General features: G+C 39.6%; 2 protein-coding genes and 1 long non-coding RNA gene across 5 annotated transcripts; 1 reads left to right on the forward strand and 2 right to left on the reverse strand.

Annotated features, from left to right (window-relative positions):
- Positions 1-6832: 6832 nt before the first annotated feature.
- LOC137049854 (ankyrin repeat and fibronectin type-III domain-containing protein 1) lies at positions 6833-41342 on the forward strand. Of its 3 annotated transcripts, none has more exons than XM_067428584.1 (18): positions 6833-6972; positions 8171-8345; positions 10918-11131; positions 13784-13984; positions 14131-14244; positions 14355-14452; positions 14536-14626; positions 15014-15112; positions 15216-15303; positions 17983-18112; positions 18197-18319; positions 33437-33658; positions 34272-34438; positions 34523-34688; positions 35063-35228; positions 37615-37781; positions 39228-39396; positions 40650-41342. In XM_067428584.1, exons 2-18 carry the CDS (start codon positions 8196-8198, stop codon positions 40964-40966), a joined length of 2682 nt encoding a protein of 893 aa, XP_067284685.1. In that variant the 5' UTR covers positions 6833-6972; positions 8171-8195; the 3' UTR covers positions 40967-41342. The 3 variants fall into 3 exon arrangements, with proteins under 3 accessions (XP_067284685.1, XP_067284694.1, XP_067284702.1); XM_067428593.1 differs by having other exon boundaries at positions 40653-41342; XM_067428601.1 differs by having other exon boundaries at positions 15216-15282.
- A 5693-nt stretch (positions 41343-47035) lies between these two features.
- LOC137049868 (uncharacterized) lies at positions 47036-52409 on the reverse strand. The gene is made up of 3 exons (XR_010899741.1): positions 52329-52409; positions 48060-48112; positions 47036-47987 (listed from the first exon to the last, which is right to left on the reverse strand). It is a non-coding gene; the product is annotated as an uncharacterized lncRNA (long non-coding RNA).
- Positions 52410-58140: 5731 nt separating this feature from the next.
- On the reverse strand, positions 58141-69210 carry LOC137049870 (uncharacterized). The gene is made up of 11 exons (XM_067428621.1): positions 68804-69210; positions 67950-68118; positions 67614-67806; positions 66301-66574; positions 66034-66211; positions 63504-63580; positions 63228-63408; positions 59094-59342; positions 58848-59010; positions 58634-58764; positions 58141-58504 (listed from the first exon to the last, which is right to left on the reverse strand). The coding sequence occupies exons 1-11, from the start codon at positions 69077-69079 to the stop codon at positions 58401-58403; spliced, it is 1995 nt and encodes a 664-aa protein (XP_067284722.1). The 5' UTR covers positions 69080-69210; the 3' UTR covers positions 58141-58400.
- Between the last annotated feature and the right edge of the window lie 2879 nt (positions 69211-72089).

A 72089-nucleotide genomic window follows, 5' to 3' on the forward strand; every position in this document is an offset into this window, starting at 1 on the left:
TTTAATTAATAAAATAAATATAAAATGAAGGAGAAGCCTAAAAAAAAAGGCCCGAAGCCCGGCCCTAGGGGCGTAAAAAAAGTCAGGGCCCGGTGGACTCGGGCATATATGCAGGGCTTTATTATTTTGTGACTGGAATTCGCGTTCAGCAGCTGTGAACATAAACTCTGCCGAAAGTTGTGTGTTTTAAAAAAAAAAATGTATAGATGATTTGGCTTTAAATGCATTATATGAGTCACATTTACAAAAGCCAAAATTACATTCTTTTTATTTTCAGTTGTGAAAAACGTAACCTATTGAATAGACTATCGCTGTAGCCTCGGTTTTGATGACCAGACGAGAGCGAAGACATCTCTAATTTACCATCTGATCTCACTCGGTGATTGGCTACCCAGACCAGGACGGGACCATGCAGTAAAGGGGGGAGAGATTTTTTGCCAGAAATGCAGAAATAAGGCATCATTTTGTTTTATTTGTTACTCTGGTAGATTATACATTTACAATTTATATTTCATTACTACTGGTACTGTTACTATTAATAAAACCGATCTCTGGGGGCCCCAAAAGTTCATGGGCCCTTAGAATTGTCCGAACTTCCCCCCCTTAGCTACGCCCCGGATCCCTGGATAACTCTCGATTCCCTCTATGTTGGTGTTGTTCACATTATATGCTCTTATGTGCTGATTGCCAACAAAACACACACTTTTGATACACTTTCAGTCATCGCCTGTGGTTTCCAAGTGCCCATATAAGGAATTGCAGCCTTTATTACAATAATAATAATAATTTGTTCGATTTATATAGCGCTTTTCTAGACACTCAAAGTGCTTTACATTGAAGGGGGAATCTCCTCAACCACCACCAATGTACAGGCAAGGCAAGGCAAGTTTATTTGTATAGCACATTTCATACCCAATGGCAATTCAAAGTGCTTTACATAGAAATTAATTAAAATAGTGGTAACAAATGCATGAGAAAAAAAAGAATACCATATGGACGAATAAAGAATTAAAAACAAGCATAGTTAAAACAGTCGTAAAGATATAGTAATTAAAATAATAATAATAATAATAATAATAATAAATAAAATAAATAAATAAATAAATAAAAAAAATAAAAAAATAAGATAAAATAAAATAAAATGGTCAGATCCACAATAATGATCTGATATAAAAATAAACATTCTTCAGTTTACAGCCTACATACATGTACCATCTTAATTAGAACACCTCTCATTCATTTCTTTCTCAAACACGTTCATAACATCCATTTCAATCACTATTCCCTGATTTTTACTCAGAAACCTTCTTGTTAAACCCATTTTCACTCATCATACCCTCCACAGATTTACACATACTCAAACCTTATTGTCAAACTTACTATTTCCATCAAACCCAGTTTTCACTCATCATATTTAACTCAAATGAACATATAAAATAACAATAACCAAAGATAAGAACAAAGGTAAACCAAAACAATTATAAAAAGAATAAAGAGATAAGATAGGGTGCAATCAGTCGGACATACAGTGCTCAGAGCTCATTCAGTAAATGCACAGCTGAACAGATGTGTTTTGAGTCTGGATTTGAATGTGGCTACTGTTGGAGCACATCTGATCTGTTCAGGAAGCTGGTTCCAGCTACGGTTGGTATAATAGCTAAAAGCAGACTCTCCTTGCTTTGAGTGAACTCTTGGTATTTCTAACTGACTTGATCCTGCTGATCTGAGTGATCTGTTGGGTTTGTATTTAATCAGCATATCTGCGATGTATTGAGGTCCTAGCTCATTGAGTGATTTATACACAAGTAATAGTACTTTAAAATCGATCCTAAATGTAACTGGAAGCCAGTGTAAAGACCTGAGGACTGGTGTGATATGGTCATATTTTCTGGTTCTGCTCAGAATCCTGGCAGCAGCGTTCTGTATGAGCTGCAGCTGTCTAATGGTCTTTTTAGGAAGGCCAGTGAGAAGGCCGCCACCTGATCATGTGACAGCACCACCTGATCATGTGACAGCAGCCATTTTGCGCCAGAACGCTCACCACACACCAGCTGATTGGTGGAGAGGAGACAGTGATGAAGCCAATCAGGATAGGGGGATGATTAGGAAGCCATGATGGACAGAGGTCAATGGGCAAATTTAGCCCAAAAAATTGGGATTTTTAACGACCACAGAGAGTCGGGACCTCGGTTTAACGTCTCATCCGAAGGACGGGATTTATGACATCATACAGGGCCATACTCTGAAAAAAAACCTTTCCTAAATGTGTTTGAATCCTGAAGGAGTGTATTTGGCCCAGAAATAGGCTACTCTGTCCAACATGTGTCTTTATTTTATTTTTATTCTGGTCATGTTCATCATGAGAATCAACCGTTTAACTGTGTAAATAAGGCAGAATGAATGAAATAAAGAAGCTTTAACTGAAACTGTGCACATGCATTTTAGACATGTTTTATCCATGCAATAAATGCACATCCATTAACTGCTGAGCTATTGGCCATTTTAGGGACAAATATTTGAATACAAATAAAGCTTATGAGAAGGATACTTTCTACATCCTTATCGCTGCGGTCAACACAAGAATAAAAAAAGACTGGAATACAACGGAGAGGAATCGACTCCATCATCCATGAACACGCTTTGGAGATTGTAAATATTTGTTTATTTATAAAATATTAATGATGTATATTTGCAAAAAAACGTAATAAACTGAATTTGCTCGGGATATTTTAGTAATATATCATGAAATGCATTCGAATGCTCATATTGATCACTGAAACTGAGTTTGGTGATTTGTTTGGCTGTGAAGACACTCGTACTGTATGCAGGGATGTATAAATATAGCTGACTTTAAGCACTTGTGTGAAATTTTTTGCGTGGTTCAATTATGGCTGTTTTATCTCCATGGCAACCACAGTTTAAATGCGTGTCACCACCAGCTCTGCTCAAGAGTTAAACCACTTCCTGTTGGCGTTTCACCGAGTCATTTCTCAACACCAGAGCTGTGTGTGGTGTTTTATATATATATGTGTCCGGCGCATGAGACGGTTGTTCCATTCCCTATTGCTTCCAGTGGTCTTTTAATTGTTAACAAGTGTAATGTTCACAAATCTCCATTTGGCTCCAGTCGGAAGCATTGAAGAAGAGAAGTGTGTGTGTGTGTGTGTGTGTTGGTGTATTGAAATCTCTGTGGGTTTGTATGTGTGTGGGTTTATTGTCATCTCTGACCTGTTTGGTGGAAGATGAAGACGAGACGAATTGTGTCTGCAGAAACCACAGTGAACATTTCACACAATCGGCCTACCGTCATGGAAACAGCAGTAAATACTCACAAACACTGAGTGCTAAAGGACTGTTAAAATATGAGTTCAGCTGCTTGACACGCGATCCGAATCATTGATCGATTCATTGATTCATGAACCGTTTGAATCTTTTTTTGAGGAACACAGAAGAGAAGCCAATGCTGAATAAAGTCGTAGTTTTTGTTATTTTTGGACCCAAATGTATTTCTGATGCTTCAAGAGACTCTAATTAACCCACTGATGTCTCATATGGACTACTGTGATGATGTTTTTATTCCCTTTCTGGACATGGACAGTATAGTGTGCATACACTTGCATACGCTCTCGGACTAAATATAAAATATCTTAAACTGTGTGTGAAGATGAACGGAGGTCTTACGGGTGAGGAACGACATTAGGGCAAGTCATTAATGACTTCTATTTCATTTTTGGGTGAACTAACCCTTTAACCATAGACCTGATATAAGCTATGAGTAACCCACTTCTAGCTAAAATAAACTTGAAATTGGTGTTTTTTACTAAATGAACTACTCGTGTAAGCAAAGTCAACAGTAAGTAGAAGGTGTTTGTGTTCATCTCTTTGAGCTGTTTGTGCAGTAGATCAGTGGTTCTCCACTACCCATAACCAGGGGGTCTGAGAAATTATTTTAGAGCCCTATGAACGTAATCGCGGAATCTAGTCTGATAGAAAATGGCCACTGGGAAAATTCCCAAAAGTTTGAAAACCCCTGCACTAGATGAGTAGTCTATTATTGGGCTGTGGTTAGACGTCTATATTGGGCTACTGCCTTTAGCGGCTATTTGAGGTCGCTGCGATAGTCCACAGTCAACAGACCATAGAAGGGTATTTGTAGAGAAAAGACGCTGCAGTTTATTTCCACAAAGTTGATATTTCAGTGTTGATTTACAGGTGACCCAACATCATGGATCAAGGTTTAAAGGGAGGATGAATTAAGAAAACAACTTTTCCTTTAGCCTTTGATATATAAAAGCTCATGGTAATATAAGATTATCCTATAAGTTTCAGAGCTGAAAACTTTGTTGTTAGTCAAAGAAAAGCTTTTATAGAAAATGAAGCTCTCAAATCAATGACGCTAGCCTGACGTGGTCATCCTCAGCTCTAGTCAGAATATGAGTCTGATGCTCCATTGGCCTGTGATTATGGGGCGTGTTTCAACCCAACCAGGAAAGACCTCGATTGGACAGACCGACAACCAATCAGAGCAACGAAGCGACGCATTACGTTAGTTGTCAAATGTCAACAGAACTCAACTGTGCTGTGTTGCCAAGTCTGCGTTTTTTTTCCACGTGTTGTTTTCCATGTCCGCGGGTTGAAGTGACCTCAATTATATGATATATAGACCCAGGACTGCCAATGTTAGCAGGCAATCTTGCCAAAATAACACACATTTTACCCCCCAAACGGCATTTTTTCCCGGAGAACCAGAGAGCCCGCCCTGATGATCTCATTTATTTATATAACATATATTAATATAATATATTTATATATCAACTTTATTTATATAGTGCTTTTACAATCACGATTGTGTCAAAGCAGCTTCACAGTGTCAAACAGGATAATATTGCGACAAAATTAGATTTGGCTGTACAGTCGTACTGGAGAAAACAGTGATGTTATCAGCTTATTTTCATTTATCATATAGCGACAATGTTGGCAGATCAGTATTATAGTTTATAGAATTAAATAAGACCTAATTCATACATTTTATTTGTACAATAAATTGAATAACTTAGATCATAATTTTAGTGTCCCCAACTGAGCAAGCCAAGCCAAAGGCGACAGTGGCAAGGAACCAAAACTCCATCAGGGCATGATGGAGAAAAATAAACCTTGGGAGAAACCAGACTCAGTCGGGGTGCCAGTTCTCCTCTGGCCTATTAACACACCGTGTAAGATTATTATTCTGGCAACCTTACAGGTCAGAAATCATATTAGATTGGAATATTCAGAATTTCAGGGTATCACGGAAGAGACAGATTTATTTAGGATGGTGCGTCGATTACACAAGAGTATGAATACATGAAAGATCGGAATTATTGCGCCGAAGACGGGTTTTGAGCATGTCGTGCCAGTGAGGCAAATTCAGAGGAGACACCATTTGACACGGCTCAGCAGACACTCCAGGATGCGTTGGTCATGTCCAGGCAGGTCCACCATCCGATCCGGACAGGGCCCAGATCCGGGATAAACCTCAGGATAAACAGAGAGACTAACATTAGCGTAGATGTCACTCTTTTTATGATGTAACGAGTACATCAGGTGTTATGGGAAGTGTTCCCGGTTCCGGCTGACCTAGTTAATGCAGCCTAACAATCAGTCAATTGAATTGAATAATGAAAGTTAAAAATGTTCTGTGTGTATGCCATAGTAAAGAGATGTGTTTTTAGTCTAGATTTAAACTGACAGAGTGTGTCTGCTTCCCGAACAATGCTAGGAAGACTTTTCCACAGTTTAGGAGCTAAATAGGAAAATGATCGACCGCCTGCAGTTGATTTAGATATTCTAGGTATTATCAACTGGCCAGAGTTTTGAGACCGCAATAGACGTGATGGAGTATAATGCGTTAAGAGCTCGCTTAAGTACCAGGGAGCTAAACTATTTAGTGCTTTGTAAGTAATAAGCAAGATTTTAAAATGTATGCGATGTTTAATAGGGAGCCAGTGCAGTGTTGACAGAACTGGACTAATATGATCATACTTCCTGGTTCTAGTAAGAACTCTAGCTGCTGCATTTTGGACTAGCTGGAGTTTGTTTATTAAGCGAGCAGGGCAACCACCCAGTAGAGCATTACAATAATCTAGCCTTGAGCTCATGAACGCATGTACTAACTGTTCAGCATTTTGCATTGAAAGCATGTGCCGTAATTTAGATATATTTTTAAGATGATAGAATGCGGTTTTACAGACGCTAGAAACGTGGCTTTCAAATGAAAGATTGGTATCAAAGAGCACACCCAGGTTCCTCACTGACGACAAGGGCTTGACAGAGCAGTCATCAAGTGTTAGACAGTATTCTCGGTCTTGTCTTGTCTCAAATAACATCACTTTAACACATTCAAATGTGTTTGATATGATAATATAGCGCTGCGTTACCACACATACACACACACACACACACGCAAGCAGAATAAGCAGAAGCGCTCGTCTGCAGCTGATATTAAAAGCTCTGCAAAATCAAAAATTACATATTGTGCCTTTAACTTTTTACATTAATTTATTATTAAACATTTTTTTTTCAATGTTGTTTTTGTTAACCTTTTTACTGCAACATAAATGTTGTTTCATCAATGTCGAATAACCAACTGACAACCTCATTTCAGCGGTTAGGGTCGGTCATGCGAAGCTGGGAAATCTATAAACTATGAATAAACTTATGGGTCAGTTTTCGGTCATAGTAACTGTAATTATATGTCCTCATTTGTACAGAGAGTGTGTTGTAGTTTGTCCATGGTACATCCTCATTTACATAAACACACACCCGTGTTTGCGCACGCGCACTGGCTCTCTGATGGTGTTGAGTTTGTCTTAATGACGGGAATTGAGAGCGTTTAATGAACTTCACCATGGCGATTTAAAGTTTAGTATCACGAATATCTGTGAAGCTTTGGAGGAGACTGACGGATTCATCTGCGCTCGTTTGTTTCTAACGGTAAACTCGTTTATCTGTCTTTATCATTCATAAATGAAACATCTGTATCATCTGCCGAATTAACAAATGTGTATAGTCATATTTTCCATTGTTCTCATCTATATAACGGATCTGGTTTTGTATAACGGATAGCTACGGACTTTGTTGATATGACCGTCTCATAAAAAACCTTTTTATTCTGCCAATATAAAATATAATAGTTTCGTTTTATTACGCGATTCATATTTAACACAAAAAGTGTGTCACAAAGCAGTTTTATCTCGTTCTGATGAGGATGATCTTCACTCACACACTAGTTTGATCTGAATGTTTGTCATCAATAAATACAGTATATTTATAAAGCAGGAAGAGTGTGAGTAAAAGGGGAAGATGAGAGTCATCGTGAGCTCTGCAGAAATGATCAGATAAACATTGAGCCATATGTGAGAAAGTGAATCAGTCTCTGTGATGATGTGAAGAACTAGAGACTGAAGATTATGATGAAGATGATGATGATGAAGGAGTTTTGATGTAATGCAATTGGACCTCTTGAGCTGATCTCATACTACACATGCTATTTCTGTAAGGAAGCCATATGAAGTCAAACTTATGAGTCATAAAAGACATAAAAATCGACATGATGATGTAAAATTATAATTATGACAAAAAGTTGAAATCAGACTTTAGTCGAAATTATGATGTAAACTAATAATGTTGACATGACATGGCATAGTAATGAGAAAAAGTTAAACGTCTGACCTTTAAATTAGAAATTTTGACATAAAGTAATAATTTTGACAAAAAATCTGACCTTAAAACTTGAAATTATGACGTTAAGTAATAATTTTGATAAAAAAATTAAGTCTGACCTTAAAATTTGAAATTATGACGTAGTAATAATTTTGACATATAATTTCTTAATTATGATAAAAAGTTAAAAGTCTGAACTTAAAATGTGAAGTTATGACGTAAAGTAATAATTTTGACAAAAAGTTTAAAGTCTGACCTTAAAACTTTTAATTATGACGTAAAGTATTCATTTTGACATGAAATGGCATAATTATGACAAAAAGTTAAAAGTCTGACCTTGAAATATGAAATTATGAAATACTAACTGAATTTTTTTTTACAGTACAAGTCATAATTTTGATTTTTCATCTCATAATTATGGCAAACTCATGTTTTTCGTACCATTAATGTGTATGAATTGTGTGTGCAGTGATGCACTGATTGGATGAGTCGTGATGGCTCCGCCCCAGAGGAGGCGTTCCCTCGGCCCCGTCTCACCTAAACGCATCTACAGGAGTCTGTCCGTCAAACTGAGGGGCGGAGCTTCCCACAGCGAGGCGGAGCATTCTGATTGGAGAGGGAGGCTGAGCAAAGGACCAACTGATGTAACAACTGCACACACACACATACACACAACACACACTTAGACTCACCTAAAGAATACACAAACACACACACTCTTAGCTGTCCATCGTATGTTCGATGATGACACTTGCTCCAGGGATGGGGGGAGGGGGTAGGGTGTGAAGGGGAGGGTTTCAGCGACTTTGCCGCTGGTGCCACTTCTTGTGGGCGTTGAGTCCAATCCTTGAGCCACACACTCTTTCGCAGATGGAACAAGGGAAACCAGACACCAGGGGGGTACCAGCCGCCCGCTGGTGTCTCTTGATGCGTCTCTCGGATCGTCTGTCTTGGTTTGTTTGGTGTATTTGAAAGACTGCAGTGGCACAGGTGACCTGCCAGGGTGATCTGTCAAATGTCTGGGATTCGAGCTGCGTGAGGGGAATGTTTGCTCGCTTCAGAATGTCCCTGGTGTAGTCCTTTAAGCGCCGCTTTTGTCCTCCAGCAGAGTGCTTTGAGCCCAGTAGTTGACTGTAGAGGACTTGGCGAGGTAGGCGGTGTATAGTGTGCCCTATCCAACGCAGATGTTTTTTGGCCACAGCTGCTTCCCTGCAGATTGAGCCAGTATTTCTAAGGATGGCTGTGTGGGGGAAATCGGTCTTCCCAGGACAAGTTGAGGATCTTCTGTAGGCAGTGGATATGGAAGGCCTCTAGGTTGGGGATGTGCTGGCGGTAAGGGGTCCATGACTCTGCCCCATAAAGCATAAAGTGTAGAGACACACCACATTATACACAGCCACCTTGGTACTGACCTTCAGGTTATGGTTTTCAAAAACCCTGCTGCATAGGCGTCCAAAAGATGATGAAGCTTTATTTATCCGAGTGTGTATTTCTTTATCAAGGGAGCAGCTTGAGGACAAAGTGAAGCCAAAATAGATGAAGTGGTCCACTGTTTTAAGTGGAACACCGTTTATATGAAAGCTGGGGGGTGTGGGGACAGAGTTGGTGAGATGAGACATGACCTCAGTTTTTTGAAGGTTAACCTGTAGGCCAAAAGACTGGTACAAACTGGATATTGTGTTGAGGGCGTGCTGCATAGAGTCCGGGCTGTGGGCTATGACGGCACAGTCATCAGCATACTGAAGCTCACAGATTTGCCAGGACTTTGTCTTTGTGCGGGCCTGGAGTCGACGGATGTTGAAGAGGCTTCCGTTGAGTCGGTATTCCACATGGACACCGTCTTCATGCCTCATGACACGATGGAAGAGGCAGGTGATGGCAGAAAGGAGGATGTTAAAGGATTATTAGGAACCCCATACTAATACTGTGTTTGACCCCTTTCACCTTCAGAACTGCCTTAATTCTACGTGGCATTGATTCAACAAGGTGCTGAAAGCATTCTTTAGAAATGTTGGCCCATATTGATAGGAGAGCATCTTGCAGTTGATGGAGATTTGTGGGATGCACATCCAGGGCACGAAGCTCCCGTTCCACCACATCCCAAAGATGCTCTATTGGGTTGAGATCTGGTGACTGTGGCGGCCATTTTAGTACAGTCAAATCATTGTCATGTTCAAGAAACCAATTTGAAATGATTCAAGCTTTGTGACATGGTGCATTATCCTGCTGGAAGTAGCCATCAGAGGATGGGTACATGGTGGTCATAAAGGGATGGACATGGTCAGAAACAATGCTCAGGTAGGCCGTGACATTTAAACGATGCCCAATTGGCACTAAGGGGCCTAAAGTGTGCCAAGAAAATATCCCCCACACCATTACACCACCACCACCAGCCTGCACAGTGGGAACAAGGCATGATGGATCCATGTTCTCATCCTGTTTACGCCAAATTCTGACTCTACCATCTGAATGTCTCAACAGAAATCGAGACTCATCGGACCAGGCAACATTTTTCCAGTCTTCAATTGTCCAATTTTGGTGAGCTTGTGCAAATTGCAGCCTCTTTTTCCTATTTGTAGTGGAGATGAGTGGTACCCGGTGGGGTCTTCTGCTGTCGTAGCCCATCCGCCTCAAGGTTGTGCGTGTTGTGGCTTCACAAATGCTTTGCTGCATACCTCGGTTGTAACGAGTCGTTATTTCAGTCAAAGTTGCTCTTCTATCAGCTTGAATCAGTCGGCCCATTCTCCTCTGACCTCGAGCATCAACAAGGCATTTTCGCCCACAGGACTGCCGCATACTGGATGTTTTTCCCTTTTCACACCATTCTTTGTAAACCCTAGAAATGGTTGTGTGTGTAAATCTCAGTAACTGAGCAGATTGTGAAATACTCAGGCCGGCCCGTCTGGCACCAACAACCATGCCACGCTCAAAACGGCTTAAATCACCTTTCTTTCCCATTCTGATCTTCAGTTTGGAGTTCAGGAGATTGTCTTGACCAGGACCACACCCCTAAATGCATTGAAGCAACTGCCATGTGATTGGATGATTAGATAATTGCATTAATGAGAAATTGAACAGGTGTTCCTAATAATCCTTTAGGTGAGTGTATATAGAGTGAATATTTTGCTGTTTACATCTCTGTGTGTGTGTGTGTGTGTGTGTGTGTGTGTGTGTGTGTGTGTGTGTGTGTGTGTGTGTGTGTGTGTGTGTGTTCAGTACTCGTGTCTGTGGGATGCTCTGGAGAGTGAAGATACCCTGGCCGTGCAGCATCTGTTATCCCGAGAGAGAGAGACAGGTGAAGGTCAGAAAGACAGACAGGTGAATGCCATCAGCGAGCTTGGCCTCGTGCCTTTAGATGTGGCCGCTCTTACCCATAATGCATCACTGCTGAAGGTGCTGGTGAAGGCCGGAGCCAAACACAACCCCACCTGTGAGTCACACAAACACTTCAGTCACGCTACACAACTCATCACACACACACTTCAGTCACGCTACACAATTCATCACACACACACACACAAGTTATTATTGTTAAAAAGTAGGGCTGTCCCCGACTAAGGATTTACACATTCAAATCAGAAATTTTGAATCTCTCTATGGTCGACCGATAGTCGAATCATCTGTGTGTGTGTAAACCATAGACCGGAAAAAAATAAACGCTATAAACGGGTTGGGAAGGGCAGGACACTAGTCAGCAGGAGGCTAAGACTATTTTTATTTTACTTTACACACCGCACACAGCCACCACTTTTAATAAAGGGATCAAAACTAGGCTACACTATTCGTAAAATTAACTGTTCTCTCATAACATTTAAAAGCCGCGATCGAAACACAGAACATCACACAAATATATAAAAGAACATTTTGATAAATAAACCTAAAAAAATACCTGCCTAGATTGGAAAAGAACACGTTGAGTGCGTTTATATGCACGTTCTTAAGCCGATTGTGCCTAAAGGGGGTCGCACACCGGACTGAAGCTCAGCGGCGTGTCTCAGGGATCTCACACCAGGCAGACGTGAACATTACGTGCCGCGCGCAAGCTCAATTTTGAATCACTGCACCATGAGTGTATCTTGTAGCACAGGGTGAAATCAGTGCATTCACGATTTAAGGGAAATATACATTTAATCGCCGCGGACAGGCGTTGAATGCCACTGTAGGTGTGTAAATGTGTTCGAATTTTAAAGGCACGGCGCGTCCTTAAAGGGGCGATCTCTCAGCGTCGCGACACGTTTTTATAACACTAATATTGAGCACCCCCATATTGCCGAAATGGTATGATCCTCGTTTCATAACACCCGCAAAGATTCGACCATGAGATCAGTGGTCGAACCCGGTCCTGCATATCAATGCACCGAATCTTCGACTATTAGGGGTCACCCCTAGTAAAAAGTTAATGTTATTACATTTTTATAGTTTTAATTATTAAATTTAAACCATTTGAACAGGATCCTGACAAACTAAAAGGAAAACATAAACATAATTTAGTTAAAGGTGCACTATGTAGTATTTTTGCAGTAAAATATCCAAAAACTACCAGGCCAGTGTTATATATTTTGTTCAGTTGAGTTCTTACAATATCCCAAATGTTTCCAACTATTTGTAAATTGTGAGAAAATTGCTATTTTAACCAATGAGCCGGGACGTGTGAGGGCGTGGCCTGTTGATGACATCATATCTGCCTTACCATCGGTTACAGTTTTAATCTGCAGAAACACTTTACTCTCAGCAGTGTGAGTAATGTCACATCATCAACACACTCAGATGTGTCTAATAAAGATGGGCATTTTCCCAAAATATTGTATTCGAATATTTGGGTTCATAAAAATCGAATATTCGTTAATTTAAATTAGGTATTTTGAGAAAATGAGAGAGACGTTTTTTTTTATCAACATGTCGTCACCATTTCTGAACAAGCTTATGATTAGGCAATGTACACAACACGCTTACATTATATATGGTTTTAAAACATTAAACAGTATGTGTAAAACAGAATTAGTGTGCAGAACGTACACACACACACACACACACACACGAGTCGGTATAAGTTATGGTTGTCGTTGTCCTGTTTGTATTGTTTCTCATTTTCATGTTGAGAGAAACGATAATATTGGATGATGATATTATTATCGGGTGAGATAACGTGCCCATGACAGACGTTGCGAAGACAAAGATAACGGTTAAGTGAAGTTTAAGTGAAGCACTTTAATTGTGTTTTCTGTTCTTAAACCCTCGACGAAACTTAAAGGAAGCAGTTGTCTCGAGAACATTGTTGCTAATGCTATCATAATATATCTCGCCCTCACTCGGGGAGTCGGGGTGCAGATGTGCTTACCCGCACTCGTGAACGCAGTGATGCTTTTTCCTCCTTCGGCTGGTGTTTGGATGTCATGTGATTGTCGTTGTTCTGGAGTAGATATTATGATAACCCAGTTTCATTAACTGATTTTATCAAAAGTAACTCCATTTTGTAAGATCATTTTCAATTGTCATCTAAGTAATTCCAAACACATCGCGAGGCAGACGACGACATTGTGATCAAATACACTCAACTTATTTACCCGCTCCACAGCGCCACGCAGTGGATTTAGTAATTAATTTAGCATTAACTGCGAGATTTAGAGGGATTTCTCATAGATCCACTGCATTTACAGCCAGCAAATCAACGCAGTAAAATTCGAATAGTATTTTTAGCTTTCGAATGTTAATTACAGATAGAATATTCGTGGACACCCCTAGTGTCTAATATGATCAACAGAGCTGCCTTACCGGTGACTGTGGCATAATAAAAGTCCCTCTGTTTGTGTAACCATCGCTCTCGCTCAGCTCCTAAACACTCGCTCCTGCTCTGCTTCATAACTACAGTAACGTTAATAATCACATCCATCTACATTTCTGCCCGAGTCGTATCCCGATTCTTTCCCACCGGCTGTGAGGTGAAGACCACATCCCAAAATTCTGAGCTCAAACTTGGCGTCATCAAACTACACCAACAAACTACACAGTGCAGCTTTAATAATAAAGCAGATTTCACACTTCAGTGGGTTGATGAAGTATAAATGCCTCTCACCCTCCACAGTGTGCTCGGCCTCTGATTGGTCGCTGAAGCTGGATGAGCTGGTGTCATTGGCCGAGCGGAAGCTGGAAGAGTGGAGGGCGGAGCTTCAGCTCAGAGTGAAGGCGGAGCTTCAGTCACACCCAGAAGCGCAGAAGAACGTCGAGCTCTGGACGCGCCGCAGTGAACTTTACCATCGCATGAGAGAGAGCTTCCACACGACGGGTATGAACACACACACACACACACACACAGTACAGATACTCAAAAAGTGTACTTAAGTACAGTACTCAACTAAATGTACTTAGTTACTGTCCACCTCACACTCACACACACACACACACACACTCACACCCGTCTGTCTCCCTCAGCTCCACCCGGACCGCCCGCTAGCGCCTCCCTGCTGGTGACAGGCGACAGCTGTGTGTGTGTGCGAGTGTGTGAGCCCTGCGGTCAGACACACGGCCTCATTACCAGATACAGAGGTGAGACACCGCATCATCAATAGCAGACTGTACTCTGATGATGTCATCACTGACCCGTCCGTGTGTGTGTGTGTGTGTGTGTGTGTGTGTGTGTGTGTGTGTGTGTGTAGTTGAATGGAGCTCTTCCGCTGGTTTTTACCCTCTGTGTGGCTCTGGATTCATCACTGACTGCAGGAACACAGAGTTCAGCATCACGGGACTGCAGACTGTAAGACACACACACTTTTTAATGGCTATATGACACACACACATGTGGATGTTTGTGACTGGGCTCTGTGTGTGTGTGTGTAGGGTGTGCAGTATTTCGTGCGGGTCAGTGCGTATAACATCAAAGGCTGGGGTGTGTGTGTGAGCAGCAGCCCGCCGAGTGTCGCCCCCTCCAGTGAGTATGAAGAACTGCACACACAACACCTGCAACAGAATCATCACCTCAATCAAATAAACATTCTCACTCCGTTTCTTTACTAAAGTTGAAATAAATGTAAAACATGATGCACCGATCAGGCATAACATTATGACCAATGAGCTAATATTCTGACACGGGCCAGCCTTCGCTCCCCACGGTCATCAATGAGCCTTGGCCGCCCATGACCCTGTGGCCGGTTCTCCACTGGTCCTTCCTTGGAGCACTTTTGATAGATACTGACCACTGCAGACCGGGAACAGCCCACAAGAGCTGCAGTTTTCCATATACATCTTCAATATAAATGAACGGATCTCTGGAGTGTGCTTAGTGAGTGTTTGACTGGTAAAGTGTGTGTCCCTGCAGGCTGGAGCGAGTGCTGCGGTGTGACGGTGAGGCGTAGGAATCAGGCGGCGGCCATCAGGAGGATCTCACAGCAGATCAGAGAGCCTGCGCTCAACACCGGTACACACACACACACACACACACACACACACACACACACACACACACAATGCAGTGAAGAAACACCTGTCATCACTGATAAACACCTGTGTGTGTGTCTCAGATAACAGCAGCTCTGTGAAGAAAGCGTCCGTGTCTCGTGGCCTGAAGCAGCTCTTCCACTCCAGCAGGTTCGTCCGTCTGTTACAGAGGTGAGACACACCAGAGATCACCACGGCAGCACTTCTCCACCAGGGGGCGGTCATGTCTTCAAAACATTTCACATTATAACATTATCACTCATTCATTTTGTGTCATTAACGAGGATTATGAAAAGCATGATAAATGAGGAAGCCTCGTTTTAAAAGTCTGATTTCTAGACTTTAAAAAAAAGTAATGAATCAAATCTGTAAAACACTGCTATTTTTATCATGAAAAGACATTTGACTAGTTATGATAAGTTCTAAAAATATTTAAAAATAAGTTTTTGAGTACATTTTACTTTTAGTTACAAAAAAAAATTAATCTATATTTTTATGTCAATATGTCTTATTAAACTATTTAAATTTAAAATGTTTATAAAATAATTCAATAGTATTTTTTTCATATTGTCTTAAGACATTTGCAATATATATATTTGTATATATTTTTTAATATATATATATATATATATATTTTTGTTTAAAAGAGTGGGAATCCTACACAACATTCAGTGTATAAAACCTTTAATTATTATTATTATTATTATTATTATTATTATTATTATTATTATTATTATTATTTTAAATTGTAGTTAAAAACACAACAAAATAAATTAAATCTTATTTAATTCTGTTATATATACATATATATAATTTAATTATGTTAATATATCATGATATTTTTTATTCATGTTTTTGTTTTTGTTATTTGTAGCACTTACAATACCCCCCCCCCCACCCCCAATATTTAAAGAAAATATTTTAAATGTACAAACCCGATTCCAAAAAAGTTGGGACACTGCACAAATTGTGAATAAAAAAGGAATGCAATAATTTACAAATTTCATAAACTTAGATTTGATTCACAAAAGAATATAGATAACATATCAAATGTTGAAATTGAGACATTTTGAAATGTATAATATGCCAAATATTGGCTCATTTTGGATTTCATGAGAGCGACAAAAGGTACATATAAGGAACAGCTGGAGGACAGAATTTGAACTTATTAGCTCAAATGGCAACATGATTGGGTATAAAATAGCCTCTCAGAGTGGTAGTGTCTCTCAGAAGTCAAGATGGGCAGAGGATCACTAATTCTACGGCGAAAAATAGTGGAGCAATTTCAGACAGGAGTTTATCAGAGAAAAACTGCAAAGAGTTTGAAGTTATCATCATTTACAGAGCATAATATCATCCAGAGATTCAGAGAATCTGGAACAATCTCTGTGTGGAAGAGTCAACAAAGGGAAAACCAAACTGGATGGCCGTGATCTTCAACCCTTAGACGGCACTGCATCACATACAGGAATGATACTGTAATGGAGATCACAACATGGGCTCAGGAATACTTCCAGAAAACATTGGTGAACACAATCCACCGTAACATTCACCGTCGCCGGCTAAAACTCTACAGGTCAAAGAAGAAGCCGTATCTAAACATGATCCAGAAGCGCAGGCGTTTCCTCTGGGCCAAAGCTCATTTAAAATGGACTGTGGCAAAGTGGAAAACTGTTCTGGGGTCAGATGAATAAAAATGTGAAGTTCTTTTGGGAAAACTGGGACGCCATGTCATCCGGACTGAAGAGGACAAGGACAACCCAAGCTGTTCTCAGCCCTCAGTTCAGAAGCTGATCTCTGATGGTCTGGGGTTCATGAGTGTGTGTGGCACGGGCAGCTTACACATCTGGAAAGGCCATCAATGCTGAAAGGTGTATCCAAGTTCTAGAAGAACATATGCTCCATCCAGACCAAGGAGTTGCAGTTTCCAACATGACAATGCCAGACCACATACTGCATCAATTACAACATCATGGCTGTGTAGAAGAAGGATCCGGCACTGAAATGACCAGCCTGCAGTCCAGATCTTTCACCATTAGAAAACATTTGTCTCATCATAAAGAGGAAGATGCGATAAAGAAGACCTAAGACAGTTGAGCAACTAGAAGCCTGTGTTAGACAAGAATGGGACAACATTCCTATTCCTAAACTTGAGCAGCTCGTCTCCTCAGTCTCCAGACGTTTGCAGACTGATATAAAAAGAAGAGGGGATGACACTCTGAAACATGTCAAGACAATTTCGACATAAAAACATTTCAGATGTGTTGACACGCAGGGGGAAACATGGCCTTGGCACAACTTTTGTGCTGTGTTGATGCCATGAAATTTAAAATCAACTTATTTTCCCCTTAAAATGATACTTTTTCTCAGTTTAAACACTTTGATATGTCATCTGTGTTGTTTTCTGAATAAAATATTGAAATTTGAAACTTCCGCATCATTTTTATTCACAATTTTTACAGTGTCCCAACTTTTTTGGAATCGCGTTTGTATAAAAGATACATTTTTTTAAATTTATTTTTATATATTATTATTTAAAAATAGAGGGAAAACCTTCATCTTATGAAACATTTAATTTTAATTATTTTATAGTCACTTTTTTTTTCATTTACAGAAACTAGGACTGTCCATACATTAATTGTTTTAATATAAATTTTAATATTACATTTAATAGTTTTTTTTAATTTCATGTCAAAGCTTAACATTATTTATTATTTTATGGTTATTCATTATATTTTTAATACTTTTTACTCCCCAAGTTCTGTCAGTGTTTTACTGTCGTGTGTGTGTGTGTGTGTGTGTGTGTGTGTGTGTGTGTGTGTGTGTGTGTGTGTGTGTGTGTGTGTGTAGAGGCGTGTACCTGGCGTGTGTCTTCTATCAGAAGGACTGTGTGTTGGTGTCGTGTGACGAGCGGCTCCCTCTGGTGGAGGTCCAGTGCTGCTCCTCCTCCATCACGCAGGACTTCCTGTGGTTCACTAAGGTCAGGATGGCTCAGACGGCAGCAGTGTGTGTTTCTGCTGAGTGTGACTGATCGTCTGACTCTCTCTCTGTGTGTGTGTCTCAGCTGTCGTGCGCGTGGACGCAGGTGTCGGTCCTGCAGCAGGTGCTGTCGTCTTCATCGCTCTCCTCGTCTTCATCGCTGCTGCAGAACAGACTGAGTTTCCTGCGGGCCGTCGCGCAGCTGCAGGTGAGTCTCACACCCGTGTCAATAATGACCTGATCATTCTGCTAATGTTATACTTTTTTATTTTAGTTGAAAGTTTATATGTTTATAATATAAGTGATATAGTATCTACAGTTCTGTTTAGTGCCTATAGTACAGAGGCTCATTTTGCAACCAAATCCTGTTTATGTTTTGATTATTATTATTAAATTCTGAATACAATTATTGTAATTTTTAATGTGATGTGCGATTTATATTATAGCAGTTTTTTTGTATGAAAGTGTATATTTAAATCACTGTATCCTGTGTCAAAAAACCCTGTTTAGATCCAGTTCAAGCTATACTGGTGAAAAAGACCAAGGCATTTTCAGTTCAGATTAGATAAATCCAGAGGACAGTATTTATTGACATGATTGTGTTTACGTACGGTATAGCCAAAGCATTATCAAACAAAAGAAATATACAGTAAAACGATAAGAGAAAGATAGGCCTATGTAATATATAATGTAAAACACACATGAGATTTGTCATTCGTCTGTTTGTCACCGAAGAAGAAAGTGTGTCTCCGTCTCACCATTACAGAATCAGTGCAGATGAAGAGAACTAATATATGAGCGAATATTAAAACATTAAACTCGTATTAATATGTCTTTACAACCTTTAGAGTAATAGACCAATCATCAGAAGGACTCAACACAATCTCAATTACGGGAAATATGTGAAATAAAACACAAAGATTCGTCAAAGTCACACTTTGGCTATAATGTGCAGAACTGCACAACTATGAACATAAGCATAATTATATGTTTGTCTACAAATCTAAAACTCAAGCATTGATAAGCCATGATAAGATCATGAGAAATGTTTTTAATGGTCTGTGCATCTGTAAGTCTGAGATTAATAACCACTGAGAGCTCAAACACACACACACACACACACACACTCATAAGAGAAGATCAAACTCATCTGTGTGTGTCAGTGTCATGGGGTAATGTAATGTACAGCACATGTACAGTAAATATTGTATGACCCCATGGTGTCAGATAAAGGCATCACTATTGTGAAGTGTGTGGTTTGTTTATTCTGACTTCTATCTTAGCTGTACGTGTCTGTCCAAATCCATCTTCTCCTGTCCATGTCACTGTCCTTATACTGTCCTCCTCTCCCCCTTTGAATGTTTCGTCTGTGAACATCAGCCCAGAGCGATGCTCAATCTGTTCAATTGACTTCTTATAGGTTTGTTTTACAAATTCAGTGGCGGTTAGTTTTTCCCTAGTCTGTACCTCCTGATTGTGATTGTCTTCTAACATTTCTTCATCATTGGGAATCAGATAACATTCTGGCTCTTCTACTGTCCCATCAACGTTCTCAACAATTATCACCTTAAAGAAGTCAGTCGGCACTTTTTTCTCAATGGTATTACATATCTTCTCCAGCATCTTTATCAGAGCAGCCCCTCTCAACTCCAGCACCTTTTCCACAGTAATCTCGCTCATCTTCTGCACCTCTTCCACAGTAGTCTCGCTCATCTTCTGCACCTCTTCCACAGTTGTCTCGCTCATCTTCTGCACCTCTTCCACAGTAGTCTCGGTCATCTTCTGCACCTCTTCCACAGTAGTCTCGCTCATCTTCTGCACCTCTTCCACAGTAGTCTCGGTCATCTTCTGCACCTCTTCCACAGTAGTCTCGCTCATCTTCTGCACCTCTTCCACAGTAGTCTCGCTCATCTTCTGCACCTCTTCCACAGTAGTCTCGGTCATCTTCTGCACCTCTTCCACAGTAGTCTCGCTCATCTTCTGCACCTCTTCCACAGTAGTCTCGCTCATCTTCTGCACCTCTTCCACAGAAGTCTCGCTCATCTTTAGCACCTCTTCCACAGTAGTCTCGCTCATCTTCTGCACCTCTTCCACAGTAGTCTCTCTCATCTTCTGCACCTCTTCCACAGTAGTCTCGCTCATCTTCTGCACCTCTTCCACAGTAGTCTCGCTCATCTTCTGCACCTCTTCCACAGTAGTCTCGCTCATCTTCTGCACCTCTTCCACAGTAGTCTCGCTCATCTTCTGCACCTCTTCCACAGTAGTCTCGCTCATCTTCTGCACCTCTTCCACAGTAGTCTCGCTCATCTTCTGCACCTCTTCCACAGTAGTCTCGCTCATCTTTAGCACCTCTTCCACAGTAGTCTCGCTCATCTTCTGCACCTCTTCCACAGTAGTCTCGCTCATCTTCTGCACCTCTTCCACAGAAGTCTCGCTCATCTTTAGCACCTCTTCCACAGTAGTCTCGCTCATCTTCTGCACCTCTTCCACAGTAGTCTCGCTCATCTTCTGCACCTCTTCCACAGTAGTCTCGCTCATCTTTAGCACCTCTTCCACAGTAGTCTCGCTCATCTTCTGCACCTCTTCCACAGTAGTCTCGCTCATCTTCTGCACCTCTTCCACAGTAGTCTCGCTCATCTTCTGCACCTCTTCCACAGAAGTCTCGCTCATCTTTAGCACCTGTTCCAGTATAGACCTGGGCATCTTTAGGGTCTCTTTCAGAGTACTCCCCTTCTTCTCCAGCATCTGTTTCAGACTACTCTCATCAATCTCCAGTATATGTTCCAGACTACCCCCCCTCTTTTTCAGCAAGTGTTCCAGAGTATTCTCCCCCTTCTTCTTCTTTTTCAGAGCACCCTTACTAATCTCCAGTATCTGTTTCAGAGCACCCTCACTAATCTCCTGTATCTGTTTCAGAGCACCCTCACTAATCTCCAGTATCTGTTTCAGAGCACCCTCACTAATCTCCAGTATCTGTTTCAGAGCACCCTCACTAATCTTCTGTATCTGTTTCAGAGCACCCTCACTAATCTCCAGTATCTGTTTCAGAGCACCCTCACTAATCTCCAGTATCTGTTTCAGAGCACCCTCACTAATCTCCAGTATCTGTTTCAGAGCACCCTCACTAATCTCCTGTATCTGTTTCAGAGCACCCTCACTAATCTCCAGTATCTGTTTCAGAGCACCCTCACTAATCTCCAGTATCTGTTTCAGAGCACCCTCACTAATCTCCAGTATCTGTTTCAGAGCACCCTCACTAATCTCCTGTATCTGTTCCAGACTACCCCCCTCCTTTTTCAGCAAGTGTTCCAGAGTATTCTCCTTCTTCTTCTTTTTCAGAGCACCCTCACTAATCTCCTGTATCTGTTTCAGAGCACCCTCACTAATCTCCTGTATCTGTTCCAGACTACCCCCCTCCTTTTTCAGCAAGTGTTCCAGAGTATTCTCCTTCTTCTTCTTTTTCAGAGCACCCTCACTAATCTCCTGTATCTGTTTCAGAGCAGCCTTGCTCTTCTCCAGCATCTGCTTCAGATCAGTGTTCTCATCCCCTGAAGCTCCACCATCCTCTTTTAGTACAGGTCCAGTGTTCACACTCTCCTCATCCTTTTGTGGTATTATAGGTCCAGTGTACACATGGACATTACGGATCACATTGTTTTGGTCATGTTTTATTTTATTTTAACAATATTCCTCCAGGGCTTTCCAGTATCTACTGTTTAATGTTTTAAGCTGTGGTGAAAAGTTGCTGAATACAAAAGTGCTGTTGTAGGCTTCCTGACACCATGGGTGATTGGCAGCCGCAGCAAGATGACCTCGCTCATAGCCTTCATTCATCTTGAATAAGCTAAATTTCATTTTTTTTGGATTATTGTTAACTAAAGTACTCTTGTTCAATATCTCATACACCCATTTAGCATTGTTGGTTTCATTGTCATATGCCACAACATAAGTGTGTTTTTTTCTCACAATATCAGGATCTGAAGGACATCCATCTATTAATTTATATGTTTTTGAGTTGAGGTTTGAGTTTATTGGATCAGCATCTTCACTTATTTCATTATGAAACAGTTGTGAGAGTGGGATCTTTATGTAGATGGTTTCAGATTTCTTTGAATCTACTCTTTTCCCATCTCTTTTTATCAAAAGTTGATTCCTGTCTTCCTTTTTCTGCACCTGTACTCTCTATGTTTTTGCGTTTAGATGAGCATTTTTTACCATTACCATTACCATGTACAGAAGATTCAGGATCTTGTTGCTGTTTCCCACTCTCCCTAAAACATTCCATGATGTAACAGTGACTAAGGAACAAATGAGCCTTCACTCAGTCCGGTATTATTACTTCCTCAAGAGCTTCGACCAAGGATCTTCTCTTTAGGTGCGGTTAAAATAACATCTATCCTCCTGAAAACAAGAAACAAACCTTTGTGTCAAAATGCAAAGTTTGTTCAGAAAAGACAAAAAAGATATACTCACATCAACGGACGGTGAAGATCTGCTGCTCTGAGATACGTCAGATCGGTTCTGCCCTGCACACAACATATAGATTATGTATTATGTAAAATAGAACAGATTCAAGACGTTTTATTATTAAGACCAGTAAAACAGAAGCCAGTCACTAGTTGACTCATTCATGAATGACAAGAAAAAACGGACCTGGGCTATGTTTCCCAAAAGCATCGTAAGCCAGAGCTGATCATATTTGTTGCAATTGTTCAATAATCAAATTAGACCGGCGTTGCTTTTGGGAAACAGCCCAAGGGTCCGTTTCTCGTACATCACTAACTCATTTAGCTGGATTTTATTGTTGATGATTTGGCTTGATCTCGGATTGTTTGGTTCTTCAATGCTTATCCTGGACTTGCTGTCATAGCAACAGGTCCGTAAGATTAAAGGAATACTCCACTTTTTTTGAAAATAGTTTAGTTTAGTTTACGGTTTTTGAATCCATTCAGCCGATCTCTGGGTCTGGTGGTAGCAATTTTAGCATAGCTTAGCATACATCATTAAATCGGATTAGACCATTAGCATCACACTCAAAATTCTCCAAAGACTTTTAATATTTTTCCGAATTAAAACTGGACTCTTCTGTAGTTACTTTGTGTACTAAGATCGACAGAAAATGAAATGTTGTGATTTTCTAGACTGATATGGCTAGGAACTATACTCTCATTCCGGCGTAATCACGTAACTTTGCTGCCATGCCAAGGGTTCAGCTTCGCATTGATATTACGCAGCGCCTGAAAGTAGTCCTCAGATAGGTAACTTCCAATGCGACCGGCACTAAGTTTGTGCAGTTGCAGATAATGCAGAGTTGCAGACAGTAAATCAGCTAGTGGATTTACTGTGTGATTGGCCATGGTTCTGTGTGTTGTAAAGAGCTGTGGTAGTGAGTCGAAGGTGTATTCTACCATCATGTTTCACAGAATACCAACGAAAATCAAGGAACAAAATAATTGACTGCATTTTTTGAATTTTTTAAATGGCAGCTAATCGAGCTAACAGCTGCTTGATTGTAATCTCCGTCTATACAAATCACAGCGAGCTGCACGAATGCATTGGATTCGCTGGGTTTTGATGCCGATGTAGGATCGTAAAGCCATGAGCATCAATAGTAACGCAGCGTTCGCCATTGTTGATGTAAGGCTTGTTCGAGATGCATCAGCTCTGTGCAGACTGATCACTGTAAGACATCAAAGTACAGCGAGACCATGCGACTCCTTATGCTTTTGAGTCTGAGTAGCACTGATGCATCTTGAACAAGCCTGGTGTGTTTCAGTGTTTGTGTTTCCTGCTGCCTCGCTAATGTTAGCGAGAAAGATGAGATGTATACAGTGACGTCAGTCCTGGCTCTGTGCTGGCTCTCTAGCCAGTGGAAAGACAACCGGTTCTTAAAGGCTCGTAAGTCGAACCAACTCCCACTCCCACTAGCACTGGTTCTGAACTAGCACCGGTTCATTCTGGTGGAAAAAGGGTAATTATGGGAAAAGTTGTTATTGCAATTACACCAGCTGTGCCACTTCCTTTCTGTAGTGTGTTTCCTCGTTGGTGCTGATAAGACCTACTACCATTGTGCCATCAGCAAACTTTATGATGTGGTTGGAGATGAACTTGGCAGTGCATTCATGAGTCAGCAGCCTGAAGAGCAGTGGGCTGAGCACACAGAGTTGGGGCCGACACGGACTGACTGAGGTCTTCCAGTTAAGAAGTCCAATATATAATTACAGAGGGATGAGTTGAGGCCCAGGCATTTTACTTTATTGATAAGCTGTTGAAGTTGATGAACAGCATTCTTACATAAGTGTCCTTCTGTTCTAAGTGGGTAAGAGCCACATGGAGGGTTGAGGAAATTGCACGGTATGCAAACCGGAGCTCAAGTGTGTTGGGGAGGACGGTTTTAATGTGGTGCATGACTAACCTCTCAAAGCACTTTGTGGTAAATGGAAACTTGCTTTCAAATGACCCATGACCACCAAAGCGCTTTACATATTGCCTCACATTCACATTCATACACACGATGAACCGACGGCGATGTCAGCCATGCTAGGCTTCATCCAGCTCATCGGGAGCAGCTGGGGTTAAGTGTCTTGCTCATGGACACCTCGACACTTGGTCAGGTGGAACCGGGGATTTAACCACTAGCCTTTGGTTTGTAGAAAACCTACTTGAACCACTGAGCCACTGACGCAACTTATAACTGATCATCACTTCATCATGAGTGGAGTCAGTGCTATGGGATGGTATGATGGTAGTGGATTAGAGACGTGAGAATGACTGCCTGGCTCAGCGAGGTTTTGAAGATGTCTGTTAGGACTTCTGTCAGTGTAACCCCTCCTATTCGAACCCGGGTCCGCCTGTATGAGAGTCGGACGCTCTAACAAGGATCCTAAAAGCTGCAACCCCTAGTGTCAGCCGCTAGAGCGTCTCTTGAGATCAGAGGAGTGAGGTTTACTCGCACAGCGACTACTAGCTGGCCTCCATTACATCAGCTGTGCAGCACAGTCTCTCAGTACACAGCCAGGTATGTTGTCAGGATCCACAGCCCTGCGTGGGTTGATCTTAGAAGGGGTCTTCCTTACATCGGCTGGAGGCAGTCAAAGAGCCTGATCATTTGGGGCAGTTTCTGTGCAGGTGTGTCATTCTGCATTTCAAAACATGTATAGAACTGATTAAGTGCATCTGGAAGATTTTTGTCGTCAACAGAGGCCTGTGGCTTGTGGGGGCTTGTAGTCAGCGATGGTCTGAATCACTGTGAAGTGATTATTGATTTTTTGTGCATATGACTGTTTTGCATTTTTGATACCACAGGACAGATTGGCTCTCGCTGTATAGGTATCTTCTGATCTAAATGCTTCATCTCTGATCTTTAGCAGCCCACAAACCTCTGCTGTCATCCATTCTGGTTGGCACGTGTGGTGATGGTCTTGGTGATTCTCACATCATCAATGCACTTTTTGATGTAGGCACTCACTGTTTCAGTATACGCAGGCAAGTCTGTGTTGTTGTTGTAGATGTTTGCCTCTTTAAACATGTTGAGGTAGCATCATCCGGTCATACTGTAATGAGTTTTTGAACCGGTTTGATGAGTTTCAGATGTGGGTTGTATGATGGGATTAGCATAACAGACATAGGGGTGAGGTTCAGCTTTGTACGCATTTTTCTCTTTTGTGTAAACTAGGTCCTTTTTGCAAAGTTCACATGTTGGTAAAACTTTGGCAAAACTGTCTTTAAGTTTGTGTGATGTCAGCAGATATGATGCAAAAGGCATCAGGGTTTTGACTCTACCGCAGCATTGTTACACCATTCTTTGTTGATGTACACACACAAGACAACCCCGCGAGTCTTGCCAGACAGTGATGAGACTCTAGTAAGTTAGCCCGTGCAGCTGAATGGCGGAGTCCTGGATGTTCTCGTTTAGCCATGTTTCAGTAAAAACAAACACACAACACCCTTGTCTCATGCTGTGTAGACTCAGGTTTAACTTGGCTTTTCTGAGTAAACAAGGTATATAATATGAATAGTAGGCTACACATTACTAGATTTTTACAATTAAGACATTAAGTAAAGTTAACTAAAAAGCTTTAGAATCACTGTTGGATTTTACAGTTTATAAGACATTAAGACACATAAAAAACATGTATTAGCTGGTTTCTGGTTTCAGTGTGTAATTTAGCACGTTGCATTCATATTCTAGGCTTATCTTCTTGCCTGTAGAGAATGCATCATCAATAATGTGTGCCCTCCAGTATTACTCTCTTAATGCATAAAACCATGTTAAGTGCTTTCATATTGAGCGTTTTAGAACATCCCTAATTCACCTATAACTTAAATTAGACAAACTTAACATAAAACATATGAGTTACCAAGACTCTCTAAGCTCTGTTCTGGAAATATTAAAGGGTTTGTTCCAGAGGTGGACAGTAACTAAGTACATTTACTTGAGTACTATAATTAAGTACACTTTTTGAGTATCTGTACTTTAAATGAATATATTTTTTTCTGGTAACGTATGACTTTTAACTTCACTACATTTTAAAGACAAATATCATATTTTTTACTCCACTACATTTCTATCAAGGTCCTCGAAGTCGAAAGTCATTTCTGTAGCAGCTCTGAAAGTCAGTGGATGATTTTTTTCTACTCTCCTTCTCTTGTAGGTGAAGTTCAATGATTTACCAGCATTTTCTTTTTAACACTGATTTATAGTTTAGAGCAAAATGGAAGAAGACGGATGTCAAAATGCTCATTTTGGCAAGTATTCGCATGAACAAAGTTGATTATGTCTTAAGTGAAGGTAAACAGAATATCAGATGTGTATCAGTGTATTGGATCCGTGCATTCGGTCTTAAAGTGACAGCAGCTTTATAATGAGCGTTGTAACTTTTCTACAAGTATTTAAATGAGTTTAAGTTAGTCGTATGCTAGTATGTCAGATGGAGCGTCACTGACTGGCTTAAACCATGATGGCATAATGTGCATTTATACAACTATAATAAAATAATGCATTGGCATAAAAAAGGAAATTTACTTTGGATACTTAAGTATTTTTTAAAAAGAAATACTTCTGTACTTTTACTCTAGTAAAAATCTTTTTTTACAACTTTTACTTGTAACGGAGTAATATTTGACCAGCAGTACTTTCACTTTTACTCAAGTAATAGAGTTGTGTACTTTGTCCACCTCTGGTTAGTTCACCCTAAAATGTAAATGATGTCATTAATTCCTCTCCCTCATGTCGTTGGACACCCGTTAGATATTAGTGTTGAAATCCGATGGCTCAGAAAGGCCTTCATTGCCACCAATGTCATTTCCTCTCTCAAGCTCAAGCGTCGTAAGTTCACGTAAGGGCCCAGACGGAAGACAAGAATAAAGTTAAATAAAGCCGTTATTTCGGTCTTTTTGTGCACGAAAACTATTCTCGTCACTTCATAAGATGATTGTAGAGCCGCTGTAGTGAGATGAGCTTTGTAACGACGTCTTTAGTGCCTTTATGGGTCTTGAGAGAGGAAATGACATTGGTGTCAATGAAGGCCTTTCTGAGCCATCGGATTTCAACACTAATATCTTCATCTGTGTGTGAAGATGAACGGAGGTCTGACGGGTCTGGAACGGCATGAAGGTGAGGAAATAATGACAATTTTCATTTTTGGGTGAACTAACCCTTTAACTAATATTCCCACAGTGTCCCATGAATCAGAAGAGATGAGTTGGGTTTAAATAAAAAAAGAAACAACAAATACATGTATATGTAAAAAAAAGTCAAACCTGAGGAAATCTGTCTTCCAAACCGCCAACTTGAGTTGTTTTCAACTGGAGATCATAGAGATGTGGCTTGCTTTCTTGAATTCTTCTGCTGTAGTCTTTTTGCTACGGTGGGCTTATAAGTATCCTCATGTTAGACAAGATGTTCATGTCAACCAATGAGAAAAGATCTGTGTGTTACGGAGAAAACGGACACCTGCTCTATCTTTCCAGTAAATCACATGACTTTCAGAAAAAAAGACCATAGTCAGCTCTTTCCCCCAAAGACAACTGTAAACAAAATGTACCGTAGAATTAAAGCGAATTTAACAGTAAACTGCAATATACAGATTTAAACGCATTAAGATGAACACTTTCTGAATATAAATGAATAAAAACCAAGTCAAGGGTGTTGCAAGTAAAGTAATTCAGTCTTCCAACTGTTAAAATCTTTAAAAAATTACATAGCATCACAAAATATCCACAAAAATGAAAAGCCATTTTAAGACGTATTCTGAGTAGAACATAAACTTTCAAATTAAAAATTAAAAACAGATCAACAGATTTTGATACAGAAAATTCTCTTGTTTGAGCGTATCTTCTATTATACTAAGAATATTCCACCAAAAGACAACTTAATACACATTGAAAGTCCGTTGAGCTTCTGAGATGAGCAAAAACACATACATGAGGGTTGACTTGTTCCTCTTCTCCGAGATCTTTCCACTTGTTTTGCCTCTGTGCTTGTTGTATCTGTCTTGGCTCCAGCGAGTGCTGTGATTCCAAAAAATATCTGCACAAAAATACAAGACATTTGAAATATAAAAATATAATACAATTGAATTAAACTAGCCACTATGCAATAAAATCAGCATTTGTTGCACTACGTATGAAGTATTAATTCCTCACCCTCATGTCGTTCCAAACCCGTCAGACGTTTGTTAATCTTCAGAACACAAATGAAGATATGATGAAATCTGAAGTAAAGTAATCCATGACTCCAGTGGTTTAGCCTCCTCAGTTTTATTAAGTGAAAAAAAACAATTTACAACTTTTCTTACAAAATATGAATCTCCAACGTACATTTATGAGAGCACCACGACGCATGCGTGTTGTGTTGACACGAGAGCGCACATTGTTGCGTAAATGCGCGTTGGAGATTCATATTTTGTAAGTAAAGTGGTAAATTACACAATTACACAAAGGTATGAAGTCACAATCACCTGACCCTTGACTATCTGCTGGGTTCACCTGAAATTAATAAATATAAGCAATAATGCAACCTACAATACAACAGTATTTCAATATAAATTTAATCTAAAATACAACAGCTTATTAATTGATTTACAATAGAATTAACCCTTGTGCACTGTTCGATTTCTGTGTACACCCTTTATGGAGCGGGTCAAATTGACCCTAAGTGGATTCAATACAATTCCTCAAAAATGAAAACAACAAAGATTTAGGTACAAACTGTAAACTTTTAATATCAACATTTGTCAAATATTCCAATATAAATATATCTCAAGATATGATTTAATAAAAATGTTTTTTAACCATTTTTTAAAAAAAAAAATGGAATTTTTTTTTCAATTTTATTTTTTACAAAATTTGAAAATAAATAGTATGCTGACATACACATTTTTTTTAAAACATCATAACTGAACACTTAAATGTAGCTGTATAATGAAAATATGTACTTTTTCTAAGTTGGCTGTTTTGTAAGCTCATTTCATAAAGTCAAGAATTTACTTCTAACATGATGAGCACACAGCAAGTGTGTGCTTTCTGCATATGAATTTCTTGCACTTCACACACATGGTGCTGGTTTTGCTGTCACGCTTAGATGGGCACGCCTCACATCTCTTCATTTTTTTCCTAAAATCTGTGTTCACTCCTTCATTTTCTGTGGATCTGACTCCAGATCCACCTGCTTGCACTGACTCAACCAAAGCTGCATTGTGGGAAAGCTCATTATTCACTCACAGGGGAGTGAGAAACAAAACAGAACAAAAACATACATCAAATAAATGTTTTTTTATTCATGTTTGGCTCTGTGAAGCTGCATTCAAAAATCCTACATAAAAGGTTTGGTTAAATGTATCTGAGTGATCTGTTGGGTTTGTATTTAATCAGCATATCTGCGATGTATTGAGGTCCTAGCTCATTGAGTGATTTATTAACAAGTAGTAGAACTTTAAAATCGATCCTAGATGTAACTGGAAGCCAGTGTAAAGACCTGAGGACTGGTGTGATATGGTCATATTTTCTGGTTCTGCTCAGAATCCTGGCAGCAGCGTTCTGTATGAGCTGCAGCTGTCTAATGGTCTTTTTGGGAAGGCCAGTGAGAAGGCCGTTACAATAGTCCACCCTACTGGTGATGAAAGCATGAACCAGTTTCTCTAAGTCTTGCCTGGAGACAAAACATCTAATCCTTGCAATATTTTTCAGATGATAGTATGCTGATTTAGTTATTGCTTTGACATGACTACTGAAACTCAGGTCTGACTCCAAAATCACTCCAAGATTCCTGACTTGATTTTTTGTTATCAGACCTTTAGCCTCAAGATACGCGTTCACCTTGAGAATTTCATCTTTGTTTCCAAATGTAATGATTTCAGTTTTGTCTTTGTTTAACTGAAGATAGTTTTGGCACATCCAGTCGTTAACTTCATCAATGCATTTGCACAGCGAGTCAATGAGGCTGTAGTCATTAGGTGATAGTGCTAAGTAGAGCTGGGTGTCGTCAGCATAGCTGTGGTAAGCAATATTGTTCTTTTTCATTATTTGGCTCAGTGGCAGCATATACAGGTTAAACAGGAGAGGTGCTAGAATAGACCCTTGTGGGACTCCGCATGTCATGGATGTCCACTCAGACTTATGGTCTCTTATACTCACATAATAACCTCTCCCTTCTAAGTATGACCTGAACCATCTGAGGACCATCACAGAAAGCCCGACCCAGTTTTCCAGCCTGTCTAGAAGTATGTTGTGGTCAACAGTGTCGAATGCAGCACTGAGATCGAGTAGAACCAGAATTGATGTTTTGCCTGTATCAGTATTTAAGCGAATATCATTTATAATCTTTATGAGCGCTGTCTCTGTGCTGTGATGCGGTCGGAAACCAGATTGAAAATTGTCAAAGAATCCGTTTGAGTTTAAGAATTTGTTTAGTTGATTGAAAACAACTTTTTCAATGATTTTGCCTATGAAGGGGAGATTTGAGATTGGTCTGTAGTTGCTCAGTATGGAGTTATCTAGATTTCTCTTTTTCAGAAGAGGCTTAACTATTGCAGTTTTAAGGGCGGTTGGAAAAGTCCCGTAGAGAAGTGAGGAGTTCACCACTTCTAGGAGATCTGCTTCCAAACAGTTAAACACACTTTTGAAAAAAGAAGTGGGGAGTGCGTCAATGGCGCAGGTTGATGTTTTAAGATGCTGTACTGGGTCTTCTAAAATTTTACCGTCAATTGTTTCGAAGTCAGACATAGTAATTTTCCGAGGGTTTGGTCTGATCTGACTGACCGCAGAGCAACTAGAGGATGTGCTGATCGCCTTTCTGATATTTTTGATTTTCTCGGAGAAGAAGGAAGCAAACTCACTGCATTTGCTGTCTGAGAGCATTTCTCTGGGAATGTGACTCGGGGGGTTTGTTAGTCTGTCTACAGTAGCAAAAAGAGTGCGCGTGTTGTTTATGTGTCTGTTTATAATATTTGAGAAGAAGGTCTGTCTAGCTTTGCCTAGTTCAACACTAAAAGCATGAAGGCTGTCTTTATTTTGTCTTCTGCCACATGCGTTCAGATTTCCTGCATTGTCTTTTCATTATTTGAACTGCTGTTGAGTTTCTCCATGGTGCCTTTTGTTTGCCACTCTTTTTCCTGACTTTCAGAGGAGCAATATCATCAATTACACTCTTAACTTTTGAGTTAACCCTTAAAGACCGAGACAGCCGCCTGCGGCTAAAAATAACTATCATTCTAAAATGTTTAATAACATTTAAACCGCAAATCCAATCTGTATGCTGTAAACTGCGCCATAAAGAGGAGAATCCGCTTTCCATAGGTATAATATGTCTCGCGATTGATCATTCAGAGGCTCCGTAGTCAGCGTGGATGCGTCATAGAAATATGCAGCATTGATTTGTCCAGGAAACACACGTGGGTTGTTCCCCTGAGCCAAACAGAATTATATTTTTATCATTAGTCCCACCCCCCCATGCCCAGATTCGTTGAAACTTTCATCAACTCAACCAATAAACACAGTGTTTGGTCTTTTGAACCACCAATCACGCTTCTCTGAAAAATGGACGTGAAAGTGGGTGTGAATTTGCAAACCAAACAGAAATAAACGTGTGCAAAGCACTCTCTCTCAGAGCACAGCCAGTATATTTCTCTATTTGTATGTAGTTTGTGTTTTACACAATTTTCACTATTATATTTTCCTCAATTTGTGTTTGAGAAGATTATGTGCAGAGAGGTTGAAATGTCCGTTTATGAGAATAGCCGCCCACATGTAAACGTAGCCTCAGTATATTTTATTTCACGGTTTGTCACAACTTGATGTATTGTTTGCGTTTGTTTTTCATGCTCAAATTATAATATATTTCTCTGAATGTTTGTTTCAGTGTTGTTATAATATAACAATCTTTCTATTTACTTTACTACTTGAACTTTTTAGGACACATTATCAGTAAATAAAATACACCTGTTTTCACTCAAGAACCTAGAAATGCCTAGAATAATGTTATAATAAATGGCTATAACTTGCTGAGGGATTGTTACATGTAGACAAAATTTCATCTTGAAGTGTTAAACAACCTAATCGTCTAACTTTCTAAAGGAAAAAATCCAAACTTCATGAAATTCTGTTCGAGTTCACAGTAAAAACATCACATTTTTGCTGCCGTTTTTCTTGAAATTATATTAATTTAATCCATTCTCAGAATAAATGAATGTAAAATTGGGACATCAAATGAGCTAGATGGAAACTTCAGGTTCTCCTGTTAGCACTTGATGCTAACTGCTAGAATGGGGGAGAAAAACAAAAAAAGTAGAGGCACGTCAGGCGCCCCAAATGTTCTCGGTCTTTAAGGGTTAAAGGAGTCAAGGAGAAAATCAACAGTCTGCAGAGATGATTGGTGTTAGAGATAAAGCCTTCATAAACAGCACATTAGTGTTCTCATTTAAGAAGAGACAGATCTAGCTTCAACGGCAGGAGAGATTGATAATAAGTCGCTCCAACACACTTTTGTTTTGCATTTGTATTATTTAATGTTTTTAAATTTGTATTATTTTCTAAATGTTTTTTTAAATGTCTACACATTTTATCTTTTTTGTTATTTTAGTACTTAGGTTAAAGTAAGGATGCATTTTATATTTTATTTCAGGTGTTTTATGGTTGTACATTAATTAATTTAGCAACTCCTTTTATCCAGAGCGACTGGAATGAGGAATAGAGGCGATCGATTAATCAGAGAGAGGTTATAGACACGAGACGCGCGAGTGAAACGGTTTCAGTCAGCGCTCAGAATAACTCGATGTGGAGGAAGAGTTCACTGTGACAGTGTGTGTGTGTGTGTGTGTCTGCGCAGGCGTCCGTGGGCTGTGTGGATCTGGGGCAGGTGTACTTCGAGCCACTGAAGGACCGGCAGGGGAACGTGCTGCTGCTGACCCTGAGAGAGGTCACGACCCCGCTGAGCCCGTCTGACCCCGCGCTGCACTGGGCTCCGGTCAGCAGACTGGAGAAGAACCAGATCCAGACGCCGCTACTGCCCGAACCCACAGCCGTCGAGCTGCTGACTGAGAGACTGCGGGTCAGAACACACACACACACACACACACACACACACACACTCTACTGCCCGAACCCACAGCCGTCGAGCTGCTGACCGAGAGACTGCGGGTCAGAACACACACACACACACACACACACACACTCTACTGCCCAAACCCACAGCCGTCGAGCTGCTGACCGAGAGACTGCGGGTCAGAACACACACACACACACACACACACACACTCTACTGCCCGAACCCACAGCCGTCGAGCTGCTGACCGAGAGACTGTGGGTCAGAACACACACACACACACACACACACTCTACTGCCGGAACCCACAGCCGTCGAGCTGCTGACCGAGAGACTGTGGGTCAGAACACACACGCACAGTCGCACACACACACAAACCTACGAAATATCAGTAAAGTTAATCACACACAAAGTGTTTTGGGGAAATGTCGCCCTCTGCTGTCATTAAAGTATCTAAACAATGGAAGAAAAAAAAGATAATTTACATGAATAAATTATGACAATGACAATTTTGGCTGAACTTTAAAATGGAGATTGGTTTAATGTTATTTTAGTGTCAGCTCAAATGATTATGGAGGCTGATAAGTGAAGGTGTGTGTGTGTGTGTGTGTGTGTGCAGGAGACGCTGGCGTATCACCGCAGGAGTCAGCAGAGAGCTCAGCGTGGCCTGTATGTTTGCGTCCTGAAGCTCTGCAGCTCCGTCAATCAGCTGCGCGTCCTGGTCTCTCAGAGATTACCCAGCATGCCCTTCAGCTGCCGCGTCAGAGACCGGCCGCACGTCTCACGGTAACACTCAGAGATTCACTCACTTACACACACACACTCTTTGACGCTCCATGATGCTGAAATAACCAGTGTGTGTGTGTGCAGGGAGGAGTGGGCGTGGCTACAGAGGCATGCGGTGGGCGGGGCCTGTGGCAGCCGGGAGGGCGGGGCTGAAGCTGTGATTGACAGCTCAGGTGTTGAGGATTTCGTGAAGGCTCTGAGATCTGCGGTGATTCAACTGCTCACCAAACTCAACGTCCCACTGGAACGGGTAACACAACACACAAATAATTTACCTGTTTATATGAATCATTTACCTGTTCAAAAGAATCATTTACCTGTTCAAAAGAATCATTTACCTGTTCAAAATAATAATTTACCAGTTCAAAAGAAAAATTTACCTGTTGCAAAACAATCATTTACCTATTTGAAAGAATAATTTAATTGTTCGAAAAAATCATTTACCAGTTCAAAAGAATCTTTTCCCTGTTAAAATGAATGATTCGTTCACCATGATCAATCTTTGAGATGTTTCAGTTGAAGAATCATTTATGTCTAAGGCGATTCAGAAGGTTTGGATCAGTTTGAGGGATTGGATCATGTTAATGCGTGTGTGTGTGTGTGTGTGTGTGTGTGTGTGTGCAGGCATGTGATTACCGCGTGTACACGCAGGAGTTGCTGCAGGCGGGTGATCAGGTGTCTCTGCTGCTGCTGCTGCCGCCCAGTGAGGAGTTGAGCTGCCGCCGCTGGCCAGGAGAGGGAGACCTGGAGCCGCACGGCCTCACTGTCCCACTGCACATGTTTGAGCTCGGTAAGAAACTCCCATCAGCCACTGCTGCGGCTGCGGCTGACACACACACACACACACACACACACACACAAACTGCAGACACAGCCGGCTCACTGCTCTTAATATACTGTGATCTAATGCTCATATACCATAATCCACTACACAACACAAATGAATAACACAAACTATTAGCAAAACACCCTAAGAACATTTAAAACGTATTTATATATACAAACCCGATTCCAAAAAAGTTGCGACACTGTACAAATTGTGAATAAAAACAGAATGCAATGATGTGGAAGTTTTTAATTTTCAATATTTGTATGGAGCTAGAAATATGACAAAATTATCTGAATTTGAATTGTATAAATCTCAATTATTAACAAGTGTAATCTAATAAAATTGAATATTATGTTGCATTTTGCATAGTTTTGAATTTGAAATTTTCACTGTTGAATATTGAACATTTGAAATCGAACACATCTGAAATGTTTTTATGTCGAAATTGTCTTGACATGTTTCAGTGTGTCATGACATTTCAAAGTGTTTAAACTGAGAAAATGTATCATTTTAAGGGAAAAATAAGTTGATTTTAAATTTCATGGCATCAACACATTTAAAAAAGTTGGGCCAAGGCCATGTTTCCCGCTGTGTCATCCCCTCTTCTTTTTATATCAGTCTGCAAACGTCTGGGGACTGAGGAGACGAGCTGCTCAAGTTTAGGAATAGGAATGTTGTCCCATTCTTGTCTAACACAGGCTTCTAGCTGCTCAACTGTCTTAGGTCTTCTTTATCGCATCTTCCTCTTTATGATGCACCAAATGTTTTCTAATGGTGAGAGATCTGGACTGCAGGCTGGCCATTTCAGTGCCGGATCCTTCTTCTACACAGCCATGATGCTGTAATTGATGCAGTATGTGGTCTGGCATTGTCATGTTGGAGAATGCAAGATCTTCCCTGAAAGAGACGACGTCTGGATGGAGCAGATGTTGCTCTAGATCTTGGATAGACCTTTCAGCATTGATGGCCTTTCCAGATGTGTAAGCTGCCCATGCCACACACACTCATGAACCCCAGACCATCAGAGATCAGCTTCTGAACTGAGCGCTGAGAACAGCTTGGGTTGTCCTTGTCCTCTTCAGTCCGGATGACATGGCGTCCCAGTTTTCCAAAAAGAACTTCAGATTTTGATTCGTCTGACCCCAGAGCAGTTTTCCACTTTGCCACAGTCCATTTTAAATGAGCCTTGGCCCAGAGAAAACGCCTGCGCTTCTGGATCATGTTTAGATGTGGCTTCTTTTTTGACCTGTAGAGTTTTAGCCGGCGACGGTGAATGGCACGGTGGATTGTGCTCTCCAATGTTTTCTGGAAGTATTCCTGAGCCCATGTTGTGATGTCCATTACAGTATCATTCCTATATGTGATGCAGCGTCCAGTCTGGTTTTGACCCTTGACCCTTACACACAGAGTTTGTTCCAGATTCTCTGAATCTTTGGATGATATTATGCGCTGTAGATGATGATAACTTCAAACTCTTTGCAGTGTTTCTCTGAGAAACTCCTTTCTGATATTGCTCCACTATTGTCCGCCGCAGCATTGGGGGAATTGGTGATCCTCTGCCCATCTTGACTTCTGAGAGTCACTGCCACTCTGAGAGGCTCTTTTTATACCCAATCATGTTGCCAATTGACATAATAAGTTCAAATTCTTTCCTCCAGCTGTTCCTTATATGTACATTTCACTTTTCCGGCCTCATATTGCTACCTGTCCCAACTTTTTTGGAATGTGAAGCTCTAATGAAATCCAAAATGAGCCAATATTTGCCATATTAGACATGTCAAAATGTCTCACTTTCAACATTTGATATGTTATCTATATTATTTTGTGAATAAAATATAAGTTTATGAGATTTGTAAATTATTGCATTCCTTTTTTATTCACAATTTGTACATTGTCCCAACTTTTTTGGAATCGGGTTTCTAAATATAATGCAGTCATAATAATGATAAACTTTGTTTGATATAATGACTGCCTAGCAATGCCCTGGCAACCACTCAGAGCCCCATAGCAACAACCTTGCTACACACTAGAAACCACCCAGGATACCCTAGCAACCGTCTAGCCACCACACAGAACACCTTAGCAATCGCCTAACAAACACCAATAACACCTTAGCAACACCCTAGCATCCAGCCATGATACCCTAGCAACCACCCAGAACACCTTAGCAACGCCATAGCAACCACCCTTAAAGCACTTTTCATGCACCTCATCAATACAAACAATACAAACTAAAGGAATACATGAGCATGCAAGAAATAAAATTATATAAAACAAAATTCAATATTATCTAAATGCCCAACCTCAAATGACACTGTGTGTGTGTGTATGTGTGTGTGTGTTGCAGTGCACCTGTGGGTGTATGAGCGGGACCTCCTGTCTCAGTTCTGTCAGCTGTGGATCCGGCTGGAGCTGGACGTCCGTCTTTCCCAGCAGGCCCTGAGGGAAGCTTTGGACAGCAGTGAAGTCACGGAGGCCACGGAGAGACTGGCTCACGTCACGCAGCTCGCACAGGTATGTGTGTTTACTTGGCTTCACACACACTCACGCAGACATGTCACTCACAGGTGTGTGTGTGTGTGTGAGTGTACAGTATTACACACGGTCTCTCTGACTCGGTCCACAACTGGTTTTCTTCTTATCTCACTGGGAGAACTGAATATGTTGCGTTAGGAGAAGCTACATCCCTGTCACACAATGTCACCTGCGGTGTCCCTCAAGGCTCTGTGCTCGGACCCACCCTGTTCATACTCTACATGCTCCCCCTTGGCCGTCTCATCATCCGGCATGGGATTTCTTTTCACTGCTATGCTGATGACACTCAACTTTACTTTAGGACAAGTTCATCTCCCTCTGCTGACCTCACACCATCCACTTTGATCACTTGCCTGGATGAGATAAAGGCGTGGATGAAGCAAAACTTTCTGCAGCTAAACAGCTCCAAAACTGAAGCTATCCTAGTCGGCACTCCACTTCAGGTCCAGAAGTCCGTTATCACCAGCATTGCTTTCTCTGATCAGGTCATTCCTCTTTCCACTTCAGTCACCAATCTGGGGGTCAGAATGGAATCACAGCTTACTTTTGAAGCGCACATCAAACACCTGTGTAAGACCTCCTTCTTCCACCTCAGAAACATTGCCAAACTTCGTCCCATTCTATCACAGGCTGATGCGGAGAAGCTTGTCCACGCCTTTATCTCCTCCAGGCTGGACTACTGCAATGCGCTCCTTATCGGCATCCCTAGCAAAAATCTCCAGAGACTGCAGTGTATTCAGAACAGCGCTGCTAGGATCCTCATGAGGGTGCGCAAACTTCTGGCTTCCTGAGCTTCCTGTGTCGTTCAGGATCGAGTACAATATCTCTCTCCTTTCCCACCAGTGCATCCATGGTGATGCTCCCTCCTATCTCAAGGAACTCCTCACCACACACACATCCACTCATAACCTGCGCTCTGTTTCGACTCGTCTTCTCAGGACTCCCTCGACCAATCTCCGTTCTATGGGAGATCGGGCCTTCTGCTCAGCAGCCCCCAGTCTGTGAAATGCTCTCCCTGACCACCTGCGGACTCCACAGACTGTGCTTCGAAAGGGAGGGGTGAGCTTTGGGCGGTTGCAGTTGTCAACCTCACCACTAGATGCCGCTAAAATTCACACACTGCACCTTTAAGTTTACAGAGCTCCTATAAGGTGACAAGGTTATGAAAATCATTAGATGGAGGAAAAATTATATTTCACAGCTTTTTCATCTGTCCACAGATGCTTTTAAACATGGTCTTAAAACCCATCGTTTTAGCAGAACTTCTGATTGATTTGATACTTCTTAATTTTTCAGTTTTATTTATTTTATTTATTTATTGTGTTGTTGTTGTTGATTGTTTTAAATCTGTAGCACTTTGAGATTTTGCTTAATATAAAGTGCGTTACAAATCAAATGTATTATTATTGTTATTATTCTTCTTAGAGTCTGTCTGCGCTGTGGAGAGAGAGCCGCTGGCTGATGGACGTCATTCACACGCTGCGCTCCAAGAGCTCCGAGGGGGCGGTGCCTCTGGGGCGGGTCATGACCTCCCGACCGCCAATCAGATCGCTCGCTGCAGAGGACACGCCTCCTTCACACACGCTCAACACAGGTGAGATCTGAATGACATCACGTGTGTGTCTGATGCTGATTAATGGTCACATGACACGCACGGCTAGAAATACAATATCATTTGTTTCTGTGAGTGTTTTATTTTTGATTAAATATAAGTAAATCATTTTAAAATAAACACTTTAATGATTTAATTATTAGTATAGCTGTTTTATTTTTAATTTTTGTATTTTGATAGTTTTTTTTATTTTAGAATTGATAATGTTTTATTATGTGGGATTTCATTTGAATTTCTATTATGATTTTATGCAGTTTAAGTACATTTTTATTTATTTATTTTTAATTTTAAAATGAAAATGAATTTACTTTTAAGATATATCTTTATAATTGTATTTATTTTTTGGTAAGAACTTTAGTTTGATTGATTTTTTTCTATTTTAAATGTATTTATTTAAATTTTAGTAAATGACTTTATAGATTTTACTGTTTTACTTATTTTTAATTTTAAAGTCTAATAAGTGTTATTTTGATTGTTCTTATTTATTAGTTTGTTTACTCTAAATGTATATATAATTAAATAATAAATAATATATAATAAATTAATGATATTTTTTTATTTTCGGTAAATACTTTTTTTTTCATCTTTAATGATTTATTAATTCGATTTTAGTACCTGTTTTTTATTGTTTTAACTGATATATTTACTTTAATTTGATATGGTTTGATACATTTTAATTTTATTTTTATCATGATTTTATGCATTTTTAGTAAGCGGTTCATTTTTATTTATAAATGATTTATTTACTTTAAGTATATATTTATCATTTCTAGTGAGTGAACTTTATTTTGATTGGTTTACATTTGTTTATTTTAATGACATATTTTTAATGAGTTTATAGATTTGAGTAACTTTTAACCTTTATTTGGATAATTTAGTTTTTTATTTTAAAATTATGTATTTAATTTAATTTTATATGGCTTGATCATTTTTTATTAAGAGGGATTTTATGCATTTTAGTAAGCACTTAATTTTGATTGTTTTTAATGTATTTATTTATTTTACTTTTTGTAAATGAGTTTATAGATTTTGCTAAGTGTTGTTACGAAATAATTTTTAGTAAGTGCTTATTATCCATTTATAATTCCACATTTCAGTGATTTAGATTAAGTCTTCAGATATACATCCCACAGACAGAAGCTGATGTCCATCATAAAGGTTAAAGGTTAACAGATGAAAGTGTAATGCGGCTCTGATATATTAAATACTAATGAAGAAGGTTATGTTATTTCCAGCAGAGGGCGCCGATCTGTCCTGCTCTCCTCAGTCTGAAGGGTCAGAGGTCACCCACTACACCGGTGAGAACGATCCTGAGGTCTCGGTGACCCCTGCGACCCCTGAGGGTCACGACCTGCCGTCAGAGATGATGGACTTGTTCGAGAGGCTGGATCTGCTGGGAGCGAGTCTGTCAGACCTGCAGGATCTGGACTTGACCAATCCAGAACCGGCTCAGGCAGAGAGTCCAGATGACAGCACCGCTCTGCTCCCAAACCGCACAGAGCGGCCTATCAGGAGTCTGGTGGAGTGGGTCAAAGGTCACCAAACTCACTGATGGACAGTCACAGTCAAACTCATCTCAAACAGATCGGATCCAACAAGATGTGTGAAATACACACAGATATACAGGAGAAGTGAATAACACTGATGATCTCTTCATCACGGCTCCTGTTAGTGGGTGGGATATATTAGGCAGCAAGTGAACATTTCGTCCTCAGAGTTGATGTGTGTGAAGCAGGAGAAATGGGCAAGCGTAAGGATTTGAGCGAGTTTGGCCAGATTGTGACGGCTAGACGACTGGGTCAGAGCATCTCCAAAACTGCAGCTCTTGTGGGCTGTTCCCGGTCTGCAGTGGTCAGTATCTATCAAAAGTGCTCCAAGGAAGGAACAGTGGAGAACCGGCCACAGGGTCATGGGCGGCCAAGGCTCATTGATGCACGTGGGGAGCGAAGGCTGGCCCGTGTGGTCCGATCAAACAGACGAGCTACTGGAGCTCAAACTGCTCCAGAAGTTAATGCTGGTTCCGATAGAAAGCTGTCAGAATACACAGAGCAGCTCAGTTTGAGCGGCCACAGGGTCACAGGCGGCCAAGGCTCAGTGATGCACGCGGGGACGAGTTTGAGGTGTTTGATGGAGACGATCACAGACATCTCAGCTCAAACAGACCGGATATACAGTATCAAATACAGCTCTGGAACAAAATCATTTCTCAATGTTTAGTGGTCTCTTAATGTTTTCCAGAGCTGTATTTGTAATAATGTTAATATAAAAGATCAACTAACTCATCTGTAATAGAATCAATATTTGTATATTGCATATTTGACTTGTAAATGTATAAATCTGTGTCTCATGAAGTCTTTTTGGTAAATTAATAATTAATATATAATATTTTTTAAGCACCATCTCTGTAAAACAGTTGTGTTGTTATGTTTTGCATAAAGTTGTAATAATAAATAGCAGATAAACTCTAAAAGATCCAGCTTTTATTTACGTTCGTTTGTGAAAGTCCTTGACAGAAATGTCATTTGTAATCCTGAAAAAAAATGTATTGCAATCCTGTTTTATTTATTTATTTACTTAATTTATTATTTATTCACATTTTTATTTAATCATGTGTATTTATTTAAATCTTGTTATATTTATTTTAAAGGCACAGTATTTAAGATATTTAAACCAATAGAACAGTGTTATATATTGTCATGATGTCAAGCGCAGACATCTTGGTGAACTCAAGCTCTTCGTTTATTTAACATGCCCAGCAGCTCCTTGACCAATCGCCCCGCCCCTGTTGCCCAGCAACCATAGTTACAGCCAATCATAATCAGCTATGTGACATATCACCTAGGGGTGTTTGATTCCAGGTGTTTTGGAGTCGACTCCGATTCCCGACTCCCACTCCTCGACTCCATTTACTTCACATCAAAACAGGGTGAGAAATCAGAAAAAATTGCTGTTGTTACATATTTAAATTATTTCCCCTGACACAAGGTCCTAAAATCCTCGTATTAAAACCGCACACTTTTAGCTTGGCCGTCCAAATTAGTCCAATTTAGCGATGACTTTAGTGGCTGTCATGTTTCTGTATCTATTGCCAATCATTTTACATAGGAAAAGTCACGAAAAAAGATGTGATTGTCGAGTGATGGCGCTAAACGCACATGATCATTGTCTTAAAGGTGAGTTAAAGATACAAGCCTATACATTAAAAAAAAATGCACACTATTGATGCGTTTCTTCTTGATGTCTGAATTTTTATGATTTATGGTTAGTTTAATGACGTTAACCATGGGAAACCAAATCTATATTTATTGCAATAATATACGCAATCAATTAAACTAAAGCTAGCATGGAGGAAGCCTATAATTACAAACTAAACTAAAGTCACTGTGATTGTTTTCCATTTCTAAAGTAAGCACTAAAATAAATGTGTGTGACAAGTTTCTGCGGCAGCTCTCTGACGCGGTGTATTACGTCAATGTATTACCTCGTGGGCCGCGGCTCGCTTCACTTCATTCACTGCTTGCTTATAGTGCACTCCATAGATATCCATAATAAAGGCTAGATGTCTTACGGCGGAGTCACCGTCGTCATCAGCGGCGGCCATCTTGTCACAGGCAAGCTTTCTGTCAGGCTCTGTGGAACCTGATGTAAGATGAGTGATCTGTACGACCATAAATACTCTTATCTCGCTGAAACCTTGACGGATTTACAAATGGTTTGGTTTCTTACAAACGTTATTAACATGGCTACAAATCTGGATGCTTTAACACGTTGAAACTGCAGCTTTTCGTTTCGATAAACGACTTAATCGTGCAGCTTCTGTAAAAAAAACAATATTCTAGCCGCTACAACTCTGTGCCAGTACTTCACACGTTTATTCTGCTCGTTTCCTCAGAAACTACAGGTCTCAGCTTTCTAAAGAGGTAAGGCATTTAATGGTAGGCAACATTAGGTGGGAAAAGTGATCTCTGAAGTAGGCACAGTGAAATGTTGGGGGGGAATTCCTAGTAAATAGCATTTTTGAAGTTAAAATAAACTTAGTTTGCATGTTTTTTTGTTTATTTTTTTTAAATACAAATTATTTTATTATAAAAGTGATATTCTTATTATGAACTGTGTATATATATATAATATTTTTGCAGTTTTAGTAGCCTATATATTGATTTAACATAAATACCTTGTGTGTGTGTGTATATTCATTGCACCTATCTGTTCTGTTCAATGTTACTTTCATATTGAAGTCCATGGTTATAATTATTCATAAGTATGTAGTGTCATAACTACATCTCTGATGTTTATAACAAACGAAACAGCTTGAAAATCGGTTGAAATTTGAGCAAGTTATGGTTATTTAAAAGTACACGCACCATTAAAACACACTGTTACGAGTGAGCGAGCTGCCTGTGACAAGATGGCCGCCAGTTGTGGACGGCGACCTCCATTGGCCAACAGCGCGCACGAGACTTCTAGCCTTTATTATGGATATCTATGGTGCACTCAGCTGCCATGCACTTTAGATGAGAGATTCAGTAAACGAGCGATTTCGGACACAGCAACAGAGTCGACACCGAGAGTCGATTCCTGTACTGGAGTTGACCCCAACTCTGGGGCTATTCAGAGTCGAGGAATCCACTCTTTTGGAGTCGAATCCCCATCACTAATATCACCACATATCCCCTCTTTAAAGTTCTACCGCCTCTGGTTATTATTATTTTCTGGAGCAAAGAAAGAGGAAAATTATTTGGATAGTCATGTAACAGGTATAACAATATCAACTGTTTACAACAGTCAATCTTTTTAAAGTACTCTGAAAATACACAGAACACATTATAGCATTTTTATCTTCGACAACCACCTACAATACGCTGTTAGAATAAGTATGCAAAGAAACTTCTTACATCAGCATGGTAGTTACTAACATCTACCCCAAAACATAACCCTTAAACTTTGCAGGCTGTTCTACTTCTCTTCCAGCAAAGGTTCTTTGCCAAGTGAGTGTACTTGTGTGATGGGAGATGGGGTACGAGACCCATTCATAGGGCTTGTGGTTAAATCAGTCTCAAGAGAGGGTCTGTCTGTTACTTCACAGTTTCCCTGAACAATCGTTCTGACAGGTCACGGCCATATCGTGCTGACCAATCGTAGCACGTTCTCGCTCCAACCAATCACGTTTCGGCCAGTGCCGCTGAAAAACAGAGTTACGAGCACTGATCTATATAAATCTATACATCTATATAACTCTATATATCTATAACTCTCTCTATTTATCCAACTCTATATATATCTATAACTCTCTATATATCCAACTCTATATATATCTATAACTCTATACAGATATATAGAGTTGGATATATAGAGAGAGTTATAGATATATAGAGTTATATAGATATATAGTTTTATATAGATATATAGAGTCGGATATATAGAGAGAGTTATAGATAAATAGAGTTATAGATATATATAGAGTTGGATAAATAGAGAGAGTTATAGATATATAGAGTTATATAGAGTTGGATATATAGAGAGAGTTATAGATATAGATTTATATAGATCAGTGGTCGTAACTCTGTTTTTCAGCGGCACTGGCCAAAACGTGATTGGTTGGAGCGAAAACGTGCTACGATTGGTCAGCACGATATGGCCGTGATCTGATTGGCTTAAGTAGACGGTGGGTGGAGTCTACGTATTTGTGGATTGTTTTGAGTCTAGACGCTAGAAATGTTTCAAAATCCACGTGCTGTGCTGCGATCCACAAATGCAGAGGAAGCGATTCACAAATGAATGCAACTTATGCAAGGCAGAGTTGTGTGTTTTTGACATGTGTGGACTTTTTTGTTACTCACAAATATCATTGTATTTATTTGTGAATCTAATTTACTTTTGTGAAACTCCCGCATATATTTGTGGATCTCATTCTATTGATTTGTGAAATTATTTAATTTTTGTGAATCGCTTTACATTTATTTGTGGATAACAATATATTTGTTTGGAATAATGCAACAATATTACCCCCATAGCAATGCAACACGAAATCACAGTTATCTGATTTATACGTAATATATATATATATATATATATATATATATATATATACACACACACATATACACATCTACACATATAGATAAACAATGGAATACCAATTAATGATCTTTTAACATTTTATTGCTAACACTTTTGACAAATTTTTAATTGTGTTGATATAATGCCTCTATATTTGTGACAATATCTAACAACAGACCATGCTTGAGTCACACACACACTTCAACATTCAGCATGCAAAACACAACAATGGTAACTTTTTTTTTTTTTTACACTTAATAAGACCTTTACAAGTTCATTTGCTGTCATTATTGGGGTTATACTGACAAAAGACAGCAAATAAAATGCTATAATAAAGCCAAAAATAATAAAACAGAGTTACAATTGCCCTGTGATTAATTTATTCATGCTGCAATGCATTCTGGGAGTACACTTCCTCAGCTGACAGATAGAATTATGTTGACTTGAATGGTTTAAGTAAGCACAACTTGATGCAATTAAGCTTACTAAACTGAGTGTTAAGTTCAGCTTACTTGAGAATTTTAAGGCAATCAGTTTCCACACATTCTTCTAGTAAAATGAACAAGTAGACATTAAAAGAACTAGTTAAAAGAAGTGTTTTGTCTGAGCTCTGCTTACAAACCCCAACTTATATATGTAAGTTGGCTGAACTTTTGAAATGAGTTACTTGGTAAGCTCTACAAATACACAAGTCAACTCTACAAAGTATTAGTAAGTAGTATCAAGTCAAAAATGATGACCTAATTTGCTTGAAAATTTTGAGGCAATCAGTTTCCACAGTCTTTCTAAGTAAAGTCAACTTATTACTTTTTACAGTGTGTACAGTAAATATTGTATGACCCCATGGTGTCAGATAAAGGCATCACTATCGTGAAGTTTGTGGTTTGTTTATTCTGACTTCTATCTTAGCTTCACGCATCTCTCCATTTCCATCTTCTCCTGTCCATGTCACTGTTCTTATACTGTCCTTCTCTCCTCCTTTGAATGTTTCATCTCTGAACTTCAGCCCAGAGCGACGCTCAATCACTTCAATTTTCGAATGAAAAGACTGTTTTAGAAATGCCATGTTTTTCAAATTCTGATTTTTTTTATAGCCTTCTAACTTTTCTTTATCATTGGGAATCAGAAAGCATCTTGGCTTTCTTACTGTCCCATCAACATTCTCAACAATTATCACCTTAAAGAAGTCGGTCGGCACTTTTTTCACAATCCTGCTGCTCTGCTGTTTTTCTTTCTTTCTACCCTTTTCCTCTGAAGCTGCACCCTCCTCTTTTAGTTCAGGTCCAGTGTTGTCATCCTCTGAAGCTGCACCCTCCTCTTTTAGTATAGGTCCAGTGTACACATGGACATTACGGATCACATTTGTTTGGTCTTTTTTTATTTTCCTTCGACAATACGTCTCCAGGATATTCCAGTAGTGATTGTTTAATATTGGATGCTGTGGTGAAATGTTGCTGAATACATACGTGCTGTTGTAGGCTTCCTGACACCACCTGTGATTGGCAGCCGCAGCAAGATGACCTCGCTCATAGCCTTCATTCATCTTGAAATTGTTAAATTTTATTTTTCCTGGATTATTGTCAGCTAAAGTACTCTTGTTGAATATCTCATACACCCATTTAGCATTCTTGGTTTCATTGTCATATGCCACGACATAAGTGTGTTTTTTTCTCACAATATCAGGATCCGAAGGACATCCATCTATTAATTTATATGTTTTTGAGTTGAGGTTTGGGTTTATTGGATCAGCATCTTCACTTATTTCATTTTGAAATAGTTGTGAGAGTGGGATCTTTATGTAGACGGTTTCAGATTTCTTTGAACCTACTCTTTCACTCGGTCCATCTTCTTTTTTAAGCTCATCTTCAGAAGGATTTGCCTTTAATTCATTATGAGACAGTTGTGAGAATGAGATCTTTTCGTAGTCTGTTTCAGGTTTGTTTAAAACTTCTACGGTTTCCACTGTTCTACCTTCTTCTTCTTCTGAATTTTCAGAGTCATCACTTTCATAACTTTCATCACTTTCATAACTTTCATCACTTTCATGAAAATTTGAATCTGCTTGTCTTTGATGGTCATGATACAAATATTTCATCACCTGCAGCATTATCACATAAGCCCAGTGTTTTTTATCGGATCTACCCATTGTTTGAGCTTTTAACCAAGCGTGTTCGATATCTTCAATTGGCCAGTATTTATCCTCCTTTTTAATGTCACATTCCGCTTTAATCTTTTCTTTAGCATCATGTAAGCACGGAAACCCCTTAAAATAATCTAACAAACCGCCAACTACGAACTGCAAAGGGTCATCTGTGGGGTTTGTTCCCCATTTCTCAAGAGTAGCTTTACCATGTACAGGATATTCAGGAAATTGCTGTGTGCGTCTCATTAAAGGGAAGAAACATTCCATGATGTAACAGTGACTAAGGAACCAATCAGCCTTCACTCAGTCCAGTATTATTACTTCTTCAAGGATCTTCTCTTTAGGTGCGGTTAAAATAACATCTATCCTCCTGAAAACAAGAAACAAGCCTTTGTGTCAAAATGCAAAGTTTGTTCAGAAAAGACTAAATAGACATACTCACATCAACGGACGGTGAAGATCTGCTGCTCTGAGTTACGTCAGATCGGTTCTGCCCTGCACACAACATATAGATTTTATAATGAACTCTTATTATGTAAAATAGAACAGATTCAAGACGTTTTATTATTAAGACCAGTAAAACAGAAGCCAGTCACTAGTTGACTCATTCATGAATGTCAAGAGAAATGAACCTGGGCTATGTTTCCAAAAAGCATCCTAAGCCAAAATTGATCATAGGGAACATTTGTTGCAATTGTTCAATGATCAATGTAGGCTTGTGTTGCTTTAGGGAAACATGGGAATGTGGGTCGTTCCTTGTGCGTGGCTAACTCAGTTAGCTGGATTTGATTGTTGGTGATTTGTCTTGATCTCGGATTGTTTGGTTCTTCAACGCTCATCCTGGACTTACTGTCATAGCAACAGGTCCGTTACCTTAAACCTGCTCGGGCTTATTTCATGTAAACAGGATTAGATCGCATCGATAGGTGAAGCTAAAAATCTGTCCCAGCCACTGCTACTTTATTACTAGAGTTTATCACTGAATCAGGGGCAATAATCATTTAAAATAATAATAAAAAAGTGTATTTTAAAATAATATTATAATGGTGTGTAATGCTATAGACATGATAGAGAGATTTATTTGTGATGGAATAATAACTTTATAATGTTATAGGACTCTTACAGTCTTGTTCAAAATAATAGCAGTACAATGTGACTAACCAGAATAATCAAGGTTTTTCGTATATTTTTTTATTGCTACGTGGCAAACAAGTTACCAGTAGGTTCAGTAGATTCTCAGAAAACAAATGAGACCCAGCATTCATGATATGCACGCTCTTAAGGCTGTGCAATTGGGCAATTAGTTGAAAGGGGTGTGTTCAAAAAAATAGCAGTGTGGCATTCAATCACTGAGGTCATCAATTTTGTGAAGAAACAGGTGTGAATCAGGTGGCCCCTATTTAAGGATGAAGCCAACACTTGTTGAACATGCATTTGAAAGCTGAGGAAAATGGGTCGTTCAAGACATTGTTCAGAAGAACAGCGTACTTTGATTAAAAAGTTGATTAGAGAGGGGAAAACCTATAAAGAGGTGCAAAAAATGATAGGCTGTTCAGCTAAAATGATCTCCAATGCCTTAAAATGGAGAGCAAAACCAGAGAGACGTGGAAGAAAACGGAAGACAACCATCAAAATGGATAGAAGAATAACCAGAATGGCAAAGGCTCAGCCAATGATCACCTCCAGGATGATCAAAGACAGTCTGGAGTTACCTGTAAGTACTGTGACAGTTAGAAGACGTCTGTGTGAAGCTAATCTATTTTCAAGAATCCCCCGCAAAGTCCCTCTGTTAAAAAAAAGGCATGTGCAGAAGAGGTTACAATTTGCCAAAGAACACATCAACTGGCCTAAAGAGAAATGGAGGAACATTTTGTGGACTGATGAGAGTTGATAGATTTTATGTTGGTCTCAGCATGGAAGAGAAGTGGTCAGAGGCTCTTGTCCCTCTCTCTGAGGAAGATGTATTCTATGTTTGAATGTTTTACATTGGAATGTATGGTTTACATCTTCTGGAACCACTCCATATAAGGAACAGGTGCTGGTGGAGTGACTGGGAGTTAGAAAATGGTCCCTGCTGTTTTCTATTACAAGATCTTCAGGAGCTCAAGGAAAGCCTGGATATCTGACCAAGAGATGACCATATTTAGACTTGTTTATCACATTCCTATACCCTGAGCTATATGATGTACTCTCTCTCTCATTGGTTCAAATCATGTTACACCCTTCATATTCAATGTATATAACCTCTGCTTTACTAAATAAAGTGGAGAGAGATTTTGGATACTCTCCCTCAGCGCTGAGTCTTTGTTCATTCAACTGCCACTTCAGAAACCTGGGATGAGACACGAATAAGGGGCAAAAACCTAACAAGAGTAAAATTGTTCTTTTTGGGTCCAAGGGCCACAGGCAGTTTGTGAGACGACCCCCAAACTCTGAATTCAAGCCACAGTACACAGTGAAGACAGTGAAGCATGGAGGTGCAAGCATCATGATATGGGCATGTTTCTCCTACTATGGTGTTGGGCCTATTTATCGCATACCAGGGATCATGGATCAGTTTGCATATGTTAAAATACTTGAAGAGGTCATGTTGCCCTATGCTGAAGAGGACATGCCCTTGAAACGGTTGTTTCAACAAGACAATGACCCAAAACACACTAGTAAACGGGCAAAGTCTTGGTTCCAAACCAACAAAATTAATGTTATGGAGTGGCCAGCCCAATCTCCAGACCTTAATCCAATTGAGAACTTGTGGGGTGATATCAAAAATGCTGTTTCTGAAGCAAAACCAAGAAATGTGAATGAATTGTGGAATGTTGTTAAAGAATCATGGAGTGGAATAACAGCTGAGAGGTGCCACAAGTTGGTTGACTCCATGCCACACAGATGTCAAGCAGTTTTAAAAAACTGTGGTCATACAACTAAATATTAGTTTAGTGATTCACAGGATTGCTAAATCCCAGAAAAAAAAATGTTTGTACAAAATAGTTTTGAGTTTGTACAGTCAAAGGTAGACACTGCTATTTTTTTGAACACACCCCTTTCAACTAATTGCCCAATTGCACAGCCTTAAGAGCGTGCATATCATGAATGCTGGGTCTCATTTGTTTTCTGAGAATCTACTGAACCTACTGGTAACTTGTTTGCCACGTAGCAATAAAAAATAAACTAAAAACCTTGATTATTCTGGTTAGTCACATTGTACTGCTATTATTTTGAACAAGACTGTACATACATGCAGTAACCTTACTCTTTTATTCATTTGAGTGACGGTGGATATTATGGGATGGCTTGATGCAGATAACTTGATCTTAACATTGACTTGATCTTGACTTTAATTAATGCTGTCACGTAACAAATTTGCCTCAAACTGAATAAAAAAATCAAATGAATTGCTAATTACAACATAGAAATAAAAATGGAAAAGGTGTACAAATACTATAAAATCGTGAATATAAATAAATGGGAATCATGTTAAAAATAACAATGCACATTTAATTGATATATTTTGTTGTTTTGTTGCTGTCTTACCGCCAGCCAATCACTGCATTGCTGATCGTAGCTTCGAAGCTTGTATTAAAAAAACGAAATATCTCACATTGAAGCACGGTAAAGCTTGATGGGGTTTGCCATAACCACGTCTGCTTCGTATTCTGACTCAAAAATAGCACAAACCCTTTGTGCAGCTCTAGTGTCATTTGATTATTTTGTGCATGTATAATTTCAGTATTCATCCCAGTTCACAAGCACTTTTTTGATCATATTCCTTCATGAGCCAAACACATAGGTTTAAGGCTTTGGCAAAAGCTTATGTTAAGGAAGCTTAATTTGTTGATCGACAATAAAAAATTCACAAGTTTCAAGTATCAATGCATCTGCTCCTTTTTAAAGGCTGTGATATGGTTCATTTCAGGCAAACAAAGCAAACGCTTCAAATGAAAGGAATATGTAATTTTTTGTATGGCCATGGGCGCGCACTGCACCAAGACATGTACACTGAGCAAAGTTGATTTAACACTGGGGACTTTTGCTATGTATATTGCAGTAAAAGTATTCTTTGTAAAGTATAAGCATAAGTATCTTTCAGAATTTGGTACTCCAATATCACTATAAAACAAGGCACATTAAACTGGTTTCTTAATTTCTGACTAAATCTTTAACTGTAGTTAATTATACAATCATAAGCTAGATTAACTTTTAACAGCATCCTATTTATTTCTTCTCTTCCTTTGAAACCAAATAAATGATATCTTGTTGCATCGCTGCATCAACAGGAGGAGAACCACAATAATATGAATGTTTGCCCAACCTAAGGGAACTCCGTAATGGTGAATTATTCTTTTAATTTTTTTCCTTGACAAAATCACTTAAAACCAATCAATTAATCTGATTTCTCTGAGGAAACAAAGCATAGTATGTGAATAGTACAGATTTTTACTGTTACACATTAGAAGTTTTATTAGCAGGTTTCTATGGGGAAAACCTTGCGGTGTGTAATTTATGCCTGTGGATCATCAATAAGGTGAGCTCTCCAGTATTACTGCCTTAATGCATTAAACCATGTTACGCACTTTCCTATCACTCGTATTAGACAATCATAACATAAAACAAACATTCTGAGTAACCAAGAATCTCTAAGCTCTGTTCTGGAAATATTAACTAACATTTATACAGTGTCCCATTAAAAATTAAATCAATTAAAAAGTCAAACCTGAGGAAATCTGTCTTCCAAACAGCAAACTTGAGTTTTTTTCAGCTGGAGATCATAGAGACGTGGCTTGTTTTCTTGAATTCTTCTGCTGTAGTCTTTTTGCCACGGTGGGCTTATAAGTACCCTCTTGTGTAACGGACACCCACTCTCTCTTTCCAGGAAATCACATGACATTCAAGAAAAAGTCAATAGTCAGCTTCTTCCCCAAAGCTTCCTCTCTCCACAACCGCAAGAGTGCATGGACCCAATATTTCCTCTTTCTTTTTCTCTTTTGAGGAAAAGAGTGGACAAAATCATCTTAACTACTTGAAGACATAATTTTGTGTTGTTTTGCAGGTTTTTTTTTCCGTAACGCATTCATTAAAGGTCCGTTTTTCATGTGTTTTTGAAGCCTTGATTGTGTTTACAGTGTGCAATATAACATGAGTTCATGTGTCTCCTGTAAAAAAAAATTGTTTTTGTAAAAATAGGCTAACGATTGCGTCATAACCAACGCACAGTTGAGAAATTACCGTATAGACCTGAGGAGACGCTCGCAGGCAATCTTTTACTGTCTATGAGGCAGTCTGGGGGACGTGAAGACATGAAGTCTGATAAAGTCAAGGGGGAAGAATGGGGAGAAGCCCACAGTGAGCCAAAAGCAACGGGAGAAAATATTTAAACAACATGATTCAGCTTTCACTTTCCACATCTACTAGAAGACCTACAGCTCTCCGACAGGAGGCTCACGTCACATCTACGTCCTCAAGCTCCGTCTGAGCCTTCTATTTTTCACACAATTTACTTATCTGTACAGCGCTGTTTCCTGTCCTAAAAACCATAGACAGTAAAAGAAATGGACAGAGCTAGCCCATAGACTTCAACAGCAGAAAAATGAGGCCAATCAGGGGCACTAACTTCCTGATGGCTGAGCGAACTGCGCCGGCTCAGACTGAGCTTGACGACGTAGATGTGACGTGACATTGCAATTAAAAAATTGTTACAAACTGTTATAAAAACTTGTGGTATATGGTTTTGTCCGTATGTCGAATTAACACGGGTGTTGTTGAATTTTTTAAATAAGTGCATTGTTTATTCCTACCTTAGTTACACTTGAGCACAAGTTTTGATTAGTAATATATGTTTTATAGGTGTACATGTGGTAACAAAATGCCAACAGAGGTTGAAAACATCTGCTGCAAAGAAATACAAAAAGTACTGTACCTCCTAATTAAATCATTTTTTGTTGTGTATAGTTCTTTTAAAATAGTTCATCTAAACAACTTTATATAAATACACTTTATTTTCACCATGAAAATAGCCTCAAAAGATGCCATGTTGTGTAAAAGAAATCGTTGCCATGCATTAAAATAATTGATTTATTAAAAGATGAATGTTATGTGACTGCACATTAAATTATTACTGCCTCACATCAATGTATATAGGTTTGTCGACGAATGAAGCAGCTTGCAAACTGCTTTAACCCATACACCTTACAAAACATTTATAATATTTACAGAGCTGACTACGGACGAGTGAGGCGAAGAACTGAAGAAGAGTATGTTTAATTATTATATTTAATAAAAACAATGTAAAATAACTTTTATTTGTTATATAACTAAAGATAAAATGTTTAAAACAATGTATTTTTTACAAACATATGTACACATGGTTAATTAATATCATTCGTTTACTATATCTTTTTGGGCGTGTCCGTCACGTGGCATATCGCAGCTCTGTCAGCTGGTGCTGGGGCTACTTAGGACGACCTGTGAGGATTGTCATCCAGTGGCGCCACCAGGGGGTGGCCAGGGGTGGCCACGGCCACCCCTGGCCAACCCCTGGCCACCCCGCTGGCCATGGCGTAGGTTTAGGGGGGGACGCTAGGTACTAGTCCAATCAATATTTAGAATAAGCAAAATGACGCGTCCCGTATCAAACCAATACGGACGCGATGCACAAGATTGGGTTTTAGCGCCGCTTTGCTGCCATAGCGACGGAGTCTCGAGAACATGCGCTGGAAACTTGCGCGTTTTTTTAAAAACATGTCGAGCTCGCGTCCACAGTTTGAACGCAAGAGGATTTCCAGATATAGGGCTGAATAGAAACAAAGGTATCATGAGTGGGTCTGTCCAGTAACTTAAGATGAACCCAAGACAAACTGCACCGTTTGCAGAGAAGCATTTCAGTGTCTCAGACTGTCTGACTTAAAGTATGCGATGACAGACACATCCGTGAACTAAAGGTAGGCCTATTGTTTTTTAATGGATAATATAATATTCCATACATTATCAGAGCTTGGCAGACTTATTTTTCTAGACATTAGAACAGTTAATTAATAGGTTATAGCATATTAATGTTATCAATTTATCATTTAGCAGTTTGATATTTAAAAAATATTTAGATTAAAATGGGACAAATAATTACATAATAATATAGTCATAATAGTAAATTAATAAAGAGGATTAAACATTTTTGAATTTCAGATTTGTCAGTAAAGTGGTTACTGGTTCAGAATGACTGCTTAAAGAGACAGTGCACCCAAAAATGAAAAATCTGTCATAATTTCCTCACCCTCAAGTTGTTCCAAACCTGTATGCATTTCTTTATGTAGAACACATATGAAGACACATTCCTACCATTCCTTCCAATAATTTTTTTTTTGGCTATAATGGAAGTCAACGGGGCAAAAACAGCCACGAACAGTAAATGAGGGAGAAAAAAATCTGATGCTGCACAAAAACTAACAATGCATCAAAGCTAAAGTTGTTAGAAATCTTTGACATGCCCAAGACTTTTATATGTATTTAATATTTAAAATAAGTCATTTTGTGTGTATGTTTTTTTTTTTTTTTTTCAAATCCGTTTTGAAAATCATTTAGGAACTTGGAAAATAAAGAGTATTATTATTTTGGTACTGGATAATTTGAACTGAAGACCCTCATAAATTAATAGACTTATTAATAAACTTTGCGCGCTCAGACAGCAACAGGTCAGCTCATGCCCATCAGTCAACAATTTCAAAAGAAGTTAACGTTAGAAGACGAAGACTACTGGTAAGTAAATAAGTTAAAAAAATATTTTTTAGTAAAAGACGACGCGGAATTATGTGTCGTGACGTGCTACAGGCCGGTTTACTACACCAGTAGAATACAATTCTGAAATTATGGTTTCTAGTTTTGGTGTGCCACCCCAAGATTTTAAGTGGCCCCATCTGGCCACCCCTATGAAAAATTTCTGGAGGCGCCACTGTTGTCATCCCGTCTTGTGTTGTTCGCCGGATCCGCCAGAAGTTTCCTGATCAATCTGGACATTATGTTGGACCCCTTGACTAAACCGAGACACACGGACATTAGGGCTGAAAGATATATCGTTATCGATGTGAACTTTCAAGATATTACTATCGAAAAAAAGCAACGATATAGATTTCCCCTGTCCGCGCTCGCCCTGCATACAACTCCGGCAGTCACAACACACATCAGTTTTACGAGTGCCAATACACCGCTAAAGCCAGCACACACACACACACACTAGCAGGGACGGGGGATTGACGTTTGTGTCATTTTTCCTTTTTTATTCAGAATATTCACAAATGTGTTAGCTATGGCATGAAATATCTGATATTCGGATTGGCAAATACAGGCAAGTGTAGGTATATTGTAGTTTAAACCCCTTTATAACGATGGCGTTAGTTGAGCTGTATGGGCGCCGCCGGGTTAGTTTGTGCCGCAGACGCAGTTTGGATTTACATCCTCCATATTTACAACACGTAAATTTATCCACTTCTCCCGAAATACTTAAAAGTAAGCGGCTGGTGAACTGGGAATAAAACAGAGTAAACATTAGGGCTGGGTATCGATTCAGATGTTCCAATTCGATTCGATAATCGATTTTGATTCTCGATTTAATTCAAATGAATATAGATTTAATACAAATACTGTAGGTATTTATTAAAAAGAACAGTGAACATAAGTGGGTAATTAAAAAAGAAATGAAGAGCCACAAACCTGTTTAACTTTTTATTTTAGGTAACGTTACACCTGAGTACATTGAAACCGAATGCATCTCTAGATTTCAATTGTTAAATACAATTTTGATGCAACTTCATTCTAAAAAAATATCTGAGAAGTATTTTATGGATGTTTTGATATATTTATTATAAAACATAAGGCTATAGGATGATTTTTCTTAGCAATTTTCAGTACACGACAAGCTTTTCTTGCCGCTCGTCATGTGTGCGGTTACGGACACAAGTTGACTGTAGACTAACTATTATTTATTGATTAACTGTAGATTAACTATTATTTGAGGAAATCTGTTTATAATATAAGCTATAAGGGTTTGAATTATTGCTCCTGCGCTGTATATGGACTATGATTTGAATATGTCTATAATGGCTAACGTACGTGCTCAAGTTTGATCATAATGCATGGCAAGCATTCGCGTGTGTGTGATCTATTTTTAGCAGTTGTGTGCTCGGCTGTGTGTGTGTGTTGTCACATCAAATGCTTCCGTAGATTTTTTGTATTACTACAGCATTTCATCTCAGGGATTACAAAAGGCACCGGAAGCCGCCATTTAAACACTTAATGGATAAATGATGTGCGCCTCTTGCTCCTTTGTAAGATCACCCTCGCCAAATGGGTGACATCTAGTGGAGAAGACTAGCAATTAGATTTACGCTAATCTTATGTTCAAAGTTATCGGAAATAAATATGGGGAAAAAAATCAATTTGTGGCCTTTGAGAATCGATTCTGAATCGACCAGATTTTTAAAAAAACGATTAATCGAAAAATCATTTTTTTTGCCCAGCCCTAGTAAACACTGAAGTTACTTACACACTGTGTATCTGATATGAATAAAACGTGTCAAATTATAATGGAAAGGATTATTATTACTAGGGGTGGGAATCTTTTACCATCTCACGATTCAGTTCGATTCCGATTATTGAGGCCACGATTCGATTCTTAATCGATTCAAAACGATTCGATTTTGAAAATATCAAAATTAAATCCGCCCAGACCTGTTAATATTTGGCTTGTTACCCGACCCGTGCCCGCGATAAATCACACGCTAAAATCATTCAAATTCAAATGCTTTATTTTTTATCTTGCACCTCTCAACATCAACAGCATCATGAATGGGCTAATGAAAGAGGCTCTGCCTTTAAAGACTCGTTCTCAACAATTTCATATACTCCACTCACCAACTTTACTTTTACTTCATTCATTGCTACTCCTGCAACGCTCGCTCCGACTGGGTTACGAGAGGCATCAGCAAAAGTTGCACCGTCGCAGTGGTGGTGACGTGATGGGTCACATGGCATATCGTTGTTGCGTGTGTGTGTAATGGTAATTTGGACATAGAAATTGTAATACAGAATGTTCAAGGGGGAAGAAGGAGGCAGGAACCGGCGAACATTTAAAAGACTTTAACCAAACAAAACGAAAGGCAGCCCATCACGGACATCTGCCACACACACACACACACACACACTATAATAAAACAAACAACTCAACGTCAAGTCCAGGTCTGGTGATCTCTCGTCCTTTTATGCCTCCGCGCTCCCTCAGGACTCGAGGCCGGTGTGTCTCGCAGGTGACGCTCATTCACAATCACGCCCCGGTCTCGCTCGGTCTCTCGCTCGTCCTCCTCGCCACATAAATATTGCACATATTTTTCATCCGCTCTACTACCCGCCCGCACAGAGTTAATTATCCGCCCACATCCCCGCCCATGATTTTTATAGATGTCACAGTTTACCACTTTTATGCCGTTGCAGAACTCTACGTCGCGTATAGGCTAGTTACAAAATGGAGACGAACAGCCAGCTGATTTTATTAATTTATTAAATCGATTCTTGGACATTTGAGATCGATTCTGAATCGTTGCAAATGAGAATCTAGATTCTTCTGTGAATCGATTTTTTGGCACCCCCCTAATTATTACCTCTTCCATAGACATCAGTGTGTATCTTACAAACTCTACATGTATTGTTCTTTTAGTTCTTATGTGAGAAAAGCGTAGATATGCGTAGTCATCCAACAAATGTTGTCCATATCGTTCAGCCTTCCTTGGAGGGTTTGTCAAACTCAGATGATGGGTGGAATGGGGATCTGGTGTAGTTCTTCTACATACGGCGTTGGGTCCACAAGGACTTTGTGTAGTAGAAGACTCATCAGGTCATCGACATAGTCTGAAAGACAAATGTAAAACTGCTTGGGGAAGGTACTGAGTGAAGAGACATGTTGTGCATGTTACAGTTACATTTTGCTAAAAATCTGTTGTATAGAATAATTATGTTAAATAAAATGTTCTAACTTACCGAATGTTGGGTCTGTTTTCACAGGTACGGCTGTGTATTCCCCTTTTTTTGACTTGGGAAAAGCCTGTCGTGTTGTTGCCTGTGGACGGTGGGCATTATTCTCATTGTGATGCATGGCTGCGAGATACAACCTGCAATCATTGAAGATGTCAAATCATTAGTTGACCGTAATAAATATAACATCACGTTATTTTAATGCCATAAACAATATTACCTGCACAACATCCCTATAGGAAAGAAAGCTAGATTTTTGGGGGCAAAACGTGTAAGCAGGCGGTGGAAAGCCTCGAGTGTCGACGTTTGACTGAGTTTCTCAAAGTCCTTGAGGACTCTCTTGTTGCACATTATTTTCTCCACTTTCCTGAGTGTCACTGACCCTGTAAACAAAACACACATCAAACCTTAACTAGGAAAAAAAAAAAGATTTGAACGGTAAACTGTCCGTGAAAGTACCCTATACCTTTTCCAAACCATTTTTTGCTATTCCTTGAAGTTTTGTCTTGGTGTTCACATTTAGGAAACCGAGGGTTGTCGTGAACGTGGATGTTCTGCATGTGATTAAGAAGGGACGTCCACTTTGCCACCTTTTCCGGTCCCGAAACCGAGGAAGTTGCACTCCAGTACAGATGATTTTTGATGCTTTTCAACCATTTCTTCAGTAACTCACTGTCCTTACTTTGTGAAAGTTTCCGAAGTTTCTTAGTCAAAGCTATGAAAAGTTAGACAGAAGTGAAATATTTCTTAAAGGATAGTAATAAAGCTGTAAACACCAGTTAATTAAATTTATATTTAAAGTTGGCCCACTGAAATCAAAATGGAAGTTTTTTAGCTTTTAGTATGACTGTGTCATGCTGCGTTCACACCGCACGCGAATGACGCGAATAAATCACGCTATTCGCGCGAAGTTGGCCACGTGAACATTTTGAACCCATTCGCTTCATTCGCGTGACATTCACTACACAAGACGCGAATTCACGTCACGGGAGGGGGTTCTGCCAGGCAGCGGCAGTCGGCAGAAGGACGAGCCGAGTTAAGGCTGCTCTCACCGGGGTTGATGAGCGCTGAGCTCCGGTGATCGCCTGGGTCTCACACCTCCGAAAACACCAGATCAAATTTTCAAATAGGAGCTCTCCTAATAAATAAATCACATATTTGAGCTTTAAACGGCTACATTCTCGCCTGAAAAACTATTAAAACTATATTTTGTGACACAATAACAGTAATATTTTTAAATGACTCTGGCTTCAGGGTTTCCCCTATGGGTTTCCCATCCGTCACTTCACCACGTGACAGCAGTAAGCAGGCTCCTCATTGGTTAACGCGGCGCGAATATCCGCCAAAGTTCAGATTTTTCAACTTGAGCAATTCGCGTGATCCTTGCCGCGTCATTCGCGCGAAGTGTGCCATTCCTGCAGCCTCATTCGCGCGAATCGTGCCGCAGAATGGCTATTTGCGTCTCTGCATTGACTTAAAGGGTCATGAAACCCCAAAACACGTTTTTTGAGATGTAAACAGATATGTATAGGCTGCACATCATTGAAAACACTAAGGGTACTCATTAATGGTATTCATATGTGAAAATAGTTATTTTTGCATTTTTCAGAGCGATTTCTGTCTTCCGGTTTGAAAAGCTTAGTCGGAGCAACGTCACAAATGCTGACGTCGGCGCGGCCTTTTCGGCCCAAGTATGGGCTGCTGGGCACATGCTGACGTCGACCGCTCCGAGCGATTCTCGATATATATTCATGACATAAAGCTCATTCAGTCCAATCCCTGCGCTGTAGTATGCATACAAGATAATTTAGTTAATATGCATGAGACAGTCACTTCTGTCAGGCTCGTCTTCCATCATTATTGTAGAGATATGGTGGGGAAGTTTTGGAAGCAGCGTGCGGAAAAGTCACGGAGGAAAGCTAGGCGTTGTGCTGATACGAAGTAACGTAAAGGGCGCCGAGCGAGCTGTAACCGGCGCCGTCTGTGGAAGCCTTTGCTACAAAGGCTCGGTAAAGTAAAATTCACCTGAGGAATCGCACGCCGAACCTGCAAGCGTTGACTATCTATGTCAGGAGTGCAAAATAACCAATCTGTAATCTGTAGGCTAATGAACAAAAGCCACGTCCTCTCCGTTTTATTTGTGGTCACAGCCATGCACTAAACCGCATGTGTTCGGGCTCTTAGTGAAACAGTGTGCTGCATATTTGGACAAATATAGATTTAGCTGCCGAGTGATAGACAGCGCGGATCGTCACGGCAACCCAGCGCGCGTCGCTCTGCTTCAGATGCGCGGTCGAGACTATGAAGCCTCAAACCTCTTCGCTTTTCCCCCGATCTAGAATTACACATCTCTGTCGCATCGCATGTTGGGTGGTTCACGTTCTCTTATCACGTCGGCGCGTTGTTCATCTTGCCAAACAGCGTGCATATTTGGACAAATATAGTTTTATCACGTTTGCAAAATATTTCGTCATGCAGAATAACATTTATTTTCATTTCTCACTGAATTATGCTGGTTTGAACTTTGAAGAGCTGAATGATTTGCGATCTCTGCTGCACGCCACTTATAGCTCTCTCATTCCCTGTACTCATCGCTCATTTAATCTCACTGTGGTAAACAATGCCAACGTGAACCAAGAACATGTCTCATAACCACTGTAATCGCTAATCTTAATGCACCTACTGACACTCCCCTATTTATGCAAACCATTCCCTCTTTCCACACAATACCATCCCACCTTTTCACAGTCGACCACTCCCCTTTTAACAAGCTTTTTCAAATCGAAGGTGTGAAAAAACACCGCTGCAGCAGGGGGGTTTCATGACCCTTTAACATGTAAATCACTCGCGCGAATCGCATCATTCGCGTGCGGTGTGAACGCAGCATTAGCCTTAGTTATGAATAAGCTGGTATGTTCCAGAACTATGACAAAATTTGCATTTAGGAGATTCAAAATGCTCAGTCTCTCACTTCCATTAAAACGAATCTCAGATTTCGGTGACATCATCGCAGACTTCACTTTCTCGTCAAATCTTCTGTCCAATCAGAATGCTCTCTAGAATCTAAAGCCCGCCCCCTTACACTGCTGAAGCTGCGGGAGAAATCGGTCAGTTGTTAACATTAGGAATGCACTGAATCCAGGATTCGGGTCGGCTGAATATTGGGCTTTTTAACTGGGTTCGGTTTCTGCTGAACCTTAGAATTTTTTTCCACCGAACCGAACACGCTTGCATTACGCGATACTGGTCGATGATGCCGTGGTTGATTATGGGAACGATTGGACCGATCGAATGCAGTAGGCTGTGAGAAAGTGAAAATGGAACTTGTGAACAGAAAATGTGTTGTTTGGGAGTACTTTCAGTCACAAGAAGGCAATTCAAGTCCAGCTACATGTTCAATTTGCAATGCCGATTTGTCTCGCGGTGGCAAGAACCCTAAACAATAGCCGCTGGATGTCCGGTTCGCAAACGAATCGTTCTTTTTAACCAGATCTTTTTAGTGATCCGGTCAAACCAGTTCACCAAATCGAACTGAATCGTTCTAAACGGTTCGCTTCTCAAATCAGCGCTGATCCCACAAGTTACTATAGTTACTCACTTTCTGACATGAGTGACAGTCCCTCAGACTAGAAATAAGCTAATATCTTAAAGTATATGTTGTAACATGTTTTGCTGTGAGAACCGGTGAGCTGAGATACGGCATGCGTGACAGCGTCGTCTTAAACCGAACTGTTTCTCTCGGAGTGGGACGGCTGATGTTTCTCTCGGAAAACGGATGCTGATAATATATGAGCACGGGTGAACCAAGGATTAAAAAACATATCCAAGATGACGATGATGACAATAATAATTATTTTGTGTTATTATGCAAATAGACCGATAGAACCGTTTTGCGGAAAAGAACCGAACTTCCCATCCGAGAGAATAAGAGTTGTGCATGAAGGAATCTACAGACAGCAATACGGCACAGTCATCCTGGCATAATGTTACCTTTTTTTTATTTTAATAAAAATACACTGCTGTGGACGTTATGTCATTAATGTGTTTACTGTGATAATTGACTGAGGAAGTTGGATTCGGCATTCGGTTTCGGATTCGGCAGAATCTTAACCAGTGGATTCGGTTTCGGATCGCACAAAATCTGGATTCGGTGCATCCCTAGTTAACACACATTTACTCATTTCTACATGGCACATAGCACACTATATATGCGATAGGAAATGATTCAGTGTAAATATGCTTTCATTTGAGGCGAATGAAGTCTGTTTTCACGTTAGTTTCACACACCGCAGCAGCGTGCACACACACAAACACACACACCAACGGCTCTGGTCTAAATTTAGACTACACACACGAGAGTGCAGCGCGGATCATGTGTGCGAGTCCACGCAGACAACAAACATATCGGACCCGTTTTAATTTTGCACAGAATCCTGCATTTCAAAGCGATATGGAGGAGATTATGATGATAAACAGTGTTACAGGAAACAATGCTAACAGCTGAAGCCGTTTCAGGGGAAATCACATCAACACATTGAATAATGCGGCGCGTTTCAAGGCACTTCAGCGGGCCTTTAAAGAAAAACAGATTGATGTTTACCTTTCTCAAAGTGCCACACATCATAGTACTGAGTGATGTGGCGCTCCCTCAGGTACTTTCGAATCTGTGGACGACGATCAGTGACCATATACTCAACCGCCAAACCACAGGAATCCAGCTTATCCAGACATCGCTTTAAACCCTCCTTCTCCATCTGGGAACCACCACCTACCTCATTGCTCTGTCAAAAGGCACATAGAACGCAAATATGAGTATATAAATGTTAACTTATTTTTTAAAAAAAATACTTTTTAAAAATGTTATTCAATTATTGACCTGAATTAGTTGAAGATCTACAATTGAGTTGGTTTCCACATCCATCAATGTGTAACTTCCAAATTTTGCAGAGTGCCCTATGTAAAAAAAAAAAGAAAAAATAGTTATCATAGGCATAATATTGTTGAGAACATCGGCACTATAAATATTATTTAAGCTATATATATATATATATATATACATTAGGAATGCTACAATTCTCAATATAATATTGAACCGTTCGGTACGGCATTCACGGTTCAATACGCGCTGGTGAATTTCGCTTTTTTTTTCCGGTTTTGCATTTAATGAATTATTTCTATTCCTCTCCGTTTGAAATATTCCTCTGAGTTTATTTCGGCTCTGTTTGAGTGTGCCTGTGAGTCTACGCGCTGATATGAGCAAATATCCAGTCATATGCACTAAAGTTAGGGGGTGTTAGCCACGTTAAAAAGCCTTGCCGGTTAATCAATTCATTTGCGTGCTATGCACTGTTTTGCATTGAGCGTGTCTGTCAAACATGTGATTACTGGACAGTCTTACTGCACGAATACTGTCAAACACACACGGTTAACATATAAACGCAGTCGGTTATGTCTAAAGTGAAAGTAAAATCGCGTGCGTCTATATATGAGATGTGAGCGGGTCTTCAGTTGACAGCAGCTCAGCCTAGTCCTTAAAGGGACAGTTCACCTCTAAAATGATTTTAATAAAAATAAAAACACCTTTAATACAGTAGCTTTTAAACAATGTTGTATATTGAAGGATATGAAGTTTTAATTTTAGCCTACATTTATTAATTTAAAATCATACTTAAACACTGCTGTACATCTCTGAGCTGCCACTGTAAATCTTTATATATATTTATTTTATATTATACAAGACACTGGGAATGTGTACATAGGTTTTTTAAGTAAAGTGTTAAGTTTAAGTAAGGGTTTTCATGTCTTTTAAGTGAAATAAAGAAAGAGTATTGCAATAAAAGCATTTTCTCCTTTACCCTTTTCTGTTCCCGTCGCCTAGGAATAGAAGAGCGAAAAACCCCGAACCGAACCGAAAACCGTGGTTAAAAACCCAGGTGTGTATTGAGCTGTGGACTAACTGTATTGCTGCATCCCTAATATATACCGCAAAACTTCAAATAATAGCCCGGGCTTCTCTTTACCCAAATCGCTGAACTGAACCGGCTTGTATTTGAAACGGGCGTCTATAAGAGACAGGCATTCATTCGGATGTGTTTAACTAATCATTTAATGTAAGAAATGTCTTAGATTATTGGCAGCACAAAAAACGAAACGATGTGACAGCAATGAGCATGTAGGCCACCGACGATGATGACAATTATTGCTATACTAAGTTATTACAAATACAATATGAATGTGTTTGAATGTATTTTTATCCGCCGGGATGATAGAAACGACGTCATTACGTAAAGACGTAAAAGAAGCGGTGATCCGTTGTTGTTTTTTTACCGGTTCATGGAAACGAACTGTCCGACAGAACCGGTTCAGGGAAAAGAACCGAATTTCCTGTCACGTGAAATCTAACCAAAGCATTAGGGTTGGCGAAAACTAGACATTTTCTTGACCGACCACCGAGCCTCATTAGCCAGCTGAAACCGGTTAACCGATTAGTTTAAAATATGCCGCGCTCTTTGAAATGATAGCCGCGAGCCACGCTCCCGCTCACACACACACACACACTGTCCCGGTGTTGCCGTCTCCCTTCCACTCACGTCACTTTTAACAGTGCGAAACACGAGTCCCGCAAACGCGGCGCTGAGGAGCTTATTTGTGATCGGAGGACAAATGGCTCCTTAGTTTCGAAATGGTTTGGTTAAGGTGATCGCTCTGAAAATAAAGGCGTTTGTCTGGCGTTATGAGCTCATCTGAATCATTGCCGCGGCTCGTTTAAGAAAATGACAGCTCTGAAGAGACGCCGCTTTAGTTCGAGGTAGTGCTAACAATAATAAAGAAAGATGATGATCAACACCTCATGTGTTACCACTGAAATGTAGATGTAATATATTTCCCGAATGTAAGCCCATCTTATGCGGACTGACGCTTCATCCTGTCGTCTGCTCTGGCTCTAACCTCGAGTGTTTACTTTTGGCAAACCTTGTGAGCGCTCAAACCCAAACGCCGTGACCTCGTGCCAAAAGTTTTTATTGGTTTATTAAGTACAAACAGGCGAGTTATGAAACATTGAGTGTGAGGGATTTGTTCACTTCACACAAAAAGCTTTCGGAATGAGATGCTAACTGTAGTAGCGTTTAATCCACTGTCTATAATAGCCTAATTTAGAGATCACTTTATTTTATCGAGAACTCTGATCGGTTAACATTGATATGGTCAACCATCAGTCAAACGGTCATCAAGATCAAATACAACCCGATACTAAAAAAACAGACCAGGCCTCTATTTGAGACCGGCCTTTATTTACCCAAACCTGTCTTCACACCAGGCATTTAAAAGAGACGGGCGTCTGTTTGGGACTCGGCTATTATTTGAAGTTTTACGGTATATACACACATTTTGTTCTCTACATTTACCTGGTGAGTCCGCACGCATATCTCCTGCTATTGCACGTTTTCCCCTCTTTTTCAACTGTGAAATTACATGTTGCTGATCTCTGTTCCACTTGTGGACGATGGTTGGCTCGAAGAAATTTCTTGCATGTCTCCGGAAAGTCCCATATTGCACAGTTTGGAGCTGCATGGCCTGGAAAATCTATGAAAATAACATTGATAAATTAGAAAACGTACATACTAATAACAGTGACTGTAGTATTAAATCAAGTACAGTAAATAACGGAATACCTTTTGTAGTTTTGAAAAGGACCCTACTAGAAAATATATAGCAGCACACAACTGCAGGTTCCCCAACGGGGTACTCCCTACAACGGGCTGACTCTGCCACCGTCTGTAATGCTGACATTTTCCACAAAGCTGGGTGAAGGCAACAAAAGTATCGATTTGTCTTTGGTGGACGTCACATTTCGCCTTACAAACTGGACAGGTCTCAAAAATCTCTCTAAGGCAGCTTTCAAAAACAATGAACTTCTTGTCACTGTAGCTGGACACAGGATCTGTTCTAAAACAACAGAAAGGACATTTATTAGAAAATGTATTTCATGTCAAATGGTATTATTAGGAAACAAAATTCATCTGTAACTACGGTCGATATGTAGCCTGCCGTGGTCATACTCAGCTCTAGTCAGAATATGAGTCTGATGCTCCATTGGGCTGTGATTATGGGGCGTGTTTCAACCCAACCAGGAAAGACCTCGATTGGACAGACCGACAACCAATCAGAGCAGTGGAGCGACGCATAACGTTAGCTGTCAAATGTCAACAGAGCTCAACTACACTGTGTTGCCAAGTCTGCGTTTTTTCCGCGGGTTGAAGCGACTATTATGTGATATATAGCAGGCAGGCAATCTTGCCAAAATAACACACATTTTACCCCCAAACATCATTTTTCCCACCGAGAAGCTATTGTTTAGGGCTAGTAGTTGGCGGGGTTTTGTTGTAAAAGTTTGGCAACCCTGTCTGCACGCGCGCTGGAATAAACGATCTTTGGCGGTGTTGTAAAAAATACAAGAATTTAACCACTTCAGCAAATTTCTAATAATTATGAAGTATGCAAATTTGGACCCAAATGTGGGTCGCAGAGCTGAAGTGGTTACGGATACACAGTTACTTCCCAACATGATCATCAATTCAGAGAGAAATAGTGAAGGTGAATGAAGATACAAACAAGCATTTAGGATTTAGATTTGAACAAATATAATCCAAGCCCCTTTGATGACGTGATTATTACTTAACATTAACGTAATAAAGTATTCTCGTAAGATTATAATCTGCCATTGAAAATACATATGGGTGAGGGGTTCGAATGCCGGTCGCCATGTTGCAGTTAGCTTTAAATGAAATAACAGGAATCTAGGAAACTTCACCTGCACACTTTCAGTCACACTGATTATAATTTTTGGCTAAAAAGTCACTGAATCGTTTCGGATCGTATCGTTCTAAATGAACCAATATCGTCCTTGAATCGTATCGACAACCTCAAATCGTGATACGAATCGTTGTTAAAACAAATCATTACACTCCTACTGTTTACGACTTACGTGAATTCTGATTCCTGAGGGACAGACTCTGGATGAAATATTGAGTCATGTAGCTCTACATATATCTCAGCTTCTGCTCGTTCCTCTTCGTCTTCCTCCAGGCGAAGTCTCTTGCTTGGCCTGAAGATTGAGTCCCTTTCTGGTGATGAAGACAGCTGGTCATCCGGCAACATGGGTGTCGTTGTCTGAGTGCCTACAAGTCAAAAAATATTGTAATAATATATAATCATTACATGTAAATTATTATTGAATTATGTCTTTCATGCAATGACATATGTTTCTATTATTGTTTCATATAGAGAAATGATATGACACTACTGATATTTCACGTCATACCTTTGCTTCTTACGCGGAAACCCCTCAGTGTACCAACAGAAAGCTGTGTGGCCACCGATCGCTTCTTTGGCTTTGTCTGCGTGGCCACTGTTTCGGTGTGTGTAGAGTCTGTCTGACATCCAGCTTCACAAATTGAAGATGTTGCAGGGAGCTTTTGGGAACTCTGTCCCTGCGGAGATGAACAAATATTTCAAATGTGTATTTAAATATGAAGTAATACCAATAAGTAGACATTTTCCATGTAATGACATATTTAATTGACATGTATGGTCCTTGAATAGAGGATTACCCTTACCAAACAAAAATATAGTGCAGTATATTGGAAAATATCATATGTTCACATATATGGGATTTAATATTTTCCAATATACTGCAATATATTGAAAACGGCAATCATTTGTATATTTTGCAATATATTACATGAATATATAGTATAATAACATCAATATAGTATTTCATGTACTAACAGTATTGGTAAATATATATCCCTTTCATAGATCATAGACCGTGGATATGCAGTGTTTGTTTCTGTTTAGCACAGTTACATTTTCATATGACTAGCATAATAATAGCTTCGCAATAAAAAGGAAACAAACATGGCTTTACTACAGTAAGTTACACAGAACAATGATTGGCTGGTAAACAACAGATATAATGAACAAATCATTTAAACTGATCATTACAAACACCAACAGCAATCGATGGTGTCTGAATCAGTTCCTACACTTTTTTTAAAAGTTTGTCCGATTAGTTTCAAGTACTAACGTTAGTTAACAAAGCGAAACAACACTGGCCTTTATATAATGAGTTACATAAACTAAACCGCGCCGAGTTCAATAATAAAATACACTTACCGACTGTGGTCCATAAACAACGCCTTCTCCAGACAAAGAGGGAACTGCGTCAGGTTTCAAGAATAATCTTAGTGCGAATCCGGCATTATACTGATTGAGATTGAGGAAGCTGTCCTCAGTGAAATGAGCTGCACACAGTTTTAAATTGGGATCATACTTTTCGGGAAGCGAGTTAAACATAAACTGTAGCCATTGGTCTCTACGTGCAGCGTCCGTGGGAAGGCCGAACAAAGGTGATTTGACTCCGGGATGAAAACAACAGCGTCTCGACGACATGGCGACAAACACACTCAACAAACGCGACAAAAACACACTGTGCAAACGCAACAAACACACTCTGCAAACGCCTCACTTCCTCTTCTCCACGTGGGAGAGCAACAAGACCACGCCCCCTTTTGCGTGTTCTTGTGGGCGGAGCGTTAGTCAACAAACTGTCCTAATGACGTCATTAAAGCAGGAGGTGCAGGGGTGTATTCCAAACCAGCTTATAATATTTCTCCACATAGCTAATTTATTTGGAATAATAAAAATATGACAATAAATCTTTTTTTTCCACAACTGGTTTGATAAAAATATCTTTTTAGTCAGTCAGCTTTTAGATGATCGTGGTGTTCTTTTTACTTATGAACAATTTATGCAAGATTTGTCTTTTCCAGTCTCCCCAAGAGAATATGCCGTTGTGTTTGGTGCAATTCCTGCACTGTAAAAAACTAATGTAGTTTTTTTTGTTGGTTTAACTTAAAAATTTAAGTAACCTGGTTGCCTTAAAAATGTGAGTTTATTGAAATAAAAAATTGAGTTGATACAATGAAGGGAATTTGTTTAATAAACAGAAACTCAAAATATTATTGTATCTGAACCACATAAAACGTGATAAATCATGAAAATAGCACTATTTGGCATGTTTCACTGCGTCATCAGAAATAAAACACACACAATTACCCAATATGCTTACAAAATCTTTTAATAATATTCGAATAAAGGTTGTCGAATTTCAAAAAATGTTCATTGTATGAACTCAAAATTTGAAGGCAACCAGGTAACTTTTTTTCTAAATATATGTTTACAGTGTGATTGTGTTATAGCTTTAGTAAAGTCTGGCCTTAAAGGTTCTTTAGACTAGCCTGACAAGCCAGACCCACATCAAGATGTTTGGTCTGGAAACTCACCATTGACAGCTCAATCCGAGGGGCGGATAAACGGTTGTCTTTCAAACTCCCTCTGCACACGATAGGATAGCGCTACAACCAACCAGAGCAATGAAGGTGAAGCAGAGCTCACTGACAGATTAAACATTCGCCGTATCCGGTCGGCTAAACTCCAAACACATCTTCCCTTTTTAAGAATGACTTCAGTGCCGCTCTTTGTTCTTTTCTCAGAGAAAAGCTTAACTCCAAGTCTTCCAGAGTCGCGGTCAAAGCTGATTCCAAAGACCGCCGCCGTTCGCCAGTTTCTGTGTTTACTAGAAGCACGCAAACACAATTTTGTCGTCATTATGGCCCCGCCCACCTACTCTATACACGATGTGATTGGCCCGGCCAGAGTTTGGCGTTTACAGCTCAGAAGGGTATTGAGAGTTGCTAGACGACACTCGCGGGCAGATTAAATTTGCTGCCGCTAGGGTGCGTCTAGATTTCTAGGCTATCTTTAGACTGAACCTCTTTTTGACAACACTAACTTATTCGTTGACCAAAGTCTTTTCAATACTATGTCAAAGACACTCGTTCCGTTATTAATAGATCTCACATTTCTTTACCTGCTTGTGTGAGTTTTTGAAAAACATATTTAGTGATACAGAACGGGAAGAGTTTTGGACAAACATTCTTCTCATCTAATAAAGCTGTTTATTAAAATTATCCATAATTGTTATCCGACAAATTATAAACTTGCCAAATTTAATAATAGTATTTCACCCAATTGCTCTTTCTGCCTTCAGTATGAAGAGACGACTAATCACTTATTTTGGGACTGTACTTACTGTAACGTCTTCTGGATTGATTATTCAAATTTTGTTAAAAAATATTTATAACCAAAATTTTGTATAGCCCCCAAAATGGTGTTTTTGGTTATTCTTTGAATGTAGACCCTTCTCATTGTACATTTATGAATGTAAAATTTAGCACAATAAAGCAGTGAATTAATAATAAATGTACATTTTCAACAAAAAAACGTCCTTCTTTATTTTCAGGAAAGATTTTGATATGTACGTGAAGTCGAAACTCTAATAATTGTATTGCATGTAAGACTCTTTCTTGGTGTAAGTCCTTTACGCTTACACAGCTTGCTTTAGCTTTGTTTTTGTGTGTGTTTTTTTTTTTTTGTTCCTTGTAAGTGTAATTGTTGTTCTTCTTTTGCATAATAATACAAAATAAAAAATAGTCCAAACCGGCCGCTCGCTGTAGGCTTTGAAAGGGAACTTTTGTTGAATAAAATATCTGGCTTGGCATTGAACTTTGAGCTTTATAATTTTACAGGTATTATTGATGCTCCAACAGCAACATTACACACTAACTAAAGTTTGAAAGATGGAATCGCGAAGAACGGGACCTTTAATAACGCATCGGACTGCGAAAAAACGCATGCGAAAATATCGGACTCAGTGTGCAAAGGCCTTTAGGGGGTGACCTCAGAGAAACACACACACACACACACACACACACACACACACACACACACACACACACACACACACACACACACACCAACACCCTTGGGTTCACATCATCATGCTTAATTTAACCAATCAAAGGCCTTAAATTGCAGCAGAAAGTCTTAAATTCAATATCATGACATTAAATTGATTTCCGTGATGCCGAATCATAAATCTGTATTTTACTGTATGATGCAGAACGTCTCGTCTGAATAAATCAACAGTGGGTCCGCCTCTTAAAGGGCCAGTTCTCCATTAATGAGAATCCTGGGATCATTTCCTCAGCCTAATGTGGCTCAAACCCGTCCGCCTTTCCTTCCTCATATAAAGCCATGGAGTCTCTTCAGAACATCTGCAATAATCCGCTCCATCCGCACGGATCCGTTCCTCTTTATAAACTTTCTGAAGTTTTATTTTTCTCACCCCATTGGCAGATTATTTAGCTTATCTTAAGCAAAAACTCTTAATTTTGAGTTATTTTTTCCCATAACAAGACAATTACTTTTGCTTGTCCAGTAAATACTTCTTGTTTTAAGAATTTGTAGATGTTTGGACTAGAAACAAGACAAAAATACTGAGTAAGAAGAGCATTTTTTGCAGTGCTGAAATAGAATATTTTGTAACATTATAGATGTC

Source organism: Pseudorasbora parva, chromosome 2 (genome assembly GCF_024679245.1).
Source record: "Pseudorasbora parva isolate DD20220531a chromosome 2, ASM2467924v1, whole genome shotgun sequence".
Classification (NCBI taxonomy): Eukaryota; Metazoa; Chordata; class Actinopteri; order Cypriniformes; family Gobionidae; genus Pseudorasbora; species Pseudorasbora parva.

What these genes read in the sequence shown, in the direction of transcription:
- LOC137049870 (XM_067428621.1), bottom strand. Translation starts at nt 69,079, where the DNA reads ATGTCGTCGAGACGCTGTTGTTTTCATCCCGGAGTCAAATCACCTTTG. An exon ending in CCTCAGGAATCAGAATTCAC is followed by an intron (nt 66,575 to 67,613) that starts GTAAGTCGTAAA and finishes CTGTTGTTTTAG; the next exon opens with AACAGATCCTGTGTCCAGCT. An exon ending in GAAAACAGACCCAACATTCG is followed by an intron (nt 58,505 to 58,633) that starts GTAAGTTAGAAC and finishes TTTGTCTTTCAG; the next exon opens with ACTATGTCGATGACCTGATG.
- LOC137049854 (XM_067428584.1), top strand. Translation starts at nt 8,196, where the DNA reads ATGGCTCCGCCCCAGAGGAGGCGTTCCCTCGGCCCCGTCTCACCTAAA. An exon ending in CCTCATTACCAGATACAGAG is followed by an intron (nt 14,245 to 14,354) that starts GTGAGACACCGC and finishes GTGTGTGTGTAG; the next exon opens with TTGAATGGAGCTCTTCCGCT. An exon ending in TGCTGACTGAGAGACTGCGG is followed by an intron (nt 33,659 to 34,271) that starts GTCAGAACACAC and finishes GTGTGTGTGCAG; the next exon opens with GAGACGCTGGCGTATCACCG.